Here is a 72,089-nt window from a genome sequence, read left to right on the forward strand (position 1 = left end):
ATTCACAAAAAAAAAACCTGAAGATGTAAACTACTCTTCAGAAAAGATGAGACTATATCTTAAAACTCAATAAAATAAAGGAAAGTAGAGAGAAAGCGTGTGGGCCATATCCATTTGCCCTATATCATAATGCAAAAGCCAGAGTTAAAGTTAATAAGAGACAGATCCTAATCTGACAGGAGGAAATGTTTTCAGGTACTGTATGACTACATCCAGGAACGTTGCCCAGAATATAAGGCTACTCAGTAGGGGGCTGGATATCAAAAAAGTTCAGGCTGTCTGCAGTAACAACAGAAAAATAAACCAACTTGATGTGAGTTCTGGCAGTCCAGGTATTCTCCTTTGCCCCTTCACACAACTGTCTAAGGTCAGCAGTTAACTCTTTTATCACACTGCTCAGGAAGGGTCATCTGACATGTTTTAAATGCTTACTTTACATTAAATGAATATTATCTCGGAAGAGTTTCGTTCTTTCCGTTAATTGTAAAGGCATCCTAAAGCAACTAGTTCACACGTAGACTAATTCTGACCAGATGAATCCTGGAGGGCCCATAATGTGCTGTGTTGTTCTGTATCATGACCCACAGGTCAGCAATCTGGGAACAATTCCACAACTAGCAGTAGCCAGTGTGGGAGCTTACATTAGAAGCAGCTTAATCTACATTGGCAGACAACCACTGTCACATTTCTTCCTTTACTGGCCATTGATACAGATGTTAAGTACAGGAATAGGTGAACATGTAGCCTCACAGATAGTAGGAGTGTAGTAAACTGTCTGTATTTGGCACAATGTCTAGAAGTAATCACACAGAATCGCAGAATCACAGAATTGGCTAGGTTGGAAAAGACCTCAGAGATCATCAAGTCCAACCCTTGGTCCAACTTCAGCCCATTTACTAGATCACGGCACTAAGAGCCATGTCCAATCTCAGTTTAAAAACCTCCAGGGACGGTGAGTCCACCACCTCCCTGGGCAGGCCATTCCAATGCCTGATCACTCTTTCCGTAAAGAACTTCTTCCTAATATCCAGCCTAAACTTCCCCTGGCAGAGTTTAAGCCCATGACCCCTTGTCCTGTTGCTGACTGCCTGGGAGAAGAGACCAGTTCCCACCTGGCTATAACTTCCCTTCAGGCAGTTATAGAGAGCAATGAGGTCACCTCTAAGCCTCCTCTTCTCCAGGCTGAACAACCCCAGCTCCCTCAGCCTCTCCCCATAGGTCATGTGCTCAAGTCCCTTCACCAGTCTTGTTGCTCTTCTCTGGACCCGCTCCAGCACCTCAATATCTTTCCTGGACTGAGGGGCCCAGAACTGAACACAATACTCCAGGTGTGGCCTCACCAATGCACAGTACAGGGGAAGGATCACTTCCCTTGTCCTGCTGACCACACTATTTTTGATACAGGCCAGGATACCATTTGCCGCCTTGGCTACCTGGCCACACTGTTGGCTCATGTTGAGCTTCCTGTCAATCAGTACCCCCAGGTCCCTTTCTGCCTGGCTGCTCTCCAGCCACTCTGTGCCCGGCCTGTAGCGCTGCAGGGGGTTGTTGTGGCCAAAGCGCAGGAGCCGGCACTTGGCCTTGTTGAACTTCATCCCATTGGAATCAGCCCATTTTTCCAGTCTATCCAGATCTCTTTGCAGAGCCCTCCTGCCTTCCAGCAGGTCGATGCTGCCCCCCAACTTGGTGTTATCAGCAAATTTGCTGATGATGGTCTCAATCCCCTCATCCAAATCGTCAATAAAGATGTTAAACAGGACTGGACCCAACACTGACCCCTGGGGGACACCACTAGTGACTGGCCGCCAGCTAGATGCAGCCCCATTCACCAGTACTCTCTGGGCCCGGCCCTCCAGCCAGTTCTTAACCCAGCAGAGAGTGCACTTGTCCAAGCCACGGGCTATCAGCTTTTGAAGGAGTATATTATGGGAGACAGTGTCAAAGGCTTTGCTGAAGTCTAGATAGACCATGTCTACAGCTTTCCCCTCATCCACTAGGTGGGTCACCTGATCATAAAAGGAGATCAGGTTGGTCAGACAGGACCTGCCCCTCCTAAACCCATGCTGGCTGGGTCTGATCCCTGGTCCATCTTGGAGGTGCTGTGTGATTGCATTCAGGATGATCTGCTCCATCACCCTGCCAGGCACCGAGGTCAGGCTGACAGGCCTGTAGTTGCCAGGGTCAGCTTTGCAGCCCTTTTTGTGGATTGGGGTAACATTTGCCAGCTTCCAATCATTTGGGACCTCCCCAGTGAGCCAAGACTGTTGGAAGATGATGGAGAGCGGCTTGGCGAGCTCTTCTGCTAGCTCCCTCATCACCCTAGGATGGATCCCGTCTGGTCCCATAGACTTATGAGGATCCAGATGGCTCAGTAAGCCACCAACTATTTCCTCTTGGAATACAAGGGGACTATTTGGCTTCCTAATGTATGTGTGTACATACATACGTGTGTGTGTGTGTCATTATATGCCACTATCTATTGATATGTGTTATTATATGTAGTAAATTAGATGTAAGTATAGCATACTGCCTACTAATGACATTATTGACTGAGTCTCTAGCTTCAGCAGAAATGTAGGTCTATACAGCAGACTGTGTAGTGAAATCATTTGTTTTAGTGTTCTTATGCCTCTCTTAGTTTCAATCCAACTTTAACAGTTCCTCTATAGATTTTGAAAGTATGAACTTAAAGAAGAAAAGAAAATTATGAGTCCACTTCTGGAATTTTAATCCTAATTTACTTCTCATTTTCTGTCCCTCAATGAAAATAATTCAGTTCACTTATATATGTGTGCAAGTTCTCTCCTGCTTCAGGTAAACACCTAAGCTAAGAAATGAGAAGACACAATGAAATATGGCCCAAAATTGGAATATAAGATTTCTTCACCTAGCAAATGGTGCCAGCTTTTCTCTTTTGTTTTGGTACCAGCCTTTTTCTCTAAAAATACAATTTACCTTTTTTTTTTTTTTTAAATCAAATCTTCCCAATAATTCCAAGGACATCACAGACTGTATGTCTACATGACTACTAAGAGGATAATGTTCTAGTTTGCTGCAGATCCATGAAAATAAAGTATAACCAGCAGCACTTTTCTCCTGTCTTATTCTTTTGTTGTGGTAAAGCTGAGTGCGATGCCTTTAGGTTTTTTACACTGCATATGTAGATGTTGAGAGAAAGTCATCTACTTTTGCACAGGTTCAGAGAAGGGTTAAATTAAAATGGTTAAAGATAATTTGTTGATCTTTTTTACATACTGTATATATACACTAGAAGCATCACCTCAGATCAGCTATTTTTACATAATGTAATTCTACAAAATATTGGTTTAGTCACAAAGAAATTCTATAGAAGGAAGCATATTGGATAAAGTATTGCTCATGGTGTAATTTTAATTCTGAAATATCTTGCTAAGAGGGCTTATTTAAATAGGTTCACTCTGAGATGAATATTTAGAAAAAATTCCTACAGGATGATTTATAGAAAAATTATATGAACAGAATGAAGGACAGAAGAATTTTATTAGAAAAGAGACTCATTTCCACAAAATATAAATTATACCTTTTAGAAAATATATTGAATTTTATTAATATTCTGCAGACAGCCTGCAGTGTTAATCTCCACCCCTACCTGTAAGATTTTCATTATGAGGTACAAGGTGTATTTACCCTTTAACCAAATAATTTTTGAGTGGTTCAATGCAGCCTTGACTGCAGTTTACCTATTTCACAAAATATTTTCCTTTTGGAGGCACAGCTTATTTTATGGCAATATTCTATATAAATTGCTGAAACATTTACATGTATATGAACATATACATGCAGATGCACATATGTATCTATGTAAATATATGTCATATCAGTGTCCAATCTAGACCTATCTCATATTTCCATTAGAGGTATAAACTTTACTGCTTGTACATTGTACATAGGGTACTGGTCTTTACCACTTGTGTATACATTTTCCAACCTCAATTTTTGAACTTCAACCAGCCTGGCTGACACTGATCTTATTTCTGCCTATTTGGGAGTCAATATTAAGAGGAAAATACTAACAGTTCATTAAGTAGAGGTATTTGTATAATCAATAATTTGTTTACAGTTATTTCCTATTACTATCTTTTTCCACCGGACTCTTCCCTCATTTGAAGCTGAAGAAATGTATTAAAATTGTTTTTTGGGTGACTGAGGCTGCTGTCCGCAGGAACTCTGCCTCATTCATTCTGGAAATATGAAGAAGGATTGTTGGCAAGAAGATAGAGAGGAAGGGAATATCTAATAATGTGTTCTGAGAGCAGTTTTCTCAGAAATGGATCTGTGATCTATACCTATAACCATGTGAATTGTAGAAGACACTGTCGACTCCACAGAGGTCGGAAACTTTACATTTTTAAACAGACGAATTATCTTCCTTTTAAAAACTAAATACTTAAAACTCATCGTAATCATAAATCTCTTAATTGGGACTAATTTTGCAGAACTTCAGAGTTCTGTAAATAATATTTTAGCAATGTATGAAAATGCACCTCAAATGTACCATAAATGATTTTATTTTGTCTAAATGAGCTGGCCTCATAAAAGATTTTTTTTATTCAGTTTTGCATGCTATTAGTCATAAATGTATGGCTAAATTAGTATTACTTCTAGGAAGAGAATCCTTGAAATAAAATATGAATCATTCAATAACTGTTTATTGTACAACGGGGATCTGACTCTGGCCTCAGTGCCAAGCTTGAGTAAATCAGATTTACTCAAGGGAGATCTGTAGACAACAGAACACTACAGAGTTGTCCTTTCCTGCACAGTGACCTTTGTGGAGCTCTCGAGTAGTCTTAGGATGGCAATAGTTTATGTGGTTGTTGACCCACGTGCTCCATGGGGCTTGCTTTGATGATGCTCATCAACACAGAGCAGCGGGTAACGTCAAACACAGTGTGAGAGATTTTATTCCAGTCACCCTGGAAGTTACCTCTATCTTACATAAAAGCTGTAGTTTCCCTCTTGCCATATTGTCCCTGTATTGCAATCCCATGGCCATTGAGACTGTTCACAACTAGGGAGGGAGATGCAGCATTTTTCTGCAGTAAAATCACCCAGCTAATATTGCCCTCACAAGTTCTTGTCATCTTTGGCATCTCAGTCTAACAATTACTCCAACAAATCAAATGGGTTCTCTTCCATTTCTGCAGTCATAGACAGTTTTTCCAACTTTTAAACCTTGAGCTATGGTCTAACAGTGGCTGTAGTCAGAGGCTGTTGCCCCTAAAATGGAAAAGTGAATTCACATTTCTTGCAAAAGCTCATTCTTCATTAGCGCAAAATGTGCCAGTGTCTAACTGTTCTGTTTAAATGCATTTGTAAGCAGTGAACACGTTTAGGTTGAGCTCAGAGTTTTTTGCTGCCCTTGTTTAGGTTTTTTTTATATGTGCGTGTGTTGTGCGGTTTGGATTTGTTTGTTTGTTTAGGGTTTTTTTTCTTCTCAAGCTTTTAGGTGTGTCCAAGAGCAAAGCTAGGAAAGATCAAAGAATGATTTGGGTGGAAGGGAGCACAGGAGATCATCTAGTCCAACCCACCTGCTAAAGCAGGTTCACCTAGAGCAGATCTCACAGGAAAAAAATATATTGTTAAGCAATGTTAATCAACCTTTGGTGCTCTATTCCCATCTGGATATTTCATAAACTTTTGGAAAGCTACAGTAAAAATTCCGAGCTCTTCAGTTTGTTTGAGAATCTTCTACCAGTGCAGCAGGGTCTACTAATCCATACCAAACAAAGAAAGCAAGAGCGATAAGGAGTTTGCAAATTGGCATGTTTAAGAGCTGAATGTAAGAAGCCAAGACTGTTCAGGCAAGACATCTAGACATTTAGAGGAAACTGCAGTGTTGAAACAAAGGGAGGTAGGTAAACAGGTTGACCAGGACCTGGGAGTGGAGGAAAATCAGTAAATCAGGGAGAATGAACACAACTAATGGGGAAGCAGAACATCTGAGAAGGATCCAGCACTCAAATGAAGAGCTAGACCTGACTGGGGAAGGTGACAGCTATAAGAAACTGAGGAACACACAAGAGTACCTGTCACCAATGACTGGGTGAAAATCTGAAGGAGGAAAAGGTGCTGGAGTAAGGGAAGCAGGAAAGAAGCCTGATATGTATTATGGCTAATTGTTCACATGTACAATCCAATATCACTGTGTTTCAAAAATACAGCATTGTTAAAGGCTAAATGGTTGAAAACAATAGATCCTAGATGTCTCAGCTTACTGGACTTTAATCAAGTCTCCCTTGGTGCAGCATCCCTCTGTTCAGAGAACAGTTACAAATGAAAACATTTCCAAAGTATGCTGCCATGTAGGGATAAGCAACATAAGACTCACAAGAAAATTTGGAATTCTGTCTTCTGAGCTGTGGATGTGGCATAAAGAGAAGAAAAAGCACCAGATAGCTCTTCATTAATGGAGCACTATCACACTACATACAGAATGAGACTGTGCTTCTTGGAAAAGGTAGTAAATAATCACATCCCTAAGCTCTACTTTAAAAAAAATATGCTTAAGAGGATTAAATGAAATACTGTAGGCCAATAGGTCTCAGGTGTTTGCTAACTTTATCAAGTTTTATTTTATCATGCTCATAATAACGAAGATTTTTTCCACTTTTTTTTTTTTTTTTTTTTTTTTACTTATGGTAACCTGACAGAACCTTGTTTATTGCTCTTAACCCCAACATAACAGACAAGGTGTAAGGAAAATAAAGAGTCAGATTTTTGCTGCCTGCCTCCCCAAACTTACTTCGTGCTTAACACAGAAAACAAATACTCATGTAGAAAGGGACAGAGGGAAACCACGTAACTTACACTTTGTAAGTTAAACGCATGGATTTGGCTCTGTGTCTTGTGTTAAGATATATACCAGAGAGATGTTACAAGCCCAAGAGGAGATGAACAATGAGACAAAAAGTAAAACTGAAAAAACACAGCACAAATACAGATTCATGAAAGAAAGCAATAGAATTGCTGTAGAAATTTGAATGTTGAAGATAGACAAGCCCTCACGCAGGGCTGACTTGCATAATCAACCTTTGCTGGATTTGGCAGATGCAGAAACCAAGTGTCACAGTGCCAGACATAAGAGTTCTACTAGGCTGAATTGTTCTTCAGCAATCACTCTGGCATACTGAACTAGGCACAAACAAGTATTCTTCCAGCCTCCAGTGAGCATGTTTTTGTTATTAGCCAGAGTTTCAGTCTCTCAGGCACGGAAAGAGATGTTACTGATTTTGGCAAGTGAGGATCCTCTGTGTGTTTCTTGCCAGACCCCTCAAAAGTATGTGTTGACATTATCAGAAGATCAAAGGAAAACAAGATTTATCTTGTCAAAGACAGTCATTTAGTGCAATCTAATTTAAATAATTTCTTTACTATACTTGAGAACTGACAGTTTTTCATTATGTCGTGAATATTTTCATTAGGTGGTCGAGAACATTTGAACGCAGCTTCTTCATTAATCATGTCCATGTGGTCTAAATGACCTTTGAGCTCCTTCATTCTTTTATTATTGTATTTAGCAGCATTTTTTATTTAGCTACTTTTTGCAGGGAAATTTAGGACCTCGGTGTTGGCTGTATTCAATTCATTTTTAAAACAAAGTGAGTTATAAGTTTGAAAGTGGATTGTAATTTTAAATCATATGGCCTGCAGCATCTTAGGTTAAACCAGTGATAAAGACAGGCCAATTAGATAATTGTTCTTTAGTTAGCTGGTCTAAATAGTCTCGTGATAATTGTTAGAATTCTTCTTGAAAATATTGTGACACTGCTTCTAAGAAAGGAAAAGCTATACCATGCTTTAATATTAATTATCAAGTAAACTTTCTAAATGTTTGGCATATCCTGTACTGATAATAGAGTCTTTATCTGGTGTGATAGAAACAAAGTACAGAGCAGAGGTCAGAAGGCATTTCTGAAAAAATAATCTGATCTTCTCACTAAATATGTTTTCCCTTCACATTTGTAAACTAAATCCCTTGATTAAATACTTCAGAATATTCTTAGTATATCTATATGTTGGTTTTCATTATTGCATCACGGGAATCATAACACTGTCAAGGACTAACTTGACAAATATCTTGGAAATTCAGTGCTGCTTCACTAACATATGGGTAGTTTACAAAATAAGTTTTTTTGCAATCTAGGTTATGAACATTTCAAGCCTAACTATGCTGCATAATTTATTGTTCTTATTGTCCTACTAACAGTAATGGGGTTTGTTTGTTTGTCTGTTTGTGTTTGGTTTTTAATTCTAATGAGGTTTGACGTGTTTATTTCATTCTTATGCTCAAGTTGCAGGTACTTTTGTATCTACAACAGATGCAACCAAATGTTTGCACAGGCCTCTAAAAAACTTCTGTTTGTATATGTGATTGCAAAATGCCACAGTACAAATAACAAAATCTCAATATAATCAACAAGCTTATCCTTCCTACTTCTCCCAGGTTTTCCTCACATTTAAGGAACAGTTGGAGCTGTTAAATGCTAATTGTGACATTTTACTTTTTCATTTTGGCCCTGGTGGAGTTTGAAGCTCAGTAGTGATGTTCTAAACTCTGGCCCCAAGGCACCATCCACTACTACATGCAAAAAGCCCAAAGCATTAAGTTCTGGCAGAGACTCTTTGTGCTAAGTCATTTATAAGGTGGAATAAAAGCAACTGAACTGATTTGGTCTCTACTAGGGAGATGTGACCAGTTGCTGTTCTTTTGTATTATGTACGTACATGAATGGCATAATGAAACAACCTTTTGAAAGCAGTAAGTTAAAGCTTTTTAGAGATTTATTTTTTTTTACAGACAAAACCAAAGCCTGCAGTGTTCTTTAACACTATGTGCCACTTAAGCCATGATCTAGAAAATAATATGATCAATGTTAACATCTCTTGGAAATATTTCATTTTAATGGTAATGATGTAAAAAAAAAAAAAAAAACAACAACATCCAAATCCAAAACAAACTAAAATTTTGAAAATGTTACATGTCCTTATTTTCATTGTTTATGGCACCTGATGTTTGGTTATTCTCACTTCTGAGTTTATTTTTCCCCTTTCCTTTGCAATACCCACCAAGAAACACGTAATACTTGATTTAATTGTCTAAATATAGAAATCCACTGCCACTTCACACAGCCTAAAGTACCAAACCTTGAGCCATATTCATGGAGGTAGTAAACCTGATACAGGACTTATGGGACACCCTTGACAAGTGGAAGCTGGAGATCAAACAGTATATCCTCGTGCACCTCCAGTGGAGTCCAGCTTGAAACATCTTTATTAAGATACCTCTTTTGAAGCAGCTCTATAGGGTCTGAGGGGTAAGATTCAGGTTGAAATTAAGACCTCTATGAAAAGTTTTGGGAGTACAGATTTGGAACAAGCTATACCAGTGATAATGATTTAAATGTGGAAGAGCTCTGGCTGGTAATGGATGGACTTCAGCATAGGAGAGGTTATGATTCCCTGGTTGGGAATTAATACAGATCTTGAAGCAAGGAATATGGTTGTTCTTAAGATGTGAGGCAACTACAATGAGAACTGTATCTAGGAGTAAGGTGAAGGAATTTACATTACCACCGATCACCTCTCACTGGGACCTCACTTAAAGAAGTAGAGGTAAAAACTCGTGGCCCTCAACCAGGGCTGACATTCTTAACTCCCTTCTCATCCGCACTTCGTTGAAATTATGATAATGATACTTTTTTTGAAACCTTCTACTTTCATTTAAAAAATGTTTGTTAACCTACAGTGAGCCTCAAAATTAGTTCTAAGTAGATTCTCCAATAATCTGTTGTAGTAACTCTTTGTTACACTTCTTCCAGTTTGAATTTACTCTTTCCAGAAAATGAATAGTCGAAGCAGTCCAGGCTATTGTAGACAAACTTTTGCTTCCCTTTTGTACAAAGGCATTGACACTCCTTTATCTTTATTGAGGAATACCACAGTAGATATACCAAAGGATTGCTTTTTTCTTTTTCTCCCAAAACCACATCACCTTCGTGGCTTATAGTTCCCTCAGAGAAAATTAATCTCACACAGAAGCATCTAAGTAGTCAACTTAGGGTTCCTTTATGGTCAATTTAGAGAAAAAGGCACTAAGGAATCACTAATCTTGCCAAATATCTATTTCAGGATGAAATGGACTACAACATAAAAGTGCTGTCTATTTCTCCCAGTTGACTGTAATGGCATACATCTGTCTTTGGTCAAATGAGTTTCTTTTCTTGTGATCAGTGAATAGGCCTTTCCCATCTCTGTCATACCTAACCAATAAGCTCTAGGAAAAATTCTCTTTTTATATCTTGAGTCTGTTTGATTACATTTAATCTGATTTTTCTTCCTTCTGTTCTCAGTATCACCTCATTCTCCCTTTACGATATCTCAGTTCATCCTCTTTGAAAATATCCCGCGAATTTATGTTAAAAACAACCCTTGTCCACAGTCTCTTATTTTCAGAGACATGCCAAAATTGTTCAATAAGATCCTTCCAAATTGATACTTGAAAAAAATAGGAATAACTTGAAAACAAAGGGTTCCATATCTCAACAATTAATTAACTACTTAATTAACTAATTAAGAAATCACCTGTAAGTAACATACATGAGATAGTTACCTTACCTCTGCAGTTTTTGCAACCACTTATGTTGTTTCTCTCAGCTGTATTTACTGCTGCTTCAGTCAGATATCTTCATTACTTTCTCATAGTGCGTACCCTTGAAGGAGAAATGAAGGATGTGCATTTCTTTGACCTGCTATTCATACTCTTATATTCTATGCTCTGGTCAATGATATTGAACTCATTTGACTCTATGTTGATATATATGGTGTAGAAGTCTATACCAGAACTTACCACTGTCAGCTTCTTGTTCATCCACTTGAGGGAAATAAGCATTTCTTAATTTCTCTTTAAAAGTTCCTACATTTTTAAGTGTAGGTGACAGTCATTGTACTGAGTGACTAAACTAAATAATTCCTATGTTTTTCTGTTCATTTTTAAGTTTGTCAGGTAACTGTGTACTAATAAAGGATGGAAGCTGAGGTGCTCCATCAGAAATTTAGGCCAAAGCTTCTCTCTTATTTCCAACATAGCAGTTGATTGACCTTTGAAAATTAAAAGCTATAATCAAATCAAGTGCCAAAACAAAGTCAGTCATCCTCACTTTATATATATATATATATATATCTCCAAGAAAACGATGCTGACACCATTTGAAAATTCTCTCTAAAAATGTGTAACTTTTAAAGAAAAATAATTTTTGCACCTCTTTCAGAAAATTATATTTTGCATAGTTTTCTCTCCATGTTATCCTTGATGTTTTATTTCTTTTTTCAAAAAGAAATGCACGGTTTATCATTGATTACACAATCATTCACCACAGCCAAAAAGAAATAGGAAGCATAACACACCCAAAGAATGATTCTCATCTTCATGAGATTTGTTTTCATCTTGGCAATTATCTCAGAAATAAATTTTACAGCTTTCAAAAATGATATTTCAGGGCTCTGGAGGCCACAAATATTTTAAGGAATTTAAACGTTCTTGGAGAAGAAAAATCTACTGGAAAACATCTGAATTGGAATGAAAGTAAATTCATTAAACCAACTGGAAATTCCTGTTTTGCCGAGTTTCAGTTAGGACAACATCCTTTTTCATGTGTATAAAAAGTTATAAATCCTAACATTTAGGTATCATTGGAAAGTATAACTGTATGTTATATCCTTACATATCCCAGTGGCAATAGATTGAGAAATATTTGTTTGGTCTTGTTGAAGTCACAACATGTTTAACGAAATGTTCCTTAATTAGTAAAATACCTAACTTTGTACTCATCTACCTTTAAACAAGAGGTTATTTCATAAATCTTGAATAAGTGTATTAGTTTTTTGCTGTATCAGGAACAACACGCTCGGTATTTTGCAAAACTGAACTCTGAATCAAATCTAAAAAAAATATTCCTGTGGCATTTCACTTTTTCTTGAATTTCTTTTACAAAGAAAAACCAAGATCAATGTTATTTAACTCATATTTGATTAGACAACACCCAAAAATCATGTAATGAAGTTACACAGTTTATGTGTAGCAAACCTTTATTTACTGAAAAAAATGTTGATGAAGCTGTGATACTAGATCCTGCAGTATATTGTTTGCAAGTGTTTCTAACATCTGAAAATTATAAAGGGTAACCATAAACTACAATGCATTTTGCAAGAAAAATTTTAAAACTGTCTTGCTTCTCCAGGACCATGTTGCTGTCAGATAAGCTGATGCTGGACTCTTGGACTTGATTATTTTTCTTTAATGCTGAAAATACTCTAAAGAAAAAAAGGGGAAAGAGCTCAAAAATTAAAAGTCTGAGTACATAAGTCCAAAGGTACAGAATATGAACAGCCATTTCAACTGGTCTGAATCATGTTCCTGAGTTCCTCTGATTTATCCTTCCATTGGCCCTTCTAGGAAAGTACTTTTTTTTCCTTTTGCCCTGTCTTCTATATTTCATTTCATGTGTCTGTTGAGGCTATGAAAGATAAAGCTATCTGCTTTCTGCTGTAGTAAAGAACTATATGGAATCAGTTCACCTGTCTGTCACTCCTCATTAAATTCTTACCCTCTTCATTCACATTCTGATCTTTGCAAATGAACATTTGCTTAATAAATGTTCCCAAGACTAACAGTGCAGAGTGAAAATCCCACACAGCAGTAAATTATTAACTCAGTCACAGGGGGAGTGCCATATATGACTTTTCAGAATGAGTTATTATGTGGATCATCATGTAATTATGAATTTTTCAAGCCATGATAGAGGAAAATTGAATATTTAATATTTTATGGACATATTCTGCACTGAGGACATCTTTCAAAATTTTATGATAATTTTTAGAGTGAGCAAAGAGCAGAACAAAAGTTACAAAATAATTACAAAGTGGAATATTTAATCACCATGGACATTGTTGGCGATTTCTCAAATTGCATAATATAGTCAAGGTCGTGAACTTTTAATCACGATGTATTCAAATGGAAAAAATATGTGCATTAAAATTAATCTACAAGTATGTTTTGATTGTTTAAGAAATGAGAATATGAGGCTTCATACTTTATTGTATGATAGGTAGAATGATGTAAATATTCATGGCAAGACAACGGGCTGTCAAATGCTCCTGAGTAGTCACAGATTGCCCTTACACGGGGCATTTAGAAGTACAAAAACATGAACATAAACCTACGCTGCTTGCTCCAGCAAAGCTTGCTGCGAGCAGGGAGCATGAGTGGGAACAGTGTAGGTGTGTAAGCATAGTCATTTAGCACAATTTTAAATATCCTGGGGTATTCACAGTGTCCACGTGAGACTGGCAGAGACAACACAAGATCTGTGGGAGACCAGAGCCGTTCTGGAGCAGCAGCTGTATGCCAGGCAGGATATCCTAAAGCATCTAAATGGTATTACACATCTAAGCTTAGGCTTTTAAGTCACTCTCCAGGAGATAAAGCTAAAACCAAGGGTGTTTTAAATGGCACTAAATTTCCACACATGGGCATGCTGTGAACTTTGGAAAGCAAGAATCACTAAGGACAGAAAAATATTTACTTTTTGTTCTGACAAACAAGATCTTGAACAAAAAAAATGTTTCTGAGACTGTGTTTTCAGGGAAAAAAATGAAATACTTTATCAAGCACCTGATGGTAAGCCAGATCAGGTACTGGTTTTGGCACCTTGATAACCAATCAGCTTAGTGCAAATATACAATTAAAAACCAAAACCAAACACAAAAAAAGAAAAAGTAGTGTTCTTTTCCTTAAAAGTCATTTACACTTTGCCAGAAAACCTGCTGAAAACCAAGATAAGAGAACTATGAAAGCTTGAGAAGCTCATAGAGTCAGACAAAGTGTATGTAGCAAGTACATATTAGTCTGGAACTACTTGTGGGCTCATGCATATTTACAAATTTCTTCTTTCTATTTATTTTAATGTATTTGTTTAAATACTTTACTCCGTGTTTATTGCTAAAGGCTACTTTTATGTCACACAGAAAATAATTCGCAGTTAAAATATAAATTGTGTCCACCATTCCAGATTCCAAGGCACCAGCCGGACTTCAATTGCCCAAAAGTGTAAATGATGGAAGTTAAAAGGTTTGGACCAGATGACCTTACATTGGCCATGTACTCAAGTCTTAGCTGCAAAGGGCATACTAAAAAAACACAGCAGAGAAGCAGACATGCAGGTACCATTCAGATGCTGAGAGGGTCTGAGTTGCCCAGATACTGAGAAGTAACATTTTGCTTACATTTGCTTGGATTCATGACTACCTGCTTCCAGACAAAACTGCTTCATGCCCTTGCAAAGTGACCGGATGAAGGCAAGTCCTGCAACATGCCTGGCTGAGAAGAGCTATTCAAACATTTAGTTTAATATATTGTCCTATTAAAATAACATTGTCTATATCTCTTTTGGGTTGTATATGGAACTTTATGAACATTTATATACACTGTAATATATAATTTTCAACATGACATACTACTGAGCATCTAGTTGACCACTGCTGTGTTCCTTCCTGCAAGGACAGCTCTCAACATCATTCAGAATGAGGCATTTCTGAATTTTAATAATTTTTATTATTTTGGAAACAGAGTTATAAGGCATCTGGGTGAAAAAGAGAACATTTTTCTTTTAAGATACAAGTAAGTCTAGCTATTATAAAATGTTAGGAGTCAAGTACTGAGCATCAAGTGTGTGATTACAGCATGCACTAAGAAGAAAGATATTTCTTATTCTTCTTACAGGACCATCATTGATCACCTGGCTCAAATCCTATGATGATGTCAATAACGTATACAAATTCCAATCCAGGTAATTATAGTTTTTCTACCTGTAATTACACTTGCAGTTTCAAATATGGACAATACATTTTCTTGTTTCCAGTTTCAATTGTGTTTGGGTTACTTCACAATATTAAATAATTGCTCTCTCTTAAAATGACTATCAGAGACAAGTTAAGTGTACAAAGGGCTTGGGAACGAATGACATTTAGAAATGTGATTAGTATTAATGTTTTGAAATAGTTTATGTTCGCTTAATTTTCACCAAAGAAACTTTTTCATGTCTTTGCTCATGAAATTAAGTAACTAGTATTGGGGTCAGAAAAATGTGTCATCTGTATCTGCTAGCCAGTGCAGAATTTTCACGCTGGTTTCAGTGACATTGTCTAAGCATTTTTATCTTCATATGGATCTACAAAACAACCATCTTGGCACTCATCTCTGCAGTTTCTTTGCAGAAGTGAAGATTCAGGTTTTCTCACTGTCAGTAATCTCTGGCCATGACAGTCTATGGCATGGACATTTGGTAGGCCACGGCGACATCCTGCCCCATGCATGAATCTAACAGAGTCACCTCTGCCCCTTTGGCAGCACTCCAGGGACCTTGCTATGCTAATGAGCATTTCTAGCTATAACAGCAGAACAGCAAACACAGACATATGTCCAGGTGGATTTCATGGCTTGCCTGGGCATTTCCCTTCATGATCTTGTATAGCAAACAAGCACGTTGTAAGTTTCAGGATGCCTCTGGTGATAAATATTCTGCAGCCTCTTCAGGAACGTAGATTCCATGGACTTACTAAGTGTGAATTGGCTCCTGTCGAAATCAAAGACAAAACCTTTACTGGAGATGCACCAGCACTAAATCCCTGAGCCAGTCTCAGATCACCAAAGAAAATGGTCTATACTAAATTAAAGAGCAGTGTAAAGAACCATATAGGATACTATAGAAAACTGATATATTAAGTAAGTGGGGTCTGACTGGGAGTCACTAACAAAGAAAAATGGATGCCCTAATTTTGCAAAGGCACAAACCCCAAAAGCTTTATTTTTAACATGAAAAAAACACTGCTCCAGATCACAGTGAACATTACAAAGTCCTGACTGACGAGGGACATGCACAATACCCCCCACTGCATTAATATTTTCTTTAGATAGTAAACAAAAGCCATATTTAGCACTTCCACAGCACTTTATATGCTCAAAGGACTTTGCTAACCATTACTGGCATATCTAGATGCTTCTTATATGCAAATGAATGCAGATATGAGAGCAGGCATTAGGAGGCAGGATATTAGAATGCATTAGCAAATGGACAATAGAAAACAGCTGGTTTGACTGTCTGTGGAGGATCTGAGTAGGGAGTAGTGGGTAGCACAATTCACTGCTCAGAATTATGGAAAGAATTGTGCTGATTGCTGTCATGGCTTAGAAACTCATTACTTAATTAACTATATAAATATTTTAAAAATTAACATTTTATAAAACCACAATAAGAGGTTCCGTTGCGACAATAGGAAAGGATTAATTCACGGTTGGCTGGACCAATGGCACCCAGCGTTCATTCTCTTGCCTTACAACAACACACTCGGCAAAAATTAATACAACACAATTCATGCCCTGTCATGTCTCATTACTTAATTATGAAATGTCTGTAGTACTTTGGACATTATGGAACCTGTTTGATTGGCTGCGACTGATGTCATACCCACTTTACACTAGCTGGTACATACACGGATAGGCCTGTCCCTCTTCTCACCGTTTTCCTTCTTTCTATTCATGAATTCTATTCCATAACAGTAATAATATACTCCAGGCATTGCATTTCTAGGGAATTATTGCATTTCTCAAGTGGGTGAAGTCATTTGGCCTTTCAGCCTTATGCCTTGCAACATCTTTCTAGGCATGTTATAATTGCTCAGAAATACACTCTATCTTGTGTATTCCTACATGCCATTCTTTTTTTTTTTTTTCACTTGACCAGTCCAAATAGACCTCAATAGGAAAAAGGAAATTGTCAGGTGCATCTTTTTTTCAAATGTATCTCTTGGATATGTTTGCAAGGCTTGGAGTGTCTCATGTACATATAATTTAAATGCATTAATTTACAAATATTAATCATTTAATATAATATAATAATATAATATATTTAATATAATATATTTAATAAAATATAATTACCACATTCTTATGTCCCTTGACAATTCCAGAGCACTGGCTCCTGTGTCTCTAAGGTGGCAACAGCACAAGGTGACACATCTAATTTAATAAGAACACTGAACCACATGCAAGTAATATAATTGAATGCTTAGATATTTTTTTTAAATGAGATACCACAGTAAATGTTTATTAAAACTCAAAAGGGATCGTTCTTGTATAGCAATCTTTGAGTCTAATGATTTAAGACTGTACAAGGCATTCTGCTCAGTTCATGGTAAACTACTTAAGTCAAAACTATAAGTATGAAGAGAAAATTATTTAGACATCATAAATATCCTCAGATTTGAACAGGAAAAATTCTTACAAGATGTTTCTAGTCCCTCCAATACAGAAGTTTGACATGCACGCTTATAGAACAGCAGAGTTGGACTGAAATCTGAGTCAACTTCATCTCTTCTGAGTCACTAGGGTTCACTTTTGAAGTTACAATTCAGCCTACAATTAATACTTTGTACTCCTATATAATTTTCAACCAAATATCTCTAATAACTCAATGAACTTTAATGAATCAAGCCTTCTGGCAAAGTCCAAAAAGAAGGTCAATTTAGTAGAAACTAAATTATGGCAACTTGCTAAGTTAGCACTTTTTATACCTGTAATTATAACATGGGAAACCACTGTCTACTAGAGTCAAATATTCTTCCAGTAGTTCCATCCTTTACTTTTTGCTTCCTCTGGAGGTAACACCTCCCATTGCCTGAACCAGGGGGTGCCCTTGACTTAACCATAGTAAATGTAAGGTTGGAGGATGATTGGGCAATGAAACACGAGACCGTGTCTTAGTGTTCAGTTCTGCCTCAACCCTGACCTGGACTTCCCATGTCTGCTATAACCCTACTTCAGATGTTAAACAGGCCTGCACACAGTGCTTCCTCCGAAACTCAACCAGCTAGAGGTGGTGACTCTCTCTCTATTAGAATGAGCTGATGAATAAAATGAAGGCCACATCCAAAAATGAACTTATTTCAACAGGTGGAAAAAACACACATTTGTGCCATCTATGGCAGAGGGCTGTTAAAGCTCTGAAGAGACTGTTCTTAAAATAACTAGGGCAAGAACAGGATGAATATTTTAATTTTGCATGATGTGCAATGTCAAGTTTATAAATAAATAACAAATTGGATTTTCCCATGGTTCCCTTCCTCAGTGTTGGTGTACCTGCTGTAAACCAACCTGGTACTGGAGAAAATAAGGTGCAAGGCTAAGCAAGTTTACAGCCCAGCTTTGTGGGGAATAAAACAAGGGGAGATGAACTAGGATGAACTGGGAGAAACAATTTTTCTTCAGAGTGTATATTTAAGGCCAATTAAAAATATCAACATGTTGAAGATGGATATGAAGGTGGGTCCAAACCACACCATCAAATACAACATGTCTCTTAAAAGAGGAAAAATTTTAAAAGGAGGTCAGCATTAAATCCCATAATAATAGTGGACTTAGGGACACTCATCCATGAGTTCTAACCCAGCAGCTTCTTCTGTAGGTAATGATTTCAATCTCAGCTATCTGAAAAACAGAAAGTCTTAGTCCTTGGTGGTGTCTCTTCTCGAAGGTATTATCTTTGCCTCAGACACTTGAATGCCTCAGTAGCTTTTGGGACCAGTTCCTCACTGACTGAAGCATTAACAGCACTGCATTAAGTTCCCCTCATCTCTGACCAAGTAATGGACAATAATCCATGCCTCCTACCTGCATGAAGAATGCCTTCATCAGCAAACAACAGTTATTCTGAGGCTGGAAGCTCTCAGTCTTCTTGTCAAGCTGTTTCACTTTGTATAAAACAAACACTGCTTCATAGAGAGAGGAAACCATTACTGTCTTCTGTCCCAGTTTCCTAACCATTCATCTACATATCCATCTTCACCTGCTTTCTGACACTACAGCATCCTCTGCTACAGGACAGCTCGCATCCTACAAGACTATCCTAACAGAGAAGCTACAAGTGGAAAAGTTAGAAAAACTCCTCTTCCGGTATGTGTATGTGAAGAGGGCAGAGGCTTAGCTGGCCATTCCTGAACTTCAGGAAAGCAAGCTCTTGTTTTATGACTCCCAGAAGGGCCTAAATAAGAGGCTGAAAGAAGGGGATCAATAAAACATAACGATGTCAAGACTGAGGCAGATGTACACGTCTGGCTACAGAAATTTCAGTTTTCTGTGCTTTTAGGATCAGGCTTGAGTTTGGTTGTTGTGTTGCCAGTTGCCAGTGTTTTCCCATATTGGATTTAGGCATTTGAAAAAGCATGACAGTACCTCATTTTACCTTGGGAATCTGAATCTTAATGTACAGCATATTAAACTGTAAAGCGGCTTGGGAAGCATTGGGGTCGATGTTAGGTAGGTAACAAATAGTAATTCACCATTCAGTGTTGCATACAGAGATGCCTGAACTTTAGAGGGTACCCAGCATCAGTTGCTCAGTCACTGACATGCAGGTAATTTCTTGTTACAATTGCACTGTACTTGACTCTAGGATCATTTTACCATTTTCCTTACATTCATCAAATGGGCTTTGAACAAGGTTATGATGGACATATGGTTTCAAATAGAGGGGGTTTCTAATAATTGCTATCAATGAAACTCTGGAAACCTACCAAATGGCAAAGAAGAAAAAAATCAGATACTAGGTCGTAGTGGATTATTTTGCCAGTAGTGAAGAAAGATCCGACAAATTAAGATAACTATTTTAAATATCCGAAAACATCTGCAACCTTGCTAGCCTTCCTCCATGATATAAATTCCCTCTTCCTTTAGAAGAATTATACTCATCACCCTTTGCTCTTGTTTCTTGTTAGAGTAATAGTCTTTCACCTGAGAAAACAACAATGTGTTATCAAAGTGACTGATCACACAGCAGTATGAATAAATAAATAATGACAAAATCATAGAGGAATATAGTTTGTGGAATACTGATGAAATTACAATTGTTTTCAATGAACTTTTAAAGATTCATTACTAGAGGTAAACACTTTCGTAAAATTACAAACTGTTTTGAAACCAGCTGTGTAGAAAAGCAATGATCAAACATATTTTATCAAATTAATTTTACTACAAATAATTTATTAATAATTATAAAGATCCATAAGAACCTGGAACTGAAGAAGTGACTAAGTACATTGAACTGCTACTGGTACTACTAAAGGCAAGTGAAAAAGTTAGACAGATTAACGAATAGAATAAGGCAGCAAAATATATGATATTTTATGTCATAAACTATATTTTAAATTATGGATTATCTTCATACTTTGTTTTCAAGACAGGCTCATGCATCAATTTTTTTTCAGCAAGCAGTAGAAGTTTCAGTAAGTTGTGAATTTGAAGATATTCTCATCTTAATCATGACGTCATTTACTTTGTTCGGAAAGACCCAAGTGATTTTAAGCAATTACATAAATTAGGACTACTGCCATGTAAGTATAGAAACAGCGGTAGCTATTTTTGCTCTGCAGTGTTAATAGGGCCATGAGTGATATGAATTGATAGGGAATACAAAATATTTCAGTTGAAGACATTTGCTTTCACTGTTAGTGCATACGTTTGTACTAGCAGCATAGTTTATATTTACCAGAAGAGCTGTCATTCAACTGACAGATGGCTCCAGTGGCTGAACGTAGAGCATCTCACTGAAATTGTTCAAACTACTTTAACAATGTATTCCAAATTCCCATAATTTTATGTGGAGCTATAATTTATTTATTGTTGTCATTTCTTATACAACCTCTATCCCTCCAATCTGAGTACCTCCCAGTATTATAAAGCGTATATATAACAAGAGGTATGTTCTTTCTTCCTTCCCTTCTTCTTTCCAGTCAGCATACGTTTTAGAATTACGTTATTTTACTGTGTATCTATATCTCTATTTAGGAAGAAAGAATAAATCCTACCTCTCCATCATGACTTTTACTGTACATACACACCCCCATATAAAAAAATAGAAATATATTTTTAACATATACATTTATCATAGGTATACTACACACACACATGAGTGGTGAAAGATGCAATGGAGAAGTGGGATTTGATCTTTCTTCTCAAAACACAGGTTTCATTTTCTGAGGAGACTTAATCTGCTTTTCTATCCCCAGTACCTTTAAGGTTTTCTTTCATAGAAGCCACCCTGGGAAAGAGGGTTGGGGGTACGTGTCTGTTTTCTGCATGTGCATAGTGGGGTGACTTTGAGAAGTCATACATTATCCTCAGTACCAGCACTGCGTCTGGAGGCAAGGCACATATCAGCGTTACACATTAGAAGTGTTCATACATGCTGATACACAGATATTTTCACTTTCAAATGTCTGAAGGAAGGGCAAATAATAGTTTTTAAATCATCACCCTCTCTCTTCCAAAAGCTCTCTGATATCTTTCTTAGGATGACATGGGATGTCTTCTGGGGATATTTAAAACAGGTCTTATGAATTGTCCTCTTGAAAATTAACTTGTAAAAAATATATATATTTTTTAAAATATCTTCTTGGTTTGGTTTTCCTCAGTAATTTTCACAGCATCTTTTTAATCCAAACTGTTATCTGTAAAAAACAACTTAAAGAATCACTGTATTGCAACCACAAACATTTTTAACTATTGAAAAATAGCTGTATAGCAAGAAAGAGATAAGTAACAGGTGTTTCATGCGTGCTTAGAAGTACACATCAGTTTGTTATTGGATGAGTGAGCACAAGGAAAATACAATGGTCAGACTTTTACCCTTTGCTGCAAAAGCTGGTGGAAAATCAGAAGAGATGCTATGAGGAAAGAGATTTCAGAAATGAAAATAGCTGTAGAGTATATAAAGCTATAGCTAGTGAAGGTAAGGAAACACTAAGTTACCATAAACCATTCTTTTTTCAGTTAGTTACAAAAGAGAGGTGAACCTTCTTGTCTTTTACCTTACATCATAAATAACTCTCTTCTATTTCCACCATAATTATCTAACTTTATTTTGCACAAGGCCTCCCACTTGGTCTGCATGCAAACCTAAATCTTCATGGTACAGGTCTGCAGTGCAGATTGGCTTCTGCTTTCTGTCTTCAACAAGAACTACTCTGAGAATTTTCTGCAATGTGAACTAAGGCATGCTATGTAGAAATGACTGGAAAATTTGCTCCATAAACACAGTGGCTATCCAACCTAAAATAATAATATCTTTCATCTATCAGAGGATGGATGGCCTTCCACCAAAAGGAAATAATGTTTGACTAACCTGATAGTTTTCTGTGATGTATGACTGACTGAGTAGATGAGGGAAGAGCAGTCGACATTGTCTACCTTGAGTTCAGCAAGGCTTTTGACACTGTATCTCAGAACATCCTCATAGGTAAGCTCAGGAAGTATGGACTGGATGAATGCACAGTGAGATGAATTGAGAACTGGCTGCATGGCAGAGCTCAGAGGGTTGTGATCAATGGTGCAGGATCTGGTTGGGGACCTGGAGTTAGTGTGGTTCCCCAGGGGTTGCTACTGGGTCCAGTCTTATTCAACCTGTTCATTAATGACCTTGAGGAAGACACTGAGTGCACCCTCAACAAGTTTATTTATTATACCAAACTGGGAGGAGGGGCGGACACACCAGAAAGCTGTACTGCCATCCAGCGAGGTCTGGACAGTCTGGAGGATGGGGCAAAGAGGAACCTAATGAAATTCAACAAAGGCAAGTGTAGGGTCTGCCTCCTGGGGAGGAACAACCCCAGGTACCAGTACAGGTTCGAGGTGGACCTGCTGGAAAGCAGCATTGCAGAGAAGGACCTGGAAGTTCTGGTTGACAACAGGTTGACCATGAGTCAACAACGTGCTCTTGTCGCCAAGAAGGCAAATGGTACCCTGGGGTGCACTAGGAAAAGTGTGAGGGAGGTTGAGGGAGGCTATCCTCCCCCTCTACTCTGCCCTGGTGAGGCCACATCTAGAGTTTCATGTCCAGTTCTGGGATTCCCAGTTTAAGAAGGATAAGGAATTACTGAAGGGAGTCCAGTGGAGAGCTCCTTTGTACCTCATTAGGGGTCTCGAGCATCTTTCTCATGAGGAGAGACTGAGAGAGCTGAGTCTGTTCAGCCTGGATAAGAGAAGGTTGAGAGGGGACCTTATCAATGTTTGTAAAAATCTCAAGAGTGGGTGTCAGGAAGATGGGACCAGACTCCTTTCAGTGGTCCCCAACGACAGGATGAGAGGCAACGGGCACAGACTGAAGCACAGGAGGTTCCATCTGAATATGAGGAGAAACTTCTGCCCTCTGAGGATGCAAACCACTGGAACAAGCTGCCGAAAGTGATTGTGGAGTCTCCTTCTTTAGAGACATTCAAAACCCACCTGGACACGATCCTGTGCGATCTCTCTGGTGACCCTGTTTTAGCAGGTGGGTTGGACTAGATGATCTCCAGAGGTTCCTTCCAACTCCAACCACTCTGTGCAATTCTGTGTCTGTATGATTCTTTCTGTTGTGCAAAGTTTAGATTTAGTTTCTGTGCTTTTCAGGATGTGAAAAAAAAAAATGAGGAGCAAAATCTATCTTAAGTTCTGCTGCAAGTTATATACCAGTTTTCAGTAATATAAAACAATGAAGTAAACATTTCTGGCACCTAAAGTGAGATATAACCTTTTTCTTAATTAATTTTCCAGACTCAAAATATAGTTTCGTCCCTACTGCTTACAGGATTCTTTGGTTTGTTGAATTGGCATCCTACAGCTTCTAAAACTAGGAAGTACTCTGAAATGGATATCTAAGTTGCTGAGGCCATGAAGGACATGCATCACTTGGAGAACACTTTTACAGACTTTGTAAAAGAATATGTATGAATTTTGTACATGACCAATACATCCACACATTGATGTCACCAAACTAAATTCCAAGAGACTGAGGTGTTGCCCCGTGTGCAGCACTCAGTCCTTAGAGTAAAAAGGGAGTTGGGCAGTCAGAATGGAGAAGTAGGACTTAAACTTTTTGTTCCTGTTTTTTAATGACAGGAGATTCTCACTGATGAGAACTGAAATAGGAATTGCAGAATTGGTCTTCACCTTAAAATCACCCTCATCAGAAAACTAAACATCTTGTCTTCTCTCTTGTCAGGGAATTTTATTCATAGTCATTGACAGAACTGAAAGCCAGAAGCTTTATTAGATCTACAGACTGAAAAATTGGCTCATTTTAATTTGTCTTAAAGCCCAGAGCTGTCAGCAAGTGCCTCACTGTCTGAAGAGGTAGCCTTAGGACATCTTTTGTCTGGGCAGTTAGTAGGATATGCATGTAATAGGAAGAATGTATATGTGCCTAATGAGTGCATCATACACTCCTTTTCTTGGATTATATAAATCTTGTAGTTTAAGATGATCTGAGAACTATATACAACCTGAATTAACATCTTTCGGTGAGGCACATTGTCCCTAACCTAAATTTACAATACAAATATGGGAAGATAATAGAATTGCTAAGGCTATCTCTGGAGAAAAATAAAATAAAAATAATAATTTTTAAAGTGTTTCTCTCAGGCCTTTTAAATGATAGTTAAAAGATTTTTTTTTATTCTGGATGACATTTAGAGTTTGCAAGTTCACTACTGGCTCTAAACCTCCCAAAGATTTTTCAGGTTGCAAAGCATAAGTATCCCCTGGATATTCATTTTTTTTATATGTTTTTCAAGGCATCTGATACAAAATTCTCTGCCATTTTCGTTTTCTGAAGTCAAAATAACTTCTTTGTTTAGAAGAGATGGAGTGATAGATCCCTTTCTACTCTCTTTTGAAAGATCTATAATAAGAATGATCTGCTTGAAACCTAGTTGAAGAAACATCTCACTTCTCTGTCATATTTGAAGTTTGTTGCTGCCTTCTGGGGAATAAATCCAGTCATAATAACTGTCCCTGTGATTAACAATAAACAGACATGAGTCTGAAACAATTTCACAAACCTTGGGTTTATGACAGGACACACACTGCCTACTGGAAACATCCAACTTAGGTCACACAGCCTGGGAATTCAGAACACCTAAGCAAGGTGGCTCCATTCCTGTTATGCTGTGTAGACTGGGAGAGGTGTTTGTGGAAAGTGTCCAAGGGACACTCCTTTTTGGTTTTTTGTCTGATTTTATATACAGTCCTGCACTTTGCATCCAAATTGTATCCAAACTCCCATCCTCCTCTGCAAATAGAGTAATTCATTCTGGATCTTTTCTTCTCATAATACTGAGCGTGCTGCCCCTCTTTTGCACAGTTGGCATGTAATGACAGCACTGCGCCAAGAAAAGGTTCGAAGCTGCAGACCAGAGCTTGTTGAGTTGTGGTGAGATGAGCAGCTGGAGGACAGGACAGGCCACTTGTGGGATCTGCTGAAAACTCTTCCCATGGAAGCTGAGGTCGTAGGCAAAGAGGGGTATAGAAGAGAGAAACATCTGGAGGGAGACTGACTCTGTCATTCCTTTCCTTGGACGTATTAATATTTGAGAATCACCTGGTGCATGATGGGTATTCAGGTTGCAAAGGCATTGTAGGCAGAATCAGAGGTCATTTTAATTCTGTTGACTTTGAGACATCCTCCACTTGTTGAGGAATTCCTTGGATTCCTGATTCCTTCATCCAATCTTTTGTGGGGATTTGATTTGATTTGGTTTGTTTTTTTGTGGTGTGTGGTTTGCTTTTGTTGTTGCTGTGGTTGTTGGTTTGTTTTGCTTTTGTTTGTTTGTTTCTTTTGTTGTTGGTGGTGGTTTTTTTTTTGTTTTTGTTTTTCTTCCAGACAAATAGCAGAGTATGACAGGGGTCTGCCATCACAAAATTTCATTTCTGTCAAGACTCATGTATTTGTCTCATCGCTGCAGCACACAGGGCACATGAAGAAAAGTTCATTTGATCAGGGCACTTTGACTTCAAGATTTTTCTTGGGGTGAAATTCAGATATAAGACAAGCTAGTAATAGCTGTTTCAGGAGAGAAAAAAATTCTGATTGGGCAGGAGTGGAAAGACAGACCACTTCTATCAGTCTATTCCTTTTTGGGAGTACCCAAATAAAAGTCTGTGAGAAGACTGAATATCTCTCATGTCTTTGACCAAAGTCCATATAATGTGTTTAGATATGGAGAAATTACTTAGCTCATTTAGTAGTCTCTCTAGTCTCTCTTTTTATCCATATTTCATGGTACCCTGAAAGTATTTTATGAAATAAAAATAGTTTAGAAAGCAGAGACAGTCAGTACATTTTGTTCACATAGCTTCCATGATGTATAAATTATTGTATATAAATCCATAAAAAATATACTCTGAGAATGAACAGATGAATAAGAGAAGGCTTTTTTCTCTAAGCCAGGTCCATGCAAATCTGGGTTTCCTTTCCTTTCTAACTACTCTATATCTAGAGTTTGGAGGCTGAGGCTGAAGCCTGCAAGAAACTTAAAACATTACAAAGTGAAATAAATGGGTCTCTTCCAAATGGATCCCAGATGATGCCAAGTGGAGGAAGATTTATGTATATGTTGTATAAATATTTAATGATATGGCCAAAAACCTACTGCCACTTAGCAAAAAGACATTTATCATTCCTGTGAAATATGACTTTTTAGCCAATAAGACTAAAGTATGTTAATGACCTCGAGTGAGTTGTGTTATTAGTCATTAAAAATTTTCTGACTTCTGATTGGCTGAGTCACCTCTGAGATGGTAGTCCCACCGTCAGCATAAGTTATTCTGTAACAGCTGAGAAAGAGGTCTGAAGCATTAAAAAACCAAAAACAAACAAACAAACAACACCAAACAAAAAGAAAAAAAAAAAAAACCCGAAGAAACTATAAAATTTACTATAGGAGTGAAACAGAACAAAGGTATATTTTAGGTGTGAATTTCAGAAGAGCAATTCTCTTGAACTTTTTGATGAAAGCAAAAAATGTTTCATATGGCTAGGTGAGAGCTTACAAAGAATTCACAAACACTCTGTCACTAAAATGTGAAGGAAATTCCCGTAATCTATTTAGAAAAGTCCATTTTGTACTGAACTGACCTTAGTCCTTATAACATGTTGAACTGTTGATAAACATTCTTTATAGAAAATGTTTGATTTCAATGCCTTTTCAGGTCCATTGAAATCTATGAATAATGAATAAGCCCCTAAATGGGGAAAAACACGGCTATTCAGTTAAATCCATGTTGTTCAGGTGGACATACATTGGACTTTAAACTGCTACTTTGAGCTGGTATTATTTCTAGTAATTCAGCTGGTTCCTCAAAAGCGAAATTATGCCAAAGTCCCATACCTGTACTGACTTTTTTTAAATTGGGGTGTATATTCGAAACACCTGGCAAAGCAGGAAAAAAGGAGTGTCATAGTTCCCATCCTCTGAAACAATGCAGACAAATCAACCCCAGCATGGCAAAGCACCACTGGAGATATCCAGGCGATGGTATGCATTGCTTGCATGTTATGTGGGATTGAGTCCATCAGGTCTGCTGACACTGTTTGCCGCACTCACTGCAGATACACACACCTTTTTCAGGATGCTGCCTTCTCCTCCTTGCCCATTTCCACATTCTACATGATAGACAGCCTCAGGAAATTTGGCCCAGTGAAAACCAAGTAATTGAGAACTATTTGAATTTTCAAGACTTGGATCTTCTCAGTTATGAGCAGCAGTTTTAGTTATTTTGTTTCTACAATACCCATGTCCATCAAAAGAAGTATTAACTGTAGGCGACACCTTAATATTCCATATGATTTTGTGGTCTGTCCTTTAGAAAGATCTACTTCTGTTTTTAACTTTCCAGCTCACGGCCATTCAGACGATAGATTGCTTGGCAAGTTGTCTCAAACACTCAGGACATTAACAAATTCTAATTGGCTATGTAATAGGAGCAGACGGCATGTACAATGTTAAACCACTTCTGAACCACCTATTTTCTGTATGCAAATCAGACAGAAACAAATGTTTGGCCCCAGCTGGGCGAAATGTCCCATTTAGAATTCTTTTCCTCTTCTTTGTTCTTTGATGTTCTGCAAATGAGCTTTAGAACTCTGCTCTTCACACAATTCAATTTTACAGGCCCATTATCTGAGATATAATGTGGAGGTTAAATATATCAGGGCAGCCATTATGTGAAAATAATTAACAGTAATGAATAATGCACTAATTCCACTGATGAGAGATGGTTATATGTGTAATGAAGTGTTGGGGCAGCCCTGACAAATGAAATTAAAATATTTAAACACTGTTTTATGATATTACTTTGCTCATATAATTTCCTTTACCTACAATGAGCCACTTCGATTATCGTCATTATCTTGACAGCTCCAAAGGATGAAATAGTGCAGGTTAATGTGACAGCGATTAGTCAGAGAGAAAATCCATCACATAAAGCAGAACAGAGTGAGGGAGAAAGGTTTCTATACTTTCCCGTTTCAAACACGAGAAGAATGATACCATCAACATCACTTCAATATTAAATGGATAGAATTATCTTGTCATTCATTTACAGCCTCTGAAGAACTACCTATTTGTACCTGCAAAGGAAAGGTCAGCCTTTCTTAATCATCCATAAAAATATGTTGATGGATTCCTTATTTCAGTAATGGTGGCAGAAACAGAGGCAGGAAACAAGCAAGGAAATTTAAAAGGAAAGCACTCTAGGTTTTGTATTCAAATCTTTTCACGGTTTTATATTTTTAAGTTTTACTTCACTCAGTCCCATCTTCAGAAAATGCATAGTATAATATGAAATAAAGTGAGACACTGAAATATGTTTTTTGGAATTTTCTTCAAATACTGTTCAAATAGCAACATGGACTGTCTATTGAACAGTTACTCCTCTTTTTTTTTTTTTTTTTTTGTTTTAATGAATTTGCTATGAACACACACAAAACCTAAAAGTATTCATATAGACGCCAAAAGTTAGGCTAGAGTCAAATTCAACATTATAGTTACTTTATTTTCAAAATGACTGAGCACACACTGCTTCCAGATATACCAATAGACCGGCAGGACCAGGCTGTAGGAAATAAGTTGGATTTTAAGGATCAGGCAGCCAGGTAGGGAACACACGGGCAGTTAGGTACTCACAGCAAGGAACCTCAGAAGAGAAACAACCAGAAAGATGTCCAAACTAACCTGGGGAGAAGTGCAAAGGAGCATGTGGAGATCAGTCATTTAAACTGACAGATCAGAGGCATGCATGTCCAGAGCATCAATATAACCAAAAAATCCCAACTGATTTTCCTTTCCTAGATGAGAAACATATTGGTGACTCCAGTGGTTAATGCATCCAGTTGGGATGTTGTTTCACAGTCCTTGTTCAGATAGAGAGCAGCAGAGACTTGAATCCCTTACTCTCAAAAGAAACCTGAGATTTAATTTTTCATACAATCCTTTGTAGAAGCACAGAGAAACACCAGCTCTCACTAGCACTGGCATTTCCCTCAGGTACAACCCATTCAGATTCAATTTCTTTCTGTAAAACACTTGGGGATCAGTTTCCTCTTTGAGGGGAATTATGCCAGGTTGAGAGATGAGTGAACAAGGAAGGTGTAGCAGGGTATGTGGAGGAATCCCTCTTTTGAAGTACCACATAAGGGTCGCAGAGACACCTACCAAAAATACTTGAACTGTTAGTGGTGTCTTTGGCAATTGCAGAAAAAGTAGCGATTAGAGCATTCAGAACCCTGTCTGATTGAATGGCACTTTAACAGTGGATTTTCTTAACAACATGAATGATGACTTCGACAGTTGTGATATTTTAGGTGTCTAAATACAGCTTTTACACTTCTAACATTTTCCTTCTGTCCTGAAAAATGTAAACTTACAGACAAACAAACAAAAATGTGTAAAGTTAGCACAGGGAAGCCTTTCCTGTTCATGCAAGCCATTATAACTGGAGTTGTTCTTACTATGTCATTCTAATTGTTATTATTGCTGTTATTATTATTAGCTATACATTATGGTAGTGCAAATACAAAAAGGTAAAAAGTGTCCCTTCACTTCGGGTGTCTAGTGTTCAAAGCACTGCACAGATACAGAGTTGCAGATAATCCAAGTGCTGAAGAGCTTGCAATTTAAATAGGCAAGGCAGACAAAGGCTGTATGTACACTCATTTTACTCAAGTGGCATGAACAATGCAGTGGCAGTCATATGTTAGTTCCACGATGCAATGGTGGCGGTGGGAGGGACGTGACATGCAGGAGTGCAGGACATGCAGATACCGCTCAGCATCGTTATCTATCTTGCAGGGCGGCAATCACGTCTTAAAGGCAGACCCCTTTACTGAGACAGTACAGAGAAGCAGTGTCTCAGAGGAAGCTCTTGAAAATGAACTTTGCGAGGTATAGCATAGTGTGGCAGCATTTTGTGTGCACAAAAACACTTAAGATAGATTGCACACAATATAGCAAATCCTTTTGTTCTTATCTAAACACGATGGAAATATATGTCTCTGTCATACTCAGTTAAGAATATGACTTTTACCTACACTGAAAGGTAGAGGTGGTAATTTGTAATTTATTGCTCTCCAGGACAGTTTGCAGTGTCTTTACGCAGAGCAATTGAACCGCTTCAGAAAGCAGATCTAAAAGGTAAGCGAGTCACAAATCCTACTCCCAACCAGTCAGCTAAAACAGAGCAAGTGAGAGGTTTGAAAACTGAGGAAGACAGACAATAAAAGGTGAAATACATCAAATTAAAAGGCATATTTTCAGCATCTTTCTGGGTACCGAGTTCCAGCTCCATTGAACGGAATGAGAATGCACACAGTATAAGTTGGCATGGACAGGGTGGGCAGAGTCCCCCTCCAGGGACAGGCAGGGACTGTACAGCACCTCTGCTCACAGCACCCGGGTCTCTTCCTGTATGGTTTAGGTTTATGCACTGGGAAACTAGGAAACACAAGTCCAGAATAAAACTTCTTGTTTGGAAACTGGGCTCTATACAAGAGATGCATAAGGGACCTTTTGAGCTAATGCGCTTATAAGAAACTCATTCAAATTTCAGTGGTTCTTCCATTTTGCTACTTTTAAAATACAATTTACTTCATTTATCGGACAATGAAGTGCCTCTGTAATAAATCTAACATTAAAAAATCATTTCCAGCAAATTACTCCAATAAAATCAATGAAGGTCAGGCTCGGCTGTAGAAACAAATAAATTACCTGCTATTGATAGGGTAGGCAGACTTAATTGTCATTTAGAAAGGCTAAAAGGGATAAAGAAATCTAATAGAAGGAACACATTTATACAGCAAAAATGAGAAAACAGCAAAAGTTGTACCCTGACAGCTCCCATCCATAGGATTGACTCAGTCCCTGAGCAGCAGAGGCAGTTGCTTTAACTCTCAGTAGGACACTGGTATGTGCTTTGGATCTGTCAATATTTACCTGCTTCCGTGTTGACTTGTGATCTTTTTACCTTTCATATATTGAAACCTCCAAACTGGATTTCTGGTAATAGGAAATGAAGAATTGATAGAATTGAACAATCCCATCCTTAGATATTTTTTCAGCCAGGTTAAAAGCAGTTTGACCCAATTCAGGCTTCGTAGTAATTCCAGTATTCAAGAAACATAAAGCTGGGCATTTGCTAGTGGGATTTGTCATTCTCTGATAACAAAGTGGTGATTTTATACTTAAGATCCTATTTTAAAAACAACTTTCTATTTTTTTGCTTTAAAATCTGTCCAGCTGTTGCTGTGAAAAATCCAAAAATGGCATTAACCTGTGTATTTCCATTGCAGCAGTGTGCTCTTTCAGTTTTCAGCATTTTTTCTTTGTAAGCACTTTATTTTTTTCTTTTTTATGCTTATGTGTACCTAGAACTCCTAATTGGGGAAAACAAAGAAGACCAAAATGTTGGAATGTCCATATGTTCAATGTTCAATTGTCTCTGAACTCTTATTGGAGGAAATTTAAATTAATCTCCTTGCAAGTATGAATCCTGCTGTGGACTGCAAAGCAGTGCTATATCCAGTGACATTACTGGATATAAGGGTTATTCAGCAGGGAAGGTTTTAAAAATTCCTGTGATTAATACAGAATGCACTGGGAATGAGCCATTTCCAAGACTCTGCAGAACAGAACCCCATCTCTCTTGATGTGGAAGCTTCATTAACTTCAAGAGAGCAGAGGACCTTATAGTCAGCAATTCTGCTTATCAACACTTCTAACAGGACAAGAATTTCTACTGTGTTTATTCTAAAAAAAAAAAAAAAAAAAAAAAAAAGTTCAAAGTAAATTCAATTTTGAGTAATATTAATACTACAATGGGGAAAGCAAAAACCAATAAATGTCAGACAACCAAATACAATGAAAAGTAAAGGCTTTTATGGCTGCAGCTGTTTGGTCCAGAGATGAGTGCAGTTAACACTAATGTGTGGCTGCTGTGATGATTGCAGTGAGTAATATATTTAAACCTGCATCTATTGGCAGCTTACTGGAGTATAAAAGTGGGCTGGACACATCTTTGGAAAAATTTGCTCCTGGAAACACTGCAAATTTTGGCCACATGAAGAATGGACAGTCTAGAAGGATGCTCAAGACCCAGCAAACACAGAAAAATCCTTAGGAAAGAGGCACACCTGGCTCTTTGCACTATTGAAGCAAACTGTTAAAGTCTCGTGCTAATGTACAACACATGACCAGCCACTGACTGGAAACCTGAAGTCTTGGAACTACCTCTTTTCCTTTATTTTTGGAGTCGCAGAACTGTTTCTCTCACAGTTAGATGACCACACATCTGTCTTTCTTCAGCACCACATGGATTCAATGATGATGTAAGTTTGTCTCAGGGCATTCTGTTAATGCCTTCTCATTCTCTTCAGCAGCAAATTTGGAAGCATTGCATCAATAACAAACAGATATCTGCTGCTTGTTTATATTTATCCTTCCAAAAAAAAGAAAAAAAAATCTCAGATTACAATTTCTTTCCTTCCTTCTAGCCCTCAAATTAATAAAAACTTTGGATGTGCTAACATAATACAAGTTAGGGTAGCACATGTTCTACAGCTGATATAATCTATGCTGCATCAGAGGCACAAAAACATTTAGAGTACCTATATCTCCTTGACCATTTTGACCAGATCAGTTCTCCTGTAAGACTAATTAGAGACTACCAAACAGTACTACAGTCTTCTACTAGGTCTATTAGCAGAGAGTCTGCAACTAAAATGCATTAGTTGTTGTCCCTCGTTTATTGAGTGCTTTTCTTTATCTTTCTTTTAAATAATTATTGCAAGATAGAAACTTCAATACAGGGGTTTTATGCAGTATCAGTCTGGCCATTGGAAAGATATTCACCCACCTGTGTGGGCTCCAGCCTTTGTCTTTAGTTAGTGAAGATATGTAATTAAATATATGTATAGCTTCATTTATTTCCATATTCTCCACTGCTTTCAACAGTCTTTCTTGGGTGGTTGGAGCTTTCTTACAGCAAAGTTATTTAGGACCTGTAAAATTTACAGCTCACTTACACTGGAAACAGCTGCCTTTGTAAAGGAAGGGAATGGATAGAATTTGAAGCGGGTGAAAACAAGAGAGGATAGGGATATCTTTAGTCCCTAGTTCCTTCCTTCCTTCCTTCCTTCCTTCCTTCCTTCCTTCCTTCCTTCCTTCCTTCCTTCCTTCCTTCCTTCCTTCCTTCCTTCCTTCCTTCCTTCCTTCCTTCCTTCCCTCCTTCCTTCACTCCTTCACTCCTTCCTTCCTTCCTTCCTTCCTTCCTTCACTCCTTCCTTCTCTCCCTCTCTCTTCTGCTCTGCAGCAAAGGTTGTGAGACAATTCACAGAGTATTATACTTTGATGAAGGTGCTGAGCATAGTAAGCATCTGAGAGTACTTTAGAGCTGTCATGGTATAAGGGACAGATAAGGTATTATGGTGAGAGTGTTACCTGGGTGGAAGATTATTCTAGTAGAAAGGTATGGGGCACACAGAAAAGAATCCAATGGAAAATAAACTTGTTAATTCCACTATTGATGGAACAATTTGTTTTCTTTTATGTATGTATGTTAGGAGCGAAGACTCTTTGATTGTACCAAAAAGTATGTTCTGTTAGAGCAGAAAGTTGTTCCCATAGTGAATTAGTGCAGCACTTTACAAATGTGCTTGCCCCATGGGCCTACCAAAAGCATTGAGTTCACTCCCAGAGGTCAAAAATACCAGCAGTGCAATAAAATTTGCTGTACAAGGAGGAATAGTGTGTGTATTGATTTGTGCACTCATTGCCAATACTGTTGTGTGATCAGTAAAAACAGCGGACACCTCTTTAGCAACAGGCAAATGCCTTCCACTTAGTAAACATGAATAACCAATACCACTTTGTGCCTGTGACCTATAGTATAATCCCTCTGGCCAGCAGATTTGGAGGCAGAGCCTGACCTCTAAATAGTGCATTCCTTAAAGGAAATGAACTACAGGGACTACTGCAGCAAATACAAAACACAGGAGATATCCACTCCTAGTTCACAAGACCATGGACCTTCAGGACCTAAAAAGGGCCCATAAGAAAGATGAGGACAGACTTTTTAGTGGGACCCATTGTGACAGAACAAGGGGTAATGGTTTTAAATAAAGGAAGGGAGATTCAGGCTAGACATGAGGAAGAAATTTCTCACAGTGAGGGTCGTGAAACACTGGCACAGGTTGCCCAGAAGGGTGGTAGATGCGCCATTCCTGGAGACATTCAAGCCAGGCTGGACAAGACTCTTAGCAACCTGATCTAGTTGTAGATGTCCCTACTCATTGCAGAGTGGTTGGACTAGGTTCCTTTAAGATTCCTTCAAATCCAAACTATTCTATGATTCTGTTCTATGATTCGATTCTATGGCTTTTCTACAATTATTCTCAGTCCCAGCAAAGATTTTCTCTGCAGCTGCTCTTTCTGGCTTTTCAGGGGGTGAATGACTTCTGAGAGCAACTGACTGATTTCCCTTTTTCAGATAAAAAGATGTTTAAAAACATTGAATGAAATAAAGCTGTTGTCACTCCATACAAACAGAAGGGAGGATATAATTTCCATCTGGCTCTACATGTCTACTCTGTAGGTGTCTACAAAGAAGGGTCTAAACAAGTTATTCTAGGGCATTACTGGTCTGACCTAAAATAGATTTCTACTTTAGTGTGAAAGGAATCTCACCCTAGAAGTGCTTTTTTTGTTTCTTTTCATTTGCTCTAGGAAGGATTATTCAGATGTAGAAATATGTCGTTAATTAGATGAATCCCATCCAAGTTCTTTTGCCAAATTGTTCTTGCTGTCTGTCTGTCTGCCTCTCCTACTGTCATGCACCTTCTATTTCAGCTATTAGCAGATATTAAAAAATAAATAACATTTGGAGAAGGAGTAGTCATTATTCACCATATATGTATATATCAGTGTCATTTCAGTATTTTCATTTATTCTGTGGTAGCTCTTAATAATGCCTTCTCATGTAGTTAGGTTAAACAGTGCAGAAACAGAAATTAAATATCAAACATGATTTTTCTTTACAATAGTTCTGGAGTCATACTAATGGGAAAAGAGCAAGAATTAAACAGATTTGCTACACTGACAGTCATATTAAAGGTGAAATATATTGTATGCATAGCTTTAATCAGAATACTGGACATTTTAAGAGTTCATTTGTTCTATCTAATCTTCCAGATAACAGAATGACGATTATACAGAGAAGTAGGATTTGGTCTTTCACATCATACTTGTGCTGGAAAACAGAAAAACAGCATTAATATCTATTGTAAAATAGCAGTGCTGAGATGAAAAAAATTCAAAAGTGTGGAATTCAATCAGTAGGTAAAAGCAATGCATGAAGATATAAACTTAACATTTGTGTCTTATAGTTATTCAGTAAAATAGCATTGTATTTTCAGTTCTACAGCAAGGGACAAATCTTGATGTAAGAAGAGATGAGATTCTTTAGTATATTTGACAATATAAAACACGAACTGTAAGGACTCCTAAAACATGATAACTCTTCTAAACCAGTGAAGAAATCAATAGAAAAGGGAAATAACTGTCTGATACCTGTGATTGCAATTGTAGAATTTCCTTTTGATGCCCTGGATTTCCCTCTTCCTCCTTTGCACTTTCAAGTCTGCATTTGATAGGAAAAGAATATTTTTTACCTCTTTGCACCAAAGACCTGAAGTTCCTATCTTAATTGAAACAATGACAGATCAGGTACAAAATAGTCTTGGATTAATAATTTATTACAGAACAATGTATATAATGAATATAACTTTGTTTGTTTGGCTTTTGTTTGTTTTAACTAATGCCCTCAAACATATCGAAACAATTTGAAGTTGATCCAATTTTGAATTTAGGTACTACTACTAAAAAAGTAGTATGGATTATTTAGGGTTGATCGGTGAATGAGGAATTTATTATTTCTGTACTCTAAACAAATCCATTTAAAGGGCCATTTTTTGCAATAAGAAGTAAAAATGAAACGAGTTTTGCTTTGTAAAACTGTATCAGCAGAAATTTCTAAATTGAATGTTTATGAAAGACTTATTTTTGAATTTCCCAAAATATGTTAGGCATGTGAGTTTAATTTTCATCATCCTTTAGCACTCACTTATTCAAACACAGAAACACGGAAAAGACAGGCACAAATATGACAAACTAAATGTCTTCTGAATTCAGAATGTATGTTTTAGAATATGTATTTCAGAGTATTAATCATGATATTCAAGTAGTGTGTGTGGTATACTATGCAAATGTAACAGATTCTCTGTGTATTATTATAAACAATTCAATTGAGGGAACATGTCTTTTTTTGACAAAATATGCTAAATGTATTTTGATAACATTTAGATAACAGTGTACACAGTTATACAGTTATATAGAAGATAGATGTAATTATTATACCACTTTGGATTGTGGTTAATTTGCACCACAGTTTTAAATTTTCGAGACTACTTCTTGCTTTTTTAATGCATGAGTCCCCACAGCAAAGAACAATTTAGCAGTAACAAATCAAATTGGTACTTCTGAATACACTTTGTGGTACCTGTAATTCTATAATATTTTATCCACACAGAGAGTGCATACTCCTTTTTATGGAGTTAAGTGTTTGACCAGTGATCTGGCAGTCATGCCTGCACTGCTCTTCTTCTTAAAGTGTTTTGTCAATCTCATAAGAGTTTTCTTAAAGCCCCAGTTTCAGAAGCTTTTTGATGGGAATCTTCATATTCCTTTTCTAACCTAAATATTTGCCTAATTCTACATTTATACAGAAAAGTATGAATTTGAGACCCTTGAGGGTTCAAAAACCAAGTAGGTGAACAGAAAGAAAATAAATGTATCATTTTGTTCTGGTTTGTACTAAGTGGATATTTCAGCAACGTTTGTGCTTTTAATAAAAAGGTGTGAATCAAGATTTTTTAAAACATTCTTACCCTTTATAGTAACATATGTTAATTTTATTTGGTATATCCCATACAAAAAAAAATTACTCTTTAAATGGTCAGAATAAAGAGAATAATTATGAAAATCAGCAACACATAAGTATATGAAAAGTATAAGGTGTACTTTCTATATGTAGATATGACTTTATGCCAAAGGCTTACTTTTGAAAACAAATTATTTTCCTGTATTTGACTTCTAAATGTTGGTTGTATTTTTATCACATTTACTTTTATTTTACAAATAGTATTACAATTTGGTACTACATTGCAATGAAATCAGAATCTTCTCTCCCATAGTTTTCATTAATTTTCTGGAGGTTGGTCTCATGACCCAGCTGTGATTTCCACTCTGGAGACCTCTCACAGATTTCCCTGTGTTTTTTCTCAGCTGTCAAAGTGTTATGCACGTCCATAATATCAAGAAAACTTATTGGTGCATACTAGTTTCAGTAATACATGATCAAACAATAAACCATGGGGTTCAACAGCCTTGTGCACAGAAATACAGTAATCTTTCACAGGCCAAAAAAAAGAGTTAATTGAATGAAAAATATATTAATTCTTTCCCGTATTCACTTAATCACTGCTTCCTCTCCAATTGGCAAATATGCTTAAGACTTTCATATCTGAAATTTTTTATCACAACTGGGTGATATGCTTCAGTTACATTTTACACCCTTCTCAGGGAAGATATCTTAAATTTACACTGTTCACACTTCCTTTAGGTTTGTAATATAACTCAGGAGTTAAAATTAAAAATCGAAATCTTTCTTAAAAGTAATTAATAGACTTGTTGCATCCAAAATCTTTATTACACACAAACAGACATATGTACACAGGATTAAATGATGGTCAGGATAAGATGAAGCACAGACCATTGCTGATCCCTTACCAACAGGTATGCAGAAATGAGTTACAGTGCAGCTATCAATATTGCTATATACAACAAATTACAGGACAGTCAGGGAAATTTACCACAAAATGGAAGGTGATTTAGGTGAACAGAGCAACTGTGACATCTAAAGGCTTCGCAATGGTTGGCATAAAAAAATAACCTGATACATATTTAGTAAGATGGATATAAAAGACTCCAAACTGTGCACCAGAGTTTTCTAAATAGGTATGTCTAATTGCATTTTGCTGTTACATAGGCTTCTCTCTGCAGAAAAAAATTGAAGCTAATTTCATAAGAAAAAGTGACTTTGTCTTGGAACACTCTTAAATCTGTTTTCAGTAACTTAAACATCATGAAGTCACAAGCACTACAAACCTTATTGTAGGATTACCTTGATTAAGGCACAAAACGTTAAAAGCAAATTACTATGAAAGTATGAAACAATTTGCCCTTAATGTTTCAGTCATATCGGTAAAAAATATGACTTAAATCTAGTTTTATTAATAATACATATTTTAATTAAACGGCTAGAGGTGCATCTAGGAGGAAAAATTGAATCTTCACTGGATTTCACATACTTGTATGATTCATGGGCAGTAAATATGCAAAGCTTTATGCCCATAAGGCAATCAAACTGCAAAGCTGATATGCATGTTTTTATCTGAAAGAATGAAGTCTAGTAAGGCTTAGAAATAAAAATAAAAACAATAGCAATAATAACAACAATAAATGCTCTGAAAATTAATCTATTTTTGTAGACCTAATGCATTTCTAGATACAATCCTCATTTTTTGCCAGCTGCATGATGTTGAAACCATGTTTATTGTTGTTTCCATTAATCTCATTACACAAGGTTTGCCTGTGTGGGTACACATATACACACATAATATCACAGCTTCAGCAATAAAACCATAGGATAAAAATTATCATGCTACAGTAGCATAGCATGAAATGCTTTCATTACCAACTGTTTGAGGATTGAGCAGTTCTGCAATCTGCCGATCTACTAACAAAGCCTCTCTTCGTTTGCATCAAGATTGCTTTTAAAGTTCTGACTCTGCATGCTTAGTTTGCTTTATCTTTTCTTCAACTACCACCCCACACTTCATCAAACATTTGGTTCAGTTATATCTAATGACAACCATGCCGTGCACACCACCAACACCTCTCACCTGATGGTGTCAAAACACAAAAGCAAACACTAAGTGATTACTATCTATAACGTTCCTCTGAGGTAACTTTGTGATGGCAAATTGCCACCTCTTCTTGAGTGGAGCACAGCAACTGCTCATAACACCCTGCAGTAGCACAGTGCAGTAAATGGGTGCACATTAAGGATATCAAACTTTGGTGAAAGTACTGCAGGATGAAACTGAGTTTAAAAACTTGGTTTTAAGGTTTAAAACACTTTTGTAATGACAGAAGTATCATAGCCCTCAGCTTTTCCATCACTGTAGTGATCAAACATTAATGAATGCCATCTCACAATGTCCTTATAAGAAGACCCCAGTCACACTCCCTTGTCAGGGACAGAAAACTGTTGAAACGAAAAACATTTAGATCCAAATTTCTCCTGATTTCTAGGAGCCATCTTCAGATGCATAGGTGAAAGTCTTGGCATTTTATTGTCTTATTCTCGTAGAAGTAACCAGGAGTTTCCAGCCTCTCTGCAACCTGTTGCATGGTGATTCAGACACGACATCTATTGAAAAAAAAAAAAAGAAGTTATAATTCCATTTAAAATGTCTTGATTAGTGACCACTTATAAAATGAGTGAGGCTTAGTTCTTCTGAACAGAGGTTCTTCCTAGAATTCCTTAGATCTGCCAAGACAGCATTTTAGTTGCTAAAAGTTTTCTTGAATCCCACTCACCGTCTGAAAAATTCTACTGACTCAAGGCTAATTCTGACATATAGGCACCTATCAGCATTTACACTTGTTGATATTTGTGCTACTGAGATGGACCACTTTGCTTCAAGTACGAAGAGTTTAATGAGAAGTATGAAGAAGCCTGTCACATGAAAAAGTGAGAGGACTAAAATAGTCAAGAAGAAATACTGAAGAGAAGGATGTATCAGTCCTGAAAAATTCATGCTTAATTCAAAGGTGAGAAGAGATCTATTTCTATTCCTTATTTATAATCCAGGGCTCTCAGTTTGGCTGAGGCACCAAGTCAGTCATTTTTGGAAGAAAACTGAGTTGAAATGATACTATCCTAGTCTGTAGTTCAGAGATAGTCATGTCCAGACTCTTTCTCTGATCAGAAAGAGTAATTTCGATCCAATTTCCCCCTCCTCTAAAAGGCACCACTGTATGCACTAGTATGGTATATTTTCAGATATTTTCTCTCCATTTCACCTCTTCAACTTGGCTTGCCTCATCTCTTATACATAAATTCACTGTTCTGGGGGCAGATTACAGATCCTACAGTTGGATGTTTGAACCAGCAATGAAAGTTATAGAAATAAAAATATGAACCTCCCATATGAAGGCTGCATTTAAAACCGATATCTGGAGAATAGTGGGTAAACTGGACAGCCAGGTAGAACCAACAGTATAAATGGATCTTCATCCCAGCATCCTTTACACCTTTGACCTTTTTATTTTCCTTTTACTTTCACGTGTGTGTATCTCTTGGGACATAGTGAAGTCCTAGAGCCTGAACATGAGTGCACCACCCCCAATGTATCGAAGACATTCTGGTCCTTCTCCTGCATTGGTTTCACAACCCAGAATTCAGACAGGTTCAGTTGTGGTGAACTGCTCACTCACAATATGTTAAGTAATGTATTAAGTATCAAGTATACTAAGTAATTAATCCAATTGTTTTTCTGTTAAATAGCAACAGCTGTAACCTCCACATCAAAAGCCTCATTTGAAATTTAGTAGCTTAACCATGGGGCATGAGCTGCTGGGGGGTTGAAAAGGAGAGAAGTTGCGTACTGCCCATGAGCATGAGTTCAGCTATTTCAGTCTCTGTATGTTTTGACCAACAGAAAACATCACAGAGCACTTATCTATATGATTTTCCAGGCTGTTTGTCTTGGGCTGTATTCACGCTGTTCTTACTGACTCTCAGGAAAACTTAAAGGGTGTGACATAACATTTTCTGTGGAATGGAAGAACTGTGAAGGTACTTGAACTACGTTTAGCTACACAAAAGGTAACATTTTTCAGCCAGTATTAGTCACTAATGCCACTAATGTGTCATTATTGTGCTCTTATTTACGCCAGAAGAAAATGAATGCTGCATGTCTTCTTGCTTTTAGTGTGATGTTATTACACAAGCCACATGAATGAATCTGCAACACTAGTATTTTAGTACATCAAGATTTTTCTTTAAATATTCAATTCATTATGACTGTATATTGGTTTGATTTTCAAATAACTCAGTAGTAATCACTCCAAAGTATGAAGTTCATTATGTTAATATATATCTTTATACACTCAGGAAAGTAACAAAATAAACAAATGACAAGACATAACATTATGAGACAGAACAAACTTCAACAGATAGCAGAAATCATTTATAGATTGAAGTGGTGGTAAAAGGACACAGACATCATTATTTTTTAAATTGCTTTGTTATAGCGTTTCAGGGAGATAATAGATAGTGTCTTCCCAGAGGAGGAAGGGAAACTGTTATGAAAATCAAGTTCATGAAGAAAAAGTGGAGTAATTTAAATATGTAGGATATAGTTTTCAAAAGTGCTGAGCTTTGGCTTGAGCTCTCTTTCAGGTGAAGTCAACTGTAAAACTGTTATTGACTTCCATGGGAGCAGAGCCATACTCCCACTACACGCTTTCAGCAGTTCCACCTGTGACATATGAATACATTTAGGTCTCAATGAGCCACATTCAGTAAACTTGACATGAGTGGAAGATAATGAGAGAAACTCTTTGCAGTTCTTGCAGACAAGGACCAGAGGGAAACACAAAAGTAGCATCTGTGATTAAGAAGTGATTCACAGGACATAACACCCCAAAATATATTGATTGACAACTGAAATGCTGACTGGGGCACAATGAACATAATCAGTCTTTTTCAATGTCTGCTGGAGACAAACAGATCTTTTCCAGTTGTGCACAGTGGAGGGGACAAGAGGAAGGAAGGACACAAGCATGTCTGAGTTTCATGTCTGGATTGCCTTCAGAGAGACCCGTTGCTCTGCATGGATTGCAGAGTAGAAGAGTAGCCATAGGTTACCGTTAGCCTTCAGGAGTAAACTTACGTTTTCCTTCCAGATTTCAGCTTTGATATGAAGTAATATTAATGTTTGCCAAATCAACGCAGGGTACAGTTTTCTAGAAGTGTTGTGAGGTCAAGTTTTGGGCTTTCTTTGTGATGAATGTGGAAATTATTTCCTTTCCTGATAAAAGAACTGCCGGAAGGAGGATAAGGGATGAGGAGCGCGGACTGTTAGAAGCTGGTGCTAATATGTGGAGCTTTTAAATATTCCCTGGGTATACATCTACTGCCAATAATAGAGGACCATGAAGTGAACTCTGGCAGTGGGCCTCTGGCCACACTGCTTGACTATTGACTTGTTCTCTGGCTCTGTTGTGGACTCTTCCTACCAGTTGTCTCCAAGAGAAGATCTGTAGACAGCCTGGTGGATACCTGACCACAGGGAGAGCTCCCAAGAATCACTATACACCAGGCTTGGCTTCTCTCCCCCTACACGGACCTCCAGATTTTGCAATCCTAGACATCCCACATAGTCTCACATACCACCACAATCCTGGAACACGCAGTTTCAAGCTCTTTCTGAAACTTTTAACTGAATGCCTGCTCCTCTTCCAAACAAACAAACAGACCAACCAGCCACCACCTCACAGAAACAAGATGTTTATATGATTGAAGACTCCATGGACACCACAGAAGTCTGAAGAAGATCCAGAGAAAAGCAGTGTGGTGTGGATGTTCAGTTTAGTTCCAGATACAGACGATTTTTAGCAGTGTCACACAATCAAACTGTGTCACCTGATCTTTGGGGAAGGGTACAGCAACATAAATGTACCGATACTGCCTAGTTCACTTTCTGCATAAGCAGAATAACAAAGTTGTTTTCATACATTCACATAGCTTTATTTTTTTTCCAATCTTTTTCACAAATATGATGTTAACTCCCCAAGTTAAACTTCGGGTTACCCAGACTGCAGTTTATTTTCTATTAATAAGAGGCACGCTTTTATATAGCAGCAGCAAGAATGAATTCCAACATGGTGAGTCAATGAATTTATAGGCCCACAGACATGGCTGAAGGTAGGACTTAATCAATCCCTGACAACCATTATTCTAACTTGCTGTTAAAATTTTCAGTGATGGAGATTTCACAACTTCCTCAAGCAATCTATGCCAGTCAGCAACTGCCCTGGTCCTTCCATACTTTCTAGTGATTCCCTCACCATCAAAACCAATTAAATGCATGAAGCAATTGTATGACCTTGAAGGTATCTCTCAAAACCTTACAGCTTTTACAGGACATAGCAGGTCACAAACACTGTGCAACCCACAAAGTACCACCTGAGCTGACGTTTTCTCAGACACTCACCTTACAAAAAAAGGAACTGACTTTCCCAAGAGTAAATAAGTAGTTTTCTCTAGCACTTGCACAAAGCCAGGATACTTGTTCCCATCATTAACTGAAAGAGTTAGACCAGGTCATAACTGTGCTCCGGCGATGATGATTTATCTCTCTTTGACAGGAATTGTTAAAGGACATTGAGCTGATCAGAAACTCAGGCACTTCATCTGGTTACCTGAAGTTTGATATAATGAATCCTGCACATTTTTCCCTGATAGAGATATATGTAGCAGGATGAATGCTTTGTTCTGTTTGTGCAGGAGTTAGCACATTGCTGTATCTGTAAATACGGCAATGCAAGCAAATAATACAGTAAAATAATAGAGCATGAGTTTTTTATCTCAAAACAAAAAAAACCCCAAATACACTGGAATTCATTGCGTTTCTCAGATGTGTCACGTCCTATTATATCCAGTCACAGTAACCTAATGTGAGCAACAGACTCCAAACAGAATAGAGGAAAAAAACTGATCTTAAACCATTTGAGTAACACGATGCAGCATGAAGAAGATTGTCTGCCACACAGTTAACTGGTAGAGTTCTAGACTAAGAAATCATTTTCAGTCACAGAAGTAAGAAACATACTGAGTAGAAATAAGGATTTTCCTTAGCACACATGTGAAACAATCTAATGAAGCACCTTAGAGCTGGGCAAATTTGATTTATATAAAAATATTACATCTAAAAAAAAAACCCAACAGTAATCTTCAAAATAAATTCGATTTTAAAATAGTATGAGAAAAGAAGAACACGTATTTAAAGTGATATACACAAAGATATCTTAGGCAACACATTGGAGGTAGGAATAACTGTGCCTGTCATGAAGGCTCTTCCACTACCCTGTAGTACAGGATCCATCTCACTACTTAAAATTTATTTATTAATGTTTAAGTCAATCATATAGGATCCTGTTGCAGTCCATGGAGGTACATAAACACCCCTGGGGTTCAGCTCTTTCTCCCCATCCTAGAAATCTAGAGTTAGAGGATGTTAACCTTACAGATTAACCGTATGCTATAACAACTAAAATACTTTTTTTTTTAATAGATTTTTCAGAAGTGGGTTAAAATCTATCTGAGTTGATAGTGAAACTCAAAACTGGCATGTATGTTCACCACTGCTCCTTGTAACACTATTTTCTCCTTACAATGTCCTGCTGAAAAGGAGAGTACAGCATTGTGAATATGGAGAACCTTTATTCTAAGAACGTGATCTTCTTCAGCCTGGTAATAAATAGATGGATAAAATACCACTTTTAAAACATTTTTCAGACATCAGGTTTCCTGTGAAGATATTAAGAAGATTGTAAAAAAACCCAATACCTTTGTTCCTTAGAAAGATTACATGATATATGGTTAACATTTCTATCCAAAGTGGGTTTGAAGGATTTCATGGCAGTATTTAGCAAAACTCATCTATTATGAGGTTTCATTGGCTGCGTTACTAGTGCTTTAAGTCAGGTATTTTTGAGCTGAACTCCCTGGTCATCTTCATTTGCTGTCTTGGTTTGCACCATGGGAACTGCATCCTATTCAGATGGAGCTGAACCCCCAGCTGTTCTTCAGGAACCATCTAAAACCCTATGACACCTGAGGTGGGCAACCCTGAGGATGAGAACAGGGCCAGTCCAAAGTCACGTTCCACCCCAAAAGGGGATAATGTAGATATTGTTGGAGGTGGTCACCAGTAACAGTTTTCCCTGTGGGTCTGCTCCTATTGTTCTGCACCCCTACTGATGCAGGCGTAGCCCTAGCGAACCTAAAAAGACAAAGTACTGGTCTTATAAAAGTAAATGAAGGTGAGTGATTCCAAGAGGAATGCAGAAGTTTTTAAGTTTTCAGGAGACTTAATCAGTGTTTCTCTGCAGCAGAAATTAGAACACCATGTTTGATCTTTCCACTGTTTTAACTGTGGATTAGGGAAAATATTAGCTGTTCTCTTCAATTTGATTTGAAGGTTCGGTTGAAGCTCTTGAAGGAGAGGAGATTCAATGCCCACAACAGCAGAATCATGAATCCCTGCTGCAGGTGAACAGAATTGCTGAGCTGCTAACAGCTCGAAGTGAACGGGATCATTTAAAAGATCACATGTAGTATGCATTTCTGTTCTTTATCGTTCTTATCTCACCATGAGCAGAGATAGTTACACTGATTCATGGTTGGTGGCACCATGCCAGAAACTCACATCTCAGAGAAGTAAAAACAAATCAATAATACTTCTGTAGGAACTAGAAGAGCACTGCCCACAATAAAATTTACTCCAAGTTTACAGATAGCTTATTAACTACCCAAATCAAGTGCATATTTTAAATAATGCATAACAATGTGATCAAGATGAGAAGGTTGCTGAAATGATGCCATTTGTTTGCTTCATACAAAAACTGGGTTCTATCAACTTAATGCCTTTTTTCCTCCATCTAAATTTAATATGTTTCATTTCAGAGGGAGTTTGATCAATGTGTCCAAATGACTTCTAAATGCTTAGATAAGGTTTTATCAGTCTTCATTTTTCTCACTGGAGAGTAATATGGGTAATATGTTCAGTGATATGTAAAAGCTGTAGGACATTCCCGGTCTTAAAGGAAATTAAAAAAAAAAAAAAGAGGAGAGAAAGAAAGAAGAAAGAAAGAAAGAAAGAAAGAAAGAAAGAAAGAAAGAAAGAAAGAAAGAAAGAAAGAAAGAAAGAAAGAAAGAAAGAAAGAAAGAAAGAAAGAAAGAAAGAAAGAAAGAAAGAAAGAAAGAAAGAGAAAGAAAGAAAGAAAGAAAAGAAGGAAGAAAGAGGGAGGTTTTATTTAAATTATCTGCTCATTGGAGATTTAAAAAGTACCTTAAATTGAATACAGTATAAACATTCTTTCCTTATTTCACTTATGACTAGTTGCTAGATTAATCCTCTTACCCATCAGTGTAGTGTTTTCCACTTTATTATGCATTTTTCTTATTGAATAGTCCTTTGTTTCTCAACAGATAGTTTAGATTTTTAATATTGTTAGGGTTGAGAGATAAATGCTTTGGTACATATTGGAGAGTAATAAATTGTGTTGAACATTGATAAACTAACGCAATTACTAGCAAGGTCACAGAATCAGCTAATTTAGAAATATCAGTACTTGGATTTTGAGTTGTCCCCTGGAGAACTGCAGCCACTTTATTAAAGCAGGAGGGTGAGGAGAAAATGGTACATTAGGATTGATCTTTTGATCTAATTGTGGACCTCTGCCATTCCTTGTTTGACCAAAAGTGCTTAGCAAGCAAGAGGAAACACAGTTCAACTAATTGAGGAACATCCCTTAAAAGCCAAAGGGATTGTGGGAAGAAGAAACAAATTGCAATTTGTACAGTTTTATGGTGTTAGTTATCAATGAAAAGGTGTAAATACTGTACAATTAATCTTTGCTTTTCACATGGGAATTTTTGAGGTTTGCAGACATATCACAATCATACTTCCAATATGTTCAAGCAACTGAATTTCTTATACTGCTGAAGTCCCAATTAAGTAATATTAAAAATGCGTAATATTTTCTATGGTGTGACTTATTTTTAAAGAACTAACATAAGACCTCTGCAATAACACTCAGTCGCTAGACAAAAACCTCTATTGTTGGACAACATGATATTGGAAATACCATGGTATCCACCCATTGCACAACAGAAAGGCAAAAAGTCTGTCTGCTCAAGAGAGCTAAAATGATACCCATATTCAAACTTAAATGCACTTTCTTCCATAAAAGATGCTTTAATTTTGCTCTTTTGATTTCTCTACCTGATATATATCTGTTTAGTATATCATACTGCAATCACTAAGATGATACAGCTTTAAAAGATGTGTATTAATTAGTGGAGTGGCATGCAAGAACAAGGGGTAACAATGGTGGGAGATGTACCATTATTTCTTCAGAACTGTTTTAATTTGATTCTAGCCAGTGAGAACTGGGAATCATTGTGTTCTGCATGATAGTTGGCTGCCTAACTGAAATGAACAGATAAAATTGATTTTTAAAAGACACACAGCAACTCCACCAAAATAGTACTATCTTCATAGGCAGTGTATCATCATATTAGTTAGAAAATTTTTGTTTGCCTTCTCACTGTCTCCTTCCTTCTTCCCACTTTCCCTCTCTGCTTCCCTCTTTCCTTCTTCTTTCTTTCCTTCTTTCTTTCTGAACAGTTGCAGGAAGGAAGCACTAATATCAATGCTAAAACTGCAGGAGGAGTATGTTTCAGATGTAATATTTCAGTTTGTAGATTTTGGGCTTTATATCTTTTTCATGTTGACATTATTTCATGGGCAGTCAGAAGCATTGAGACACAGCTGCAAATCTTGACATCTACATTAAGAGACATTTGGTTATCTGCAAGACATGTATTCAAGGAGAACTGGGTATCTAAGCTCTTACTGTGGTCAGTTGGGACCAAGTCACAGTCAGAGGAGTCTGGAAAGCTGTTCGGTTGACCATATGTAGAAGATGAACACTGACTGTGCTGACTAGTCTGTTGCCCATATACAGACACCTAGTGTCGTCTGAAAATACCTAGTACCATGGCAGCATGGACCTACACATAATTTACTTCTCAGCCATGTAGTGTGTACCTTGGCAGTCTACAGATTCAGTTCTCCTGTCTGTGTGGGAATGAAACAGGATAATCACTGACTCAGTGTTTCTGAAATGTTCTGAAAGGGTTTAAATACAATTAAATAGAAAAAGAAATACAGGTATATGTTAAACTTCAAGTAGAATTTCAGGGTTTTGGGATGCAGTAAACACCAAAATCACTTTGGGCTTGTTAGGTTTTACTCTCTCTGTGATCCCGATGTGCAGTGAAATCAGATTTCGAAAGTTTCCATTTCCAGAGGATTTTTTTTTTTTTTTTACTTCAGTAATTGGTCACTGGATTGATTAGAGAGGTGATGGCCAGCCACCCTTTCTGATCAGAATTCAACATAGTGTTACTTCAGGATCTTTGTTTTACCTTTATTGTAAAACACAGTTGTAGGTCTGTCAGTTTTTCAGCTTTGAAAAACATAACCCCTAGTCTAAAACATTCCTAGTTTAAAAAGTAGGATTTTGTCTTATAAGTCTTAAGAAAATTTTTATAACTGGTGTTATTATGACCCTCTCACAGATGATGCCTCTTATTGCCACAGGCTTGTGCAGAGGTGTGAGCCACCAGGGTTTAATATGCATTCACATGGAAACACATCTACTTTCAGCTCCCACGAGAAACGCTTTTGTCCTTACGAAATCTACAGAAAATTCCCAATTTACATTTGTTAATTAGAAAGCTTTATTCTAAATAGACTAATTAATTACAGACACATTTACATTTTAAATTTAAGTGATTATTTTAGAAGATTTTGTAGACTTCTAATTACAAGTGTTGTTATTCTCATTAGGATTTCATGTGCTGTCCCAAATGAAAATGGCAATTGATCTACTAAACCCCACAGAGTCATCCAGTTTAAGTAGTTCTGTATACTGCCTAATGCACACAAGCAGACACTGCCATGTGACCCACTGCATGCCAGCACCAACTAACTATGGAAAAATGCCTCTTCCTGACAGAATCCAAAAAGATGACACAAGTTCCTGCAAAAGTGGAGTGCAAATCACCCAGAAGGAAAAAAGAGGACTCACTTGTCTCACCTTGATCAGGAATAAAGACATCACAATTTAAAAAAATAAAAATGGAAAAGGACTTTTGGTTGAAGATCAGGTATATGAAAACTATACCAGGCTATTTAGGAGCTTCTACAGAAGCTTTAACCTATGTAAGCAAGCTGCCAACAGGAGTACAGCAAGCAATGGTAGCTCTTCTCACATAAAGAACTGAAATAAGATAGTCACAAAATGGGGAACAGTTACGCAGTAGCATTAATGTTCATTGGAAACCTTTTTACTTCATACTAATGTTCAGGTGCTTATTCCTGAAAGGGAATTTGGTTGGTGTAAATAAAAACAATAGTAATAATAACAGTAGTAATAAAAACAATTATTAATAATAACACTAATAATTACAATAATAATGCACTGATACAGTGCAATGGAATTTAAAATACCTTATTTTTATAATCTAAGGAATGTGCCACCTATGTACTGTTTGAGGACTGTAGAAATATCCCTCACATACTTTTAAAAGGGTCTGTCAAAACCCAGAAAGAAAAGTTTTGCAGATAGAAGATGCACTTATCCTTTTTTCCAGCAGTTTGACCGAGGGATCCGAAAGAATAAGAAGGAACCTGCTAGCCTAGTTCTCAGGATGCCTGCCCAGAAGGTCGGGTGCCTCAGCTCCTTCCTGGTGGATGGATGACTAATTAGCCATCAGAACAGAACTGCCTCTGCAGGAGAGACTCTGATCTCCCCACCATAGTATTTTACAACTCGGTTAATGAGGCTAGGTCATCAGGAACCCATTGGGAATTTCATCTCCTGCCGGCAGTACTGTTTCTGTCTAAGAAGCAGCTGAGAGTGAAGATGTTCCTTGAAATTACTCAATCTCTTTATTTAGAGATGCATGGACTATTTAAGTTGGAGGAAAACTACTGCAGCAAAGAGGTTCCTCTCGACAAGAAAAATTGAGTATATATACATTTAATAAAATACAGACACCAAATAACATTTTAAATTCCTTGTTTTTTTCTGTCAAACCCAAGAAGCAAAGTTTCATACATCTCTAACAGCATTGCAACCACTGCAGATATCCTACTTTCCTGCAACCTTTACTTACTGCTGGTGCCTTTGAACACTTTGGTTTATAGCAAGGAGAAGACATCCATAAAATAAAGTTGAGACCATAGAACTGTCTTACTTCTCTTGGGGCAGAGGGAAAAGACAGAATAAAAGAAGATATTTGACCCTGAAGTCAAGAACATGAGAAAGAATAGTCATCTCTTTCCTGATCCTTCAGTGTGGGTCTGCCCGAAAAGGAAGCAGCACCAGACAGTTGTGAATGTATCTTTAAAGCAAAATCAACTCCAGTACTACTTTTCTCTTGGTGCCCATTTCACAATTTGAGCAATTTGGCTATCAGTTAATATCGCAGCTGATCTCCCATGATTTTGGACAACTCCGTTGAACTTCATAGTGCAGCTATTGCCAGGGGATCTTCTCCTTGGATTCAGACTTGTGAGGGAGCTGATCTCACAGTCCAGATTTAACTCCGTATATCCCAAGTTGGTTGGAACTTTGTGCATGACACTGTATTAGGGATGAATCTTTGATTTTCTCATTTTAAGAATGTATTAAATTGTCACGAGGAGTGACTAGGCATGTATAAATAGCAGTCTGCTATTTCAAGTGGTCAAGATAGGCACCTAGGCTATAAGATATGATATAGGACCTACAAGACTAGTAAGAGGTCAAGAAAAATACCCTGTACACACAGTATGTCACTGAACACCTATATTTAGACAACTAAATCCCATTCCAAAAGTCATAAATCCCTGTCATTATCAGGACATAATTTGTATTGTACATAAACACATTCTCTGAATGTGTTACAACCAAAAGTGCCAAGCACTGCAGCAAAGAATAAATCATAATGTTATTATTTACAACTGGCCAATGATACAGAGTGGAAGTTCTTATAACCTGAAAGCCCATCCAGAAAAAAATATTAGAGGGGAAAAACAAAATAAAACAAAACAAACCTCTCCCAAAACAGCCCCAAACCCAATCATTAAGCCATTCCTTCAAAACATTCATTTGTAACAAGAAACTAATTACCAGCATCCATGCTAGATGTTTTGTCTTCATCCTGAGTTTTATTTACTGTTTAATGAAGTTGTTTTTCTGTTTTCTTTCATCAGGCAAATGATGAGGCACAGCAAACGACACTAGCAAATTATGAAATAATCCCTGCAAGTTATACAAGTAGACAGAGAATCCATTCCACGTGACCAGAAAGTACAAAGTGATAATAAGAACAGGCTTAATGGAGGTTATGTCTCACAATTCTTCAGGTCAGATAATAATGTGCTATGTCATTAAGCTGCCGTATCGCTTTCCTGACTATTGTAATTGATGGTTCATGATATGGATACACTATAAAGCAAGTAGTATGCTTTGAAATCCCCATCTATAAAACTGAGATGTGTTTTCTGTAAGCTCTGCATTTCTCTTTGCTCTTCCTTAGGCTATTTTTTTGCCTTTCTGAGTCATGAATAATAAACAAATGCACCTTTATTTGACAGTTCAAAGCAATCTAGCAAATTACACACATATGCATCAACACATACCTACATAATAGTATGCTCATATATGGTATTATTTACATGTAATATTCACTGTCATAATATATGGACACACACACACAATCATATATGTATCTTCAAAGAAAGCTAAAGAGTGAAAGAAACTGAGGAGGATTGTTTAAATTATTTTGCAAATCTTAACTACTGTGCTGATAAGCTTTGTCAGTACAGTTAAATGAAAGAGGGCCCAGGAACAGAGGGACAGGAGCACTCTCCTCTGGCTGCCCACACTGTTTGCCGCCTGCCTCCCCAATATGTTTTTGACTACTCCAACTACTACTCTTCCAAGCACAATTTGGAGAGCAGTTTACTCTGGAAATCAATCTAAAAAGGCAACTTGGACAAGTCTGGATCTGTTCACTTCCCTTTATCTTCCTGCCACAGTATCCCAGCAGGCTTTGCACTTTCAGACACCTCTGTGTATTCCACTTGTCCTGAGTTTTGTGACCCTCACTTTCGTTACGTCTGTAAGCTACAACACAGCCTTCACATAAACTGTGGTGCCCTGTACTGAAAATACATCCATAAATGAACAAAAATTCTGATTTAAAGCCCTAGGTCCAAGGAGAAGTCTTCTTTTCCATAGCAGCACAGACAAAGCACAGAAAGACATGTAGAGCACTTTGTATTGAATGTGCATCAAAAGAATTCAGCTCACATCATTACATAAGCAATATACTTAATGAAAATGTAATAGATCTGATGCATTCAGATCTGGCTTTCTCTCCAGTTGTGGCAATGTACAAGAACCATTTTTGCAAGCTTCAACCTTCCTGAGCTGACAGGCATCCCAAAAAGTATGTCTACAATAATTATGGGAATAGACATGTGTTGTACAGATGTGTACAAAGCCACAGGATTTTACTCCAAATGGACCGTTCAGCTTTAGCAATGACTACGTTTTGGATCCTTTTTGAGTGTTAGCTCTCGATACATCTTTTACATTGGTCCTATCTATGACCCACAACTTTAAGTTACTGCTTGACCTTAGAGATTCAGACTAAGACATCCCACAGAGTCTCTGTGTTGGATTTCAGTAACAGATGACTTAATGATATATTACTTAGTTTGGTGCCTTAGGCCACATCTGCATTATGAGCACTTTGACAATGTACAATACCAGGATCTCTACCTGTGAACAGTTCGCACCTTCTTTTTTCTGATAAGGTTGTAACCTCAGACTATAGCATATCTTGATCAACATAAATTAATTCTTGTGTCAGGTATTTTGCAGGTACTTCTCAGGTCACAAGATCTCAAGCTAGGATTCTTACCTGGCTTAAGAAGAAGGGACTTTTAAATCTTCATGAAGTGTAACTATAATTCATTATAAAGATACCAATGCCAGCACCTTTTCTGTATATTTATGGACAACTTCAACACAAACTCTAACTTTTTAAGAATGACTGATGTAGATAAATGTTATAAACCATCACATATTTGCGTGTGTATGTATGCTTATGTATATGTTACGCATGATTTATCCTATTAAATGTTTCAGGTTGTATTTATAGGCCTGTTATTAGACATTTAAGAGCTTAAAAAATCCAACTTTTCAAACTATTCACTTTAATAATTAGGGTGAACATAGGAGGTTATGGCAATTGCACAAAACGGGTGCATTTCAAAGAGAAGAAATTATAAGTGACAGTCACCCTTTATCAATTCATTCCAAGTCAGTTAATTAAACCTAGAATTATTTAAATAAGGTGACAGACAAAAGAAAAGGTCAATGTTCCCAACGTTTCAATAGGTCTTCCTCATCTCTGGAGTTTAATTAACTCATTTTGAACAGAATGGTCAAAAGTATGATAAAACTCATAATTCCTCTGTTTTTTTAGATGGAAAATGCCTGTTCTCCTTAGGCCTGCACAGTGGCTTCGCACCACCAGAAAATGAAGGAAATTCTCTCTACCCTCACTAAAGCCACAGACTTAACCTGGAATCTGAAGTAGCTGAAGTGGGGCCTCACCAGCCCATGGCTAACATATACTGCGGCTACAGGGTCCCCATGGCAGTGGATATGCAAGTCCCTAGGTCAGGAAAACATCTGCACAGCATTTTGATCAGGCACTGAGGCTAAAGTAGCTGGTGACCTGTCCATTGACCTGCTCTGACTATGGCATTTTGTGGCCATGAAGACCTGTCTTCTTTGGAAACAGCTGCTAGAGAGAGATTCATGTCACTGATCACTTCCCTCTCTCTTTTTATTCTCCACACTCCATTTCACCAAGCCTGCTCAAGAATTCAGTCTCTTGATGTGTGAAATTGTGCTGGGATTCACATGTTGAAACAGACATAAAGGAGTTGATTCAGAGACTGGAAGAAGCATGGTGAAACAGAGCATGGGTCCAGAAAGAGTGTGGGGAAACCCTAGGAGGAAAAAGCCTAGAGAGGAAGATTTTTGGAGGTTGCTAACCAAAATACATTTAAAATTATGAGCTGCAGTTTGCTGTTTCTTTCCACGTAGAAAACTGAATTAAAAGAATTGCACTGAAGAAAAACAAGACTCTAAGATTAGTCACCTCCTTACAAGAACAACCTGAAAGATCCTGAAACTTTGGCTGGTCAGTTTGAAAAGAGCAATGACAGAAATGTTTCTTGTGTATGTACATACACATAAGAAAAAAAAGAGAAATGTTGGGATGCGAATGCTTGCCAATGTACCAGCTACTTCATGTTAACTTTATTTGTACTTTTACTCAAGAATAAATACAGATTGGCAAGATAAAGGTACAGCAACTCACCTCTTACTTATACAAGTCAAAGAATGTACATAACCCATGTACCATGGAAAAGTGGAGGTGTTATAATCACATTTACTAACACTGTGATAATTTGCTTTCATGTTCATACTCTCAAAATTGTCACAAGGGCCAGGTAGGAACATCAAATGCAAAAAAAGTGTACCTGAATCCTTCTGCCTAGTGCTGCTTTCTCTGAGGAAGATGTGTGGGTTTAGAGAAACAGGAATTAGAGAGCTCAGATAAGTCACCAGGGTTATGCAGGAGGAAATGAGAGATCAGTATTCAAGGGACCAAGTCTCTCACTATTGCTCTGATTTTCAGAGAATAAGGAATTTTATGCCAAGAAAATATTTTTCCGAATTTGCAAAGCATGGACAATTAATAGCAACAGATAGTAAGCATTTATTATATACTCAAAAGGAGCTGCAAAATATTTTGATGAAAAACTATCAGAGACCTCGTGCTACTGTTTCTTTATTTTTCTGTTGTGAAATGCAATGCAAATTTGTACAGTCATGTTGTCTCACAGAACTTTTGCATGATTCTCCTAAGTGAAAAGCGAATATACTGCTGGGTTTTACTTCATTATATGTGTGCAGCTTTCCCTAAGATCCTTGTTCATGTTGCATCCTGGAATACAAGAGTATCAAGAGAGGTAGCTATCACATGGAGTACCCTATCTTTCGGTTTAAAGAAAAATATCTTCTATCTTAAGAAATTGCACTAGATGATCTTTCAAGGTCCCTTCCAATCCCTAACATTCTGTGAATCTGTGATTCTACTCTATAAAAAGTTTACCTGGTTAAAAAAGTCTCACGAGCCCTTTCATCTCTTGCGACTGATAATTTATATCTTATTTTTTCCTTGGAATTTTTATGTTTTTCCTTTCCTTTCTCTTCATAACAATTTCTTACTCTTTTATTACTTTTTTAATCAACCCAGGAACAAAGTCTTTGGGTCCAGACAGCTTTGCATTTCCTTTTGCTTCTTGCCTCTTTATGTCTTAGCAAATTGTGTGTGGTTTCATTAGTAAGCCAAACTTCATGCTTCGCTGCAGTTTACAATAAAAAATTGCAGCTGCAGTTTCCTTGAACCTCTCAGAAAAATGCAGCCACATCTCTGAAGCTACGAAACACTATCTGACAGAGAGGTGTTTAAGTGAATGAATGGAGGATAAAAATTAGACTGCTGAAAAGAGAACACTTTTAATTTCTGGAAACACAGAAGAAACAACTCGGTTGCTTATTCATTGCCATTTTTAATTTTGTGAGCTTTATAACACTTCACCATGACCTGAGGGCAAACAAAACAAGTTGGCTGATTCTTTTCCATCATGGAGTCAGAAAAACAAGAATTGTTTATGATTTCTAGCAACTGTTAAAATACATCGGTGTCTCCATGTGTTCAGTGTTATTGCAAACATAATTTTAAAAAATCAAATTGCCTTCAAAGGATATATGAAGATAACCATCTTTTCAGTTTATTATCTCTTACCATGTCTCATCTGGAACATTTCAAAAACCTTGATAACTACTACACACCTGATCTAGAATTATGAACACAATGTTCTTCTGAACACTGTATCATTGTGGTGATAAGCTCAATGTAAATTATTAAATTGAAACCATGCATGGTTGTAAGATTTAAGAGCACCTGATATACTTTCAGCTTTTATGGCAATAAAGCAGCATTCAAGTTTCCTACACCGCACAGGATCAGCAGGTTAAAATGAAATATTAGAAGCACAGCTCTGCAAACTGTATTCAGTAGAGAAATCCTAATCACCACAAATTTCTATACGAAGAATATAAGCTCATACTCTAATGTGTCAGGTTTACTTATAGAAGTGTTATAACATCAGAGCTTCAGCCCAACCTGAAGTATGGATACCAGAACACCAAAAGAGTGAGGTACATAGATGTCTGTTATACACTGAGCATATGTGCCCATGGAAAAAGCACAGCTCACTGAAGAGCTCTGAGCAAACAGATTTCGTCTCAGCTGGTAACTTCATCTCAGCATTTGAGTACTAATTCATCTGCCCCCAACAGCTCAAAAGCTGTTCCAGAGGAGAACTGAAAACTTTATTCTTTGTTCCATTTCTTAAAATTACGGAGTCTATTACTTCGCATTAATCTAGTTATGCTACAGAAAAAAACAAAGTTAACAATTGTGGCTTTACCCTCGCTTTGCTATGTCCATAAGTGTGTCAAGAGCCCAGGTGTGCATAACATAGCCTTGGTTAAGGCATTTAATAACGTGGATAAAAGGTGAATTAGGAAACGCATCTGAGTCCTGATGTAAGCTCAAAATATAAATTCTTGGCTTCATTGCCTGCTCCTCCCAAAACAACGTTCTGCTGTGCTTTGCAGTAAATGAAGATTGCACTCTGAAAACATAGATATGAGGAAAGCCAGGATGTGAGAAATGTAACAGTTACTGGACACTAACTATCTTTGTTCAAATCCAAAAGCTTCACAAAACAAAACAGAACTTCTCCTGTTTGGTTTTGTATGAGCTGACATGTCCTTGTCTTACTGTATATTTTACCTCATAAGAGACAAATGTTTAGATCTAAGCTGAAATGAAAAGTCTAGATAGAGCAGAGTTCTATGTCACCTTGATGTGCATTTTTCTTGTTTAAGACTCTTGTATTTGCAAGTAGCAGAAAAGCTAGTTGCAACAATAATCTGTGTACAATCATTTGTTCATTTCCTTCATGGTAGTCCTCTTTCCACCATTTGTTTGAGAGAGATTCAAAATCTCTAAAGTGAAATCAATTGTTATAAGAAAAAAATCTTAGGTTTACATTAGGGAAGAATTTCTGCAAATCGTTTATTACACTGAAAATGCAGGGTCTACCATTTCATAAAGGTTAAAAGGTAACCAGATTAAATGTTAAAATTATATTACATTTGTTGTATTTTTTTCATTTGTATAAAATTAATACTAAACTAGATCCTCTTGAGACTCTTGCAAGAGTTATCTCTGAGTACTTCTGCTGAAATCAATCTAAAAATATTTAGCATTGTGTAAATCCTGTAATAGGAGCATGCATCTTTGTTAGAACTTGCCAATATTAAAGAGATTTGCAAAAATCCAGTGTGTTTTGGATAGTACATTCCTCCCACATAATATGGTCATTATTAAATTATTTGCTGATCAGAAAATTAATCTGTCCAGTAAATAAAATGAGATAGTTTACTACAAAGTTCCGTGATTGTAGCTGGATTTCTATGGGTACATTTAAAAGTGTCACTGTTTAAAAGGGTATGCATTTGCTTGTGTGTGTATTTATATTTATATGTATATAAATATATTTAAAAACTGAAACTAAAGTGCTTCCTTTCCCTCAAAAAAAAAAGCTCTCTTTTTAGATATTTCAGAAATGGTTGCTTTAACACATTTCCAATGCATTTTCATTAATATTTTATTCCGCCATCTTACGAATCCACTTCAAGTCACAAACAATAACAAGCACAGTTAGACTGCCTACAAATGTAGCCTCTTTTCAGTGACTTCCAAATACATGGGGATTTAGTTCAATAAGGCAGTGCACCTGAGTGACAAAAGAACTCAAGTGAACCAAACTGAAAAGTACAACAGCTGTAGGCTTCTGAGCAGACAAAGTGCCTGTGTGTTCTGGCACTGGGCTGTACTCAAACTAGACCAAAAGCAACACTTTGCATTCAACTTTTCTCTCACAAAAGTAGGACACTGAACTTTTCTCGATTGCATATTTTATTTGGGATTTAAGAAGGATTAGTTTTAACTGGCCTGACCGATTCTCTGACTCATTTTTACTCCTTACTATTTTATAGTGCATGCGTCTTTTCATCTCTTCAATCTTTTTCTCTTAGCAGTGCTGCTCCCCAGCTAATTTGGGCTCCACATTTGAAGTTAGTTCCAACTCTTATTCAGGAATGTCTAGTATCTTTGGTTTCTAACGGAATATCCTATCATTTTTCAAAAAAATAATTTATACTACTAAATACTACATGGCTGAGTTTGGCCCATGAATCATAACTGGTGAAAAGAGCACAAAATACCCTGATTCTCACTGAAAGAAAATCTATAGTTTTTCTGCAAAGAAGCAGTCTTTTAATTTTAGTCCATAGCTTTAGTCAAAGTTGTGGGTGCTTGTCAGATCCAAAACAATCACAAAAAAAGTAACATGATAACACAACAAAAGCATATTGGATGACTTTCCATGTGATTCTTACTATTTGTTGTGTTATTTAATATCATAGTAAATAAGAAAATAACATAGGAAGTGGCAGTGATATAAGTGAAATCCTGAAGGACAAGGCAGTTCAGAATAGAGCTATAGACCATTCCCCCATTGATAGTCTCTGTATTCCCTTTGCAAATATAGCTATTACTTAGACTGTTAAGTCTTTACATCATTATTGATACATTCCACTTAAATGCTTATAGCAGTCAATGGTTTCTAATCAAAACAGATAAAGGACTAAACAGACAGGGCAACAAATGTTGCAGTATTAAACATTTAGTTTTGAGTAATTTTAATTTATATATTCATTGTGTGAATTTTTGAACACTTCCACTAAGGTTTTACTTTTATGTATGAAAATACATAAATTTGTCATAACAAACAGTTTTCCCAAAAATTTAGAAATTCTCCTCTCAACCATTTCTCAATCCATTTCCACCTAAATTACCATTTTCAGATGAAATAGGGCTCCCACCTCTTATGTATATTCATAAAACCATAACTAGGTTAAACAGATTAAAATCAACTGATCTTTTTAAAATTTCATTGTAAATCTATTTGCATTAGAAACCTAACTGTAGAAATGGCAAAGCATCTCTACACCTTGCAGTATATAAAAAAGGTGGGAGGTTCTTTTCATTGCTTTACTCCATCATTCTGGTCTTAGTTCCTGTTTAGAGCTCCATGGTAAAAAACATGTCATAGATGATTGTTGTTGCTGTTTTCTATGAACTATTATAGAATCATTTTTTCCTGGAAGCCTGGAGCTTTTGAGTTCTACAACCATAGTACCTATAATGGCATAGAGACATGAGGAAATCAAGTGAGCAGCTGGGTGGGAGTTTGGCTGTTATCCAAAGTTAACCCACCACAAACATCTTTAAAACAAAAAGCAATAAGTATCTGTAGAGGAGCTGGGATGCTAATAAGCAACCAAAATAGACATCTACTTTGTTCACACATGGTGTTTAGCACTGAAGTCTATTTTAGGCCTGACAGAGTCCTTCTGTGATGAACAGCTTGTCATTTTTTTCCCTGCTATTGCTGATAAAACAGCAGTATCTGAGTTATTTTGACAATATCCCCGTTTTCCCTTTCCCAATCTGCCACAGTGTAAACAAACTCAAAGGCGAAGTACATTTCAAAGTGTATGTGTATAAATATGTATTTATATATAACATATGTCAAGGTTTATGCACAACTGTGTATATATATATATATGTGCATATGTATATCAATACACCAAGAGGTTTTTGTTCTTTCTTTTGCAATGTTAGAACTTCAGTTTACACAGAAAACCACGAATTCTTGTGCATCAGTGTGTCTCTAGACACGCTGCTAAGAATGGGGTTCAGAACAGCCACATTCATGCTCACTGGCATGCCAAGGACAGACAATCAGAAAATTAGAAACACCAAAGAAAAATAATATGTTTCAAAATCTGGGTATGTGGTACATATGTTGCAGGTTCAGCTAGTTTTTTGTGGTTGTGAAACTGAGCTACAGACCCTGAAATGTCCTCTTCCACTTCGACATCCAGATGGTCCTTTCTTGTAACAGCCCAAAGATTAAACAGTCACCCAGAATGGGATGACCAAAGACCTTCTAATTCTGGGGTTTTTAGTCCCATAAATAGCCCCCACTTCCACAAACATGCCCTAGTCACAAGCCTAGATGGGTGGAGGAAAGAGGGTAAAGCAGAGTTACTGTTCAGGAATATATTCATGGACCCAGACTGGAAGAGATCAAGAAGTCCTGATGCAATATTTTTTGGTTAAGGCATCAATTGCTTGAGAATCTGTATAAGAAAGTGAACCTAAAAGAGAATGAACATATTCATTTGTAAGAAACAGGGAAGCACTAGTGCCTTTTTCTGTAAAGTTCCATAAGAACTTGAAATGTGGACATCGGTGAAATTAGAAGACCATCAAACAGTTGACAATTATCTTCTCTCTAGTTTAGGCCGGTTCCAAGGTACTCTGCATGAGTGGCTTCAGCTTTCAGGAAATTCTTCTTCTGATGCTGGAGACCAAGAATTGCCACTCTCCATCTAGAAATACAACTTGCGCTACTGAAGTAGACAATGGTAAGCCAGAGGGGTGCTAAGAAGCTTTACGCTTATCCCCAAACTTAGAAATTAATTAAACAGGGTAACTGCTAATTTTTCCAAGAGTTGCCTTCTTCCTTCTAATCAAAGGTTTAGGGAATGCAGTCCAGTATTAAGAGATAAATATGGGAAATGTAGATATGAGGTATAATAGTTTATGGTCAAGGTAATTGACTTTTAATTTCCACATGCAGGAAGAGTCTGGGGAGTTAACCTGAACTCAGCAGTTTTCAATACAGGTAGAAACTGCTCTCAATCTATAGCCTAGAACAAGAAAAAAGGAAACTCCATCTGTGCTTTTCTGCACTTCAAAGTTAGGACACATTTATTTCCTGATTTATGCAAGATGAGACAAGACAGTGTGAGACACTTTGGGAGGGGAGATTATCAGAAATAGTTTTGCAGACTGTAGGACTCAATAAAACCCAGCAACTTTATGAATTGAAAATATTTTTGAAGGTAGGAGGGATTTGCATTCATGCTGACAGCTTCTGTATCAAGTTTAGCCCAGTGGGAATTGAAACCGCTGAGATATTAAACCTTGAAAAGAAGGATTTATAATGGAAAGGCTGACAGAACTTTAATTATAGCCAGTAGCACTTTGAGCATACTTAAATGTACTATGTTTTTATAAGGACATTATAAAAACCAAAGGGATAGAGGTCACAGATTAGATTGTGCTGGAGTAACCACTGGAACATCTAAGCCTTTAGGCCACTTTTTGGCTCATGTTGGCTGACTGAGAGACAGAAAGTCAAGTACCTGAGAATCTAGGTAATATTAGACAACAAGGTCTCATGTTTTTAAAATTATTTCACTAAAAATATTCACGATCTTTTTTCCTCAGGAATATATAATGGGTAGTCTTTTCCCTTATACAAATACATGAACAAATAAAAAGTCAGGATAAAGAGTTCTTTCTTTATTCAGACAGCTTTATGCTTAATGCACCTAGCACATTATAATACTAGAAGGAATACACAATATCTCTAAGAATCTGCTATACTGTATCTTTGTGATTTGTTCATTTTCATAGCTCACATATTTTGAGGTTCTCAGTGTATATTGTTTAAAAACATACTATTTTAACAAATAATCTGCATGTAAACATCTGATATTTAAAGCAAGAATTTAACACTAGAGAAAGGAGAGAGACTGACATCCCCGACAAATGAACTTTTTTGTTTGTGTACAAAGCAGCACTGTGGCAAATTTCTCAATCATGGCAGTGAGTTTAGGACACAAGACCTAAAATCAAAAGCCAGCAAATTTGCCTCCTGAAGAGGTCGCAGTGACCAAAGAGACCTCATTAGAAAGGATTAATTTCAAATCTCAAATGGACTGAATCATCTTCTGGTCATGAAAGAAATTAAGGATTATAAAAATTAGTTTGGATGATTCAGTATATGCCAACAAGTCCAAGTTCCCCAAGTAAGCAACACAATGGAGTCTTATAAATATATATTATGTATTATATTACAAAGGTTAAAATAATGGAATACAAGTAATGGCTTGTTGATAGGTCTTCCACTTTTGCAAAGAATGCCAGAGTACAGCTGCCCTCTGTGCTCATGTAGCCTTTTAAGCAATGAGTTTATGGGAAGCTATTGTGAGACAGAAGAATACATTAAGTTCAGGCTTCATCATGAAGTCCAACCATAACCTAACTCTAGCACTAAACCATGTCCCTAAGAACCTTGCCTATATGCCTTTTAAACACCTCCAGGGATGACGACTCCACCACTTCCCTGGGCAGCCTGTTCTAATGCCTGACAACTTTTCTGTGAAGAACTTTTCCTAATATCTGATGTAAACCTCCTCTGGTGCACTTGAGGCCATTTTCTCTTGTCCTATCACTTGCTACTTGAGAGAAGAGACTGGCAGTTACCAGTAGAACTAAGATTTAGCATGACCAACTGAAAGAAACGTGACTCCCCATGACACACAAGTCAGTTTTTTCACAGGCTTGGCTTCTATTCCCTATCAGGACCAAGCCAAGAGTGAAAGGCTTCCCAGCTACCTCACTTGTGAAAGAAAGGGGAGACTGTTGACTGTTCACAGAGAAACTGTGCAGCTTAGTTACAAAAGTAGTGTTGTTAATTTAAAAAAAAAAATGCAATTAACAAAAACATTTTGTAAAAGAGAAAGTGTCAGGCCGTTTGATATATTTATATCCAGTTATAAATATCTGAAATAAGTCAAAAGGCATATTAGGGAGAAAGAAAATATTCTCCATTTTTCATGGTACTTCTTATGTCTCTTTTTTGGCACATTTTACAGATATAGCTAGTAGGAAAAGAAAGGCTGAGTTTTGTCTGATATTTCTAGGATTACTTGCTTAAAAATTTTATGCAGAATGAAAACTAGATTAATTCACAAATATTGTGAAAAGCACATGAGATAAAGAGTCCTCTGTAATCCAATAACCTTAAGCTAAGACATGCAAAATCACCATGTATGTCCCTGCTTTAAAAAATGCAGATTAAGAATGTCCTGTGATCTAACATAACAATCTACCACTGTTATGAGTAGTGATTTATAGCTAATAGTGTGTTAGAGCTAATATCACCAATATTATTCCGCCTGCAAGTACTTAGCTATGTTAGTCTCAAGCTCTACCTTGGTTCCTTTCCAGATAAAGTTATGTCAGTACCACTGTTCTTAAGAATATTTTTTATTTCAGCAAAAAAAGTATTTTTACATAAAAATTGGTACTTATAAATAAAAATTTCTGTGCTAAGCAGTTTTAATGTCTCAGCTTCCAAAGGCAAAAACGTCAATCGAAAAGACCAAGGTACTCATCATTTCAGTTTGTACTTAGGTTGTGTGTACTATTGTTTCCCATTGTTTAGAGATACCGAAAAGATAACATAAAAAGCATAGAAACAGAGTCAGGAGACGAGGGATCTAATCAACAATGCATCAAGGACCAATTCTTATTTCTTTATTCATTTGTTTATGCCTTATTGTTACCTTGGGATGGTTAAAAGACACTAATTTATCAACTCTCCTTATTGCCAGTCAAATCCGAGGTCTTTGCAGTTTGTTCATTGTTCAAAGCCTGGGGAATAGAAAACAGATTTTCTTTGCTTTTGACTACAATAACATTTCCATTACCTACTAAACTCTCTTTCTCAGGACATTTTGAGTGAGGCTGACTCACACTCCTGCCCCTTCTAGACCATAGCATGAAAATGCATGGATAGATATACTGCACTTTGGCAAAATGTGTGAACTGGAACATGTGGGACTTTGTGCAGGGCCGTGTTGCAAGGCTGAGGGAATCTCAAGCATGCTGGTCATTTGTGAAATACTGCAAAATGGAAGAGTGGAAGTACTGTCATAGACCAGTAAGATCGGAGATAGATAGGAACCATGTCACAAATGCCAAAGGAAAATGTAGATGTGTAATTCGGGATGCTTACAGTTTAACCTTCATGCTTCAAAACCTGAAGTTGGCCTTGTCACCTACCACAGCAGCCAGTAACTGATGGTATTTGTAGGAGCATGATATTGCAGAACTTTATGCTCCTCCTGTACTGCTACAGCCAGTGCATATTTTTCTAACCAAATAATCTTCTGGAAATAGTACTGCATTTTAAATAGAAAAAAATCCTCTCTGCTTCCTGTTTTGTTTTTAAAATATCCATTGACTCACTTTGCATATATCAAATAACACTTTATAGCACACTGTTGTGCTGATGTAGATACAGAAAAAACAGTAAGCATAATGTCTAGGCCATGCAGAGTGATTTATTGAGCCAGTTGTTTGGTGAAAAACTAAGCAAAGGGCTATTCTGATTTATGGTTCTAATTTTGTTTGGTCACAGTATTACTTGCCTTTTTTGTAGTATGAAAAGATTACTAGGAATTATAAACTTCAAAGAATCATTTGGACGTTGGCATTTCTAAGTGTGCTCAAATTGAGTACTTTATAACAAAATCTCAAATCCATATTTTCTACAACTTCTACCTGATTAAGGAAGAACTGTTTAAATATCTGCCTAATAGAAATGAGCACACTATTCTAAGGAATTAAGCAAAAACACAAAATCAACTTGTCCTTTAAAAATTAATTTAAATTATTTGTTATGCACTTTTTAACCTTGTAAAACATGATGATTCTAGAATACAAACAAACGTGTTCTGCTTACAACAGATAAAACTCACAAAGAACTCACTTAGGTAATAGTTAATTTATTTTTCTGCAAATTCAACACCATCTATTAGGACTACGTGGTTAAAAAGCATTTATAATACCAATACTTTGAGGGAGGGACTGAAAGAAAAAACATACCACTATTAAAATCACAGATCTTGTAATTCAATTATACAAATGACTGAAATTGCAAGGAATAAGTAATGGTTTTTCTATTTCAAGCAGTACTCACTTTCTATTTAAAATATATCAGGTATATCTGCGGCTGTGTGGAATTCACAGTAAGCAGGATTAGACCTGCTATACTAAGCTTCCTGTATCGAGTAGTTCCTAAGAAAATTTCACTCTCTAAGCAATTCATTATTGCAGAATAAACATCAACTTCACTTTTTCTTTTCTTCTAACTTGCTCATAATGTGTATCACAGTAAAAAAGATGTCATACTATCACATTAATATTTTTCACCCAAGCTTTAAAATATCTGTGTTTGCAGTGAGTAATCAAACCTTGTAAGACTACTCCTCTGCATCTGTAATAGTATTTATAAATAGAAACAGACTAAAAGAAACAATTATTTATCCTCTGCCACAACTGACCCTAGACCTTTTGAAAACCAGGGAAAGATTCCAGCTGCCTCCAGCGGACTTTGTGTCAGGTACAAAGTGGTCTTGGGACAATCTTTGTGTTCCTACCCACAGACCTCTGAGGAGCTCTGTCTTCCTTAAACCAATGAGACATTTTTCTGATTTGCAGCCCTATTAGTTGTTCCAGATATAACAATAAATACCACTATCAAAAGTGTGCCATATGAGGAGTGCTTCTTGCTGTCAAAGACCAATCTCCTGGTGGAGATTTGTCTCCCTTGCAAGTTCAGCCTTGCCTACAAGAAAAACACTCTTCTTGCTTTTTCCCCTATGCCAGCCTCACATAGTGGTGACTGCAGATGACTGTATGATATGGGTGTTAAATAACCTGTAAGAAATTCAGAAAACTCAAATATTGGCAGGATAAATGGGGAAACAAGACACTTGGCATCGACAACATTTTGGGGAATGCGCTTTGGTATGCATTATGTGTTGTCATTAATTACGATTAAATGCTCCAAAGCTCACTTGTAGTCCTTATTATTTGCTCTGAATTTGTCGGGCGGTTGGACTAGATGATTGTAGGTCCTTTCCAACTGGAATAGTCTATTTTATTAGAATTTTGGAACAATACATTCACCACCAGCACTCCTGTTGGTGTGTCAGGCCTATAATATTCATAGAAACATGACTAATTTGAGTTGGAAAGGACCTTCAAAGGTCATCTTGTCCACCCTCCCTGCAATCAGCAGGGACATCTTCAACTAGATCAGGTTTCTTAGAGCCCTGTCCAGCCTGGCCTTGAATGTCTCCACGGACTGGGCATCTACCACCTCTCTTGGCAATCTGTTCCAGTGTTTCACCACCCTCATTGTAAAAAATTCCTTCCTTGTATCTAGTCTAAATCTCCCCTCTTCTAATTTAAAATCATTACCCCTGTACTGTTGCAACAGACCCTGCTAAAAAGTTTGTCCCCATCTTTCTCAGAAGCCTACTTTAAATATTGAAAGAGTCAAATAAGGTCTCTCCAGAGACTTCTCCAGACTGAACAATGCCAACTCTCTGAGCCTATCCTCACAGCAGAGCTGTTCCATCCCTCTGACTATTTTGTGGCCTCCTCTGGCCCCTCTTCCAACAGGTCCATGTCTTTTCTGAGCTGAGGGCTCCAGAGCTGGATGCGAGACTCCAGGTGGGGTCTCACCAGAGCAGAGTAGAAGGACAGAATCACCTCCCTCAACCTGCTGGCCACGCTACTTTTGATGCAACCCAGTTGGCTTTCTGGGCTATGAGTACATATTGCCAGGTCATGTCCAGCTTTTCATCCACCTGTACATCCAAGTCCTTCTCCACAGGGGTACTCTCAATCCCTTTGTCCCCTAGCCTGTACTGATACTGGCAGTTGCCCCAACCCAGTTGCAGGACCTTGCACCTGGTTTTGTTGAACCTCATGAGGTTTGCATGGGCCAACTTCTTGAGCTTGTCCAGGTCCCTCTGGATGGCATCCTGTCCTTCATGCATGTCAGCTGCACCACTCATCTTGGTATCATCATAAATTTGCTGAGGGTGCACTCGGTCCCACTATGTCATTGATGAAGATATTAAAGAGAACTGGTGCCAGTTCTGAGGACCACCACTTATCACCAGTGTCCATCCAGACACTGAGCCACACCCTCTGGATGTGACCCTCCAGTCAATTCCTCTTTGGCATCCTGCCCCTTGGATTTGGAAGGCTTGTGAAACATGGAATCACTACAATGACCAATTTTAGGTCATGACTGCACAAGCAGTTGAACAAGTACTGCTGCATAGCCACTAACTTGTAGCAAGTTGGGGAGAAGAGCAAATTGGCCCTGAAAACTGCCTTGCTACTACAGAAATCATGAAGTTGAATCTCAGGCAAGAGTGAAAAGTAGAGTTATCAACCTTACCTGTAGGTCAGCACATCGATTATGCTAGAAATGCGAGAGAAAACCTAGTGCGACAGATCTAGAGAGAAAAAGATGTGAAGTTGCCTTCTAGAAACTACATTTTGGGTTCCTCTGACTGGCGCATTTCAGAACAACTTTTGGTTAGGCTGAACAGCTGAACTACAGAGACAACAGCTTGCCTTTAAATATAGCCTACATTACCTTTTGTGCATTGCTCTACTTGTTGCTGGCCAACCTGCAGAAGGCTACTGTGGGAGGCTCACAGGATCACCTTCAGCTTTTGGAAAGGAATTGCATCTTGGAGGCATCATCAAGTCCCCATGCAGCAGAGAACAAGTTCAAGTGAGTCATCCCAGGGGTCAGGAATCACACAGAGCGCTCTCAGTTCACAATTTTAATTAGGAAACAAGCCAGTTTAATACATTGCAGGCCTGCCGCACAGTGTTCATGTTTTCATTCAGATGTACTGCAGCAAAGTGAAGAATCAACTTCTGAAGCCTCGCAAAGTTACAGTATTAAAACAAGTCTTGCAATAAATAGGTATTATAGTTTCTATGATCATCAATCAGATAGAATCAAACATGGCTTTTCATATGGACTTGATCATCTTTCCTCAGTATTTTGAGGAAGATGAAAGCACCCTGTAAAGCTGGTCAAAACAGTCAGGATGGTCTTTTTTTGGACAAATAAAACCTAGGAAAGATGGCCACAAATCCAATTGTTTTAAAATGTATGGTATATGGACTGTCCTTTGAGAGGATGTGTCCCATTTTAGCAGGCAGGAGGGGAAGCAATGAATGGAGAGAGAAACAGTGAAAAGACCAAGAATGAAGGGAATTGAAAGTCAGAGAAAAAGAATAGTACATAGACCAACAGAGGCAAAGCAGATTGAGGACATCAAGAAAGGTGCAGGGGCCTTCTCTGACAAGACAGTGCACAGTGACTTTGTTGATAAACCCAAAACTCATTATACTTCTTGCTCATGCCATTAGCAATTGTCTCCCTGATGCTGTGTGAATTAACATCCTCCTTTACAACTGCTCATTAAAATGGAAACTACTTTCTCTTACTTCAAGGCAGGGCACTATGATAAATGGTAACCATCTCAGCTGATATCTTACTCATGAGCTATAACTTACCTAGGTAAGGAAAAAAAAAAAAAACAAAAAAACAACAACACTTACCTAGTAAGTGGTGTTTTTTCCCCCTGAACAGCAGCATATTGTTTGACTTAGAGGATTGCTCTCTGGAAACTTGTGAGCAAGTAGGCTATATTCAGAGCTAGTGTCCTTCCCCTTTATAGTCCTCTGTGGAACTCAAATGCTAAAGGCTTCTTCAACATGTTGTACATTTTCTCATTTTTTAAAATTCAAATATGCAATTTAGAATTCTGTTTTTATGTTCCAATATATATCATAAAATTAATTATTCCTCAATCCTTTTTGAATTCTTCTAGTTTGCATATCAAGTGTTTCTCTCATTGAAAAAATAAAAAATCCTTGAATTTTGTTCCAATAAAAACAAAGGAATCCTTAATATTGACTTCTCCTACCTTTGCACATTTCAAAGGACCACCTTCCTTTGTGGTGTCTGAAGAGACTTCCTTCAGGATTTTGCTTTTTAAAATGTTAATGACTTCCTCCTCCTAGGAGATGACTCTTTCTGGGCAAGTTTGTCAATCAGCATTATATTTGTATAGATACAGTATTAAACGCCATTCATTTACATGGCAAATACAAACCATATCAATCAGTCAGTCTAGAGAGTTCTCAGTAATCTGTGCTTGTACTTTTCATGGCCCGAGGGAATAATATGAAAGAGATCTGCAAATATTCATTCAAATGTAAATCTGAATTTCACATCACCCTTACTCATGACCCATTTGGTTTTGTTTTCCTTGAATGTTGAAACACTCAAGGAAATACACAAGAAAAATGTATCCACCAAAAACTAGACAGAGCCACGTCTGACCTAATCCATCATGGACCATAGTCCCACTTCAAGCACGAGGCTGGCCTAGATAATCTTCCAAACAACATTTTTATGATTTCACAATTCTGTGATTTTGAAACTAATTTCCACACATGCAGGCATGCACATCCACGAAACTAAATATGATCTCCATGTTACATTCTAGTCAATGAACAAAAACAACAGCAAATCAATATGCGTTAACTAAATTATATTTTCTCAGAACTGTATGTTTGACCACTAGCAAGTCATGCTGAGCTGAAAAGATACTTAAATAATGTATGCCACCAAAACAGTATTTTTCATGAATCTGTCAAATTGAAGGAGTTACTGCACTTGAGAGAAGAGCAAAAAAAATTCCATATCTTAAGAGAAGGAAATGTTGTTGAGTAGCTACTGATTTTTGTCCTGTGTCTTTTACTAGGGGAAAATTCTATGAAAGAGTAAGTTTTCACAACTAAAATTATATATATTTGATAAAATGCAGGCAACTCAAGGGACTGCGTTATAAGGAGTTTTATTGGACTGGAAGGAGGTTCTTACCAGGCTTTCCCAAAAATCTCAGACCAAACTTATTTAACAGTTAGGTAAGCAGTATAGCCATGTTGAAATGGCACTTGCTGGTGTCACAAAGCTGTAGTACACATCAATAAAGAGAACTGTTGCGATATCTTATAGAAACAGGTAAATGACTCTGGAGACTGCAGTAAAGAAAATGGTTTAAAAATAAATTGTACAAAGTGCAAAGTGATGCACTGAGGGATGAATATCAAGAATTGCTTTAACAGCTGTAAGTTTGTCAGCTAGAAGTGGCAGACTAAAGAACATGTGTGTAGCAATAGCACAAAGCGTGGCTATGTCCCTCTGCTTGATACCTACAAAACATCAAATAAAGTAATTCTAGTAGAAAGAGGGAAGTATTAATGTCGTTGTAGACAAAGTTTAGCTAATTGTTTTCAAGTCATCCTTTGCAGTTTTCTCTCAATTTACTTTTTTTTTATGTAGTTTTAAGAATTTTAGTTCACATGGCAAAGAAATTACTGTATGAGATTAGGTAAGCAGCTAAAAGTACAATTTAGAAACTGAAGATATTCGTAATAAACCAGTTTGTTCTGAGAAAAAATGTATTTGCCATAAAATGCAATCTGCCCCCTGAAAACTGAATATAATAAAATTTAAAATGAAATAAACAGATGAATATACATGGTATTGGAAGAATTCTAAGATAGATCCCTAGTTGTAATTTCCCTCAAGAAAGTGATCTCACCTCCCTAAAGAATACTACAACTGATCTGATGATAAAATACAACCAGAGGATGATACTCATATTCCAGACTAGGGCATATGAGATGTGCCTAGCTTTCCCTCACACAGAAAAGTTTCAAACTCACACAATGCTGAGAAACACTATTTTTATTACCAGGCATTTGAGTCTTACTGGGAACTCACCTGTTGGAAAAAGCACAGGAAGAGAAGGACCTGAACAGAAGTCTGATTTTGGTGAATATTCTTCCCCAAATACTTCACTCTTACACTATTTCCACTTGATGATGCATATTCATTACCTTTCCCAAAGACAAAATATTTGGATGACAAGGAGGAGGAAAGTGACAGACCAAATGACAAAAAATGTTATCCTTATTTACACAGTGTGCCAAACACAGGCATCTTGTTTCATTTTAGGTGCTGTAGGGCATCTCACCTTGCTGTGCAGCTGCCACAGCAGAAGACTCTGAGTCTTCCATAAATCCTGCATCAGAGCTACCAACCCTGTGCAGATGTTTTGTATACCTCGCAGTATCTCATACAGCTCCATATGTCTATGTCTAGGCAACAGATCTGTGTCGAACATCTGCTTTTTGTTGACTGCATGATTCTCTAGGGTCCACTGACTGTACTGTCTCAGGGTGGGATTTAACACCTCAAGTTATTCTATTGTGTATGTGATAACTACATCACACTGACTGACAGATAAGCTGGAGGCCAGGGGGATGACCAGGACATATGAAAATAGCATTATATATAGGCTGTCCATTTCCATTTACTTTAACTGTATGTAATCAACAAGCTTACTTAGAAATGCCTCTGTTTATGTGCTGAAGTTTGGGTGCCTGCTGGCTGGAGATGAATTCCCAGATAACGGGCAAGATCACATTGCCTGAACACAGGCACCTACCATCCTGTTTCAGTCTGAAAAGAAATCTAATTCATCCACAT

The sequence above is a fragment of the Patagioenas fasciata genome, chromosome 1 (assembly GCF_037038585.1).
Source record: "Patagioenas fasciata isolate bPatFas1 chromosome 1, bPatFas1.hap1, whole genome shotgun sequence".
NCBI classification, from domain to species: domain Eukaryota; kingdom Metazoa; phylum Chordata; class Aves; order Columbiformes; family Columbidae; genus Patagioenas; species Patagioenas fasciata.